The sequence below is a fragment of the Poromitra crassiceps genome (assembly GCF_964638095.1).
Source record: "Poromitra crassiceps genome assembly, chromosome: 7".
NCBI classification, from domain to species: domain Eukaryota; kingdom Metazoa; phylum Chordata; class Actinopteri; order Beryciformes; family Melamphaidae; genus Poromitra; species Poromitra crassiceps.
Window position 1 is genome coordinate 58,769,976 of NC_139628.1, and position 65,000 is coordinate 58,834,975.

At 42.9% G+C, this 65,000-nt stretch overlaps 2 protein-coding genes and 1 long non-coding RNA gene across 3 annotated transcripts; 1 reads left to right on the top strand and 2 right to left on the bottom strand.

Annotated features, from left to right (window-relative positions):
- Positions 1-13,011: 13,011 nt before the first annotated feature.
- Positions 13,012-17,644, bottom strand: LOC310779861. Its single transcript, XR_014552868.1, has 3 exons — positions 17,528-17,644; positions 16,198-16,290; positions 13,012-15,033 (listed from the first exon to the last, which is right to left on the bottom strand). It is a non-coding gene; the product is annotated as an uncharacterized lncRNA (long non-coding RNA).
- Positions 17,645-26,074: 8,430 nt separating this feature from the next.
- Positions 26,075-28,329, top strand: LOC310780319 (complement C1q-like protein 2). The gene is made up of 4 exons (XM_083640892.1): positions 26,075-26,351; positions 26,505-26,570; positions 27,418-27,549; positions 27,869-28,329. Exons 1-4 carry the CDS (start codon positions 26,123-26,125, stop codon positions 28,150-28,152), a joined length of 711 nt encoding a protein of 236 aa, XP_083497018.1. The 5' UTR covers positions 26,075-26,122; the 3' UTR covers positions 28,153-28,329.
- Positions 28,330-28,974: 645 nt separating this feature from the next.
- On the bottom strand, positions 28,975-40,434 carry LOC310779746 (kelch-like protein 33; the record flags this gene model as incomplete). The annotated part of the gene is made up of 6 exons (XM_083640240.1): positions 28,975-29,497; positions 30,478-30,645; positions 36,025-36,363; positions 37,848-38,793; positions 39,388-40,065; positions 40,320-40,434. The coding sequence occupies 6 exons, from the start codon at positions 40,432-40,434 to the stop codon at positions 28,975-28,977; spliced, it is 2,769 nt and encodes a 922-aa protein (XP_083496366.1).
- Positions 40,435-65,000: the final 24,566 nt, after the last annotated feature.

Genomic DNA, 65,000 nt, shown 5'->3' on the forward strand with positions numbered 1-65,000 from the left:
AGGAGGTTCAGGAGGTTCAGGAGGTTCAGGAGTTGCAGGAGGTTCAGGAGGTGCAGGAGGTTCAGGAGGTTCTCTCTGAAATGTTTGTCTGCTAAATTGTCGCTGTGTAATTGACTGTGAGGCAATTCTTCTTCCAGTGTGCAGTGATCTTAAGATGCAGCTCCTTTTATATCAAGCTGGATGGCTGATTGGTGCCAAGCAGGAACTCCTAAATAAAGAATGCTGTGCTTAAGGTGAAATCCCTCCTGTCTCTAAACCAACCTTAACCTTTATCATTCCACTTTCTGCATCACATGCAGAATGAGGAACTGATTATCAGTCGTCCAATGGAGTTTTTTTAAGAGAGACCACACATATCTTCATATAAACCATATATACCTATAACCATATAAACCATATATATATATATATATATATTCCCCAAAGTGGGAGGAATATGCCACTCCGCCTGGAGCTCGTGGTGCTTCCATCCCTAACCTTGACCCGTATGCAAACCCTAACCCCAACCAAGTGCCTATCAGTGCCTAAGTCCAACCACCTAACCCTAACACTAACCATAACCCTAACCATAACCCAAGCCCAACCACTGTGACCTACTGAATCGTGAGTCACCATAAAACATTTCAGTTGGAGCAAAAACAAAAAATAAAGATGGGGGGGATTTAAAATTGGATTCCCCCCACACCCCCACCCCTTCCCCGCGTTGTTGTCTTTTTAAGTCATATTTTAAGTTATATAAGGATTTTCCAAAATGTCCCTGGAGAAAATGAATGGGGAACTCACTTGTGGGGCAGGAAATGTCAGCGCTATTCATAGCTTTCAAGGGGCGTTTACGTGGTGCCGGGAACGCCCACCTGACGGTCAAAAAAAAAACTTGTTCATTCCGCTGCCAGCCGAGTCGACTAGTTTCTCACGCTGTGTTTGTTCAGCCGTTTGTACACACGTCTTTGCGGCCAACATTTCATCAAAGGTAAGCTCAAGTAACATTACAATAATGATTAAAATACCCCGTTAACGTTACTTGAGCTTACCTTTGATGAAATGTTGGCCGCAAAAACGTGTGTACTTTGATGGTAGAAAAAAAGCCATTTGCCCTCCCCAGCGACTGAACCACGTCTAATCGCACAAATCCACAACCTCCTCCTGTCTGAGTTTTCTTTCTCCGACGGGATTCTGTAAAAGCACAAGCCAGGCGTGTCTCCTCGTCGGTTAGTGCAACCAATAGCACAACAGGTATCCGGCATTTTGGCTGAACAAACACAGCGTGAGAAACTAGTCGACTCGGCGGGCAGCGGAATGAACAAGTTTTTTTTTTGACCGTCAGGTGGGCGCTCCCGGCAGCACGTAACGCCCCTTGAAAGCTATGAATACATGTGAGACAGAAACACATGGACAGAAAAGATGTCTGAATGTTTCCCTGTGAGGATAATTAATCATACTCACAACACAAACCTGTCTGTTGTCAGCTGCTCTCATCAAAGAACAGATCAGTTCATCAGTTTGATGAAGTGCTGCATGTGAAAGTCAAATGATTCAAATAAATCATGCCAACTTCCTGACACCTGTCTCACCAAGCCACTTCCGCATAAGTAGCTCTGGCTGGACCAAATCTGGCTAATCGGTCTGATGAAGGTATCAACTCACTTCATCCCTATATGTATACCGTATAGAAGTAAGTATGTATGGGTTTACATAGATTTGATGTATACGTGTGGGTGTGTCTATAAGGACACACCCACATGTATACATGTGGGTGTGTCTGTATTGCAGGTAAGTGCATGTATACATGTGGGTGTGTCTGTATTGTACAGGTAAGTGCATGTATACATGTGGGTGTGTCTGTATTGTACAGGTAAGTATGCATGTATACATGTGGGTGTGTCTGTATTGTACAGTACCCTGTACTACGAAACTAGTTTAACAGATCCGCGATAAGTCCCTTTGATCTGGTTTGACTGAACAGGATCAAAGCTATCTAGTTAACTGATACTACGACGCTGGTTTTTTACTAGGTAAGTGGACCTGGGATCTGCCTGTGCACGCGCACGTTTTTCGCTCGTGCACAGGCGCGCGTCCACGCGAAAGAGGTGCGCTAGCCAATCACCTTATGAACAGCTGAGTTGATCCACGCCCACACCCATTTCCACACCCATTTCCTCGTTCCATGAAAGCACAGTGCATGATCAGAGTTTTAGCGGATATTTAATGTATCCGCGATTTAATGTCAGAATGAAAATCCGCGTTGGATAGTCTGCTGAAGGGCTGTCTAAAGCAGCAGCTTGTATTCACATCAGTCATTTGATTTACTGTGATCAGCGATTTCTGTCTGATACAGCTGCATTGATACAGCAGCAACAAATGTAATGTGTAATCTCAGTCTATACATTTCCACAATCTGTAAGCCTATTTAGACCATAGATTTAGAAACGCATGCTCAATGAATAATGATCTCTATCACTTTCACAGTTCCAGCTGAAAGATGCAAGAATAGCCTGCATATTTAGTATTGGGGCTATCCATATTATCCCATATCTATATTATATGTAGGCCTATAGGCTTTTCTGGCATGTAGGAGAATATCACCCTCACTCCATTTGAGGGTCCATTCATGATATGCGCCGCGGTGATTAATAGGGATCATATTTCTCCAAGCATCGTTGAGCTGTTAAGACATAAAGTGGTAAGTAGGCTTAATTTAATTATGTAGCCTACAGAGCCACAAATGTTTTTCTTGTTATATTCTCAGTTGACTGCAATCTATTTTTCATATGGCGATCTTATATGAACGGTGAGTGACTCCAGAGAGCCGATTATATGGGTCTGTCATGGATTTTGATCTTATCCTCTGAAGCTAACCTGGTCGCGACCAGGTTAGCTTTGCAGCGTCAGTTGCCATGGTGATTGAAAGTTAACTTGCTTTGTAGTACGGCTAAACCAGGTTTAAACTCAAACTTACTCGGATAAGGCATTAAACTAGCTTCGTAGTACAGGCTACAGGTAAGTATGCATGTATACATGTGGGTGTGTCTGTATTGTACAGGTGAGTATGCATGTATACATGTGGGTGTGTCTGTATTGTACAGGTAAGTGTATGTATACATGTGGGTGTGTCTGTATTGTATGTGTATATGTGTATCCATATTTATGTGTATGTATGTTTGCAGTTTCTTTGATAAAGTATTTGTTGCTGTTGACCATGCTGCTGAATGTTTGAAAGAATTGTAAAAAAAACTACTAACAATAAATACATAAAATCACCCCATCGATCCATGCTTTTCCAGCCTCCAAAACACACTTTGTTACCAGTCAGTGAACCAGTGCATAAAACATTGATATAATTTTATATTTTTGAAACAATGAGAAACATAAGGAAGAAAATAATAATGGGCCATAAGAATGAGGAACATCAGGTGGGGGAAACAGTTGCAGACTTCACCTTGGAACCGCAGGATATAATCAAGATACTTGTCACTGAACACGGGTTGATGATGCTATGACAAGCATGCCGAACTCTAAGCATTTTTCACATCTCAATCTCGGAAGATCACTGATCACTGGGCCCTGTCGTGGGTGAGCCTGCGTGAACCAGGAAGACACTGAACACTCACCTTAGCTTACTTGTTTTGTTTAATCAGCATCAGATACATGAATTTGTTACATAGACATTCAAACATTTGATTGTCAATTGTAATTTTATATTAAAACCAGAGCTGAACTGAAATGTAAAAATAAAAAGTGAGAGATCTATTGCTATGCATAATGCAGTGATACACTATATACCAGTGGTTCTCAAAGTGGGGTCGGGGAACTCCCATGCGTCCTTGGGGGGGTTCCAGGGAGTCCCCAGCAAAAAGGGGAGTAATGTATTTTCACTATAATTCCACCCATAAATGACACAATGACAAAACTAGGGCTGTCAAACAATTAATTTTCTTAATCGCGATTAATCTTGCCATTAACTATAGTTAATCGCGATTAATCGCATCTTTGTAACGCATGTTTAAAATCCCATTATTTTGCATTTCAAAGCATTTTTAATTAGATATTAATCATTCTTACCAGTGTGTCGTGATTGGGAATCAAATGAATGCAAATAAATGTACTTTGTGATCTGGAATTTTAGATTTATTTTCAATTCAATAGAAGTGCAATGTAGACAGGAGGTAACAATGTCTACAAAATGTATCTTGAATAGCACCAGAACCGATAACACAGCCGAAGAAGGCTGTATCTGAGCTAAAAACTTTGGCACTTCCATGTGAATAATGGCTCGGTATTGGAAACTGTGTATTGATAACGTGTATATCGTGTGAAGCCATTGGAGCCGACCTCCCAGTGGTTAGAGGACCCGCGCATCCGAGACTGTGAAGGAAAAATGAGTGATGAGTCTCGCGCTAGCTAGCTGGCTGCTAGCTGCTCTGGTATGCTTAGCTTTTAGGTGATAGCTCAAACTTGATGTACTTCGGTGATATTTTAATTCCGTTTTACACAAGGTGCAAACTACTGCTCTTGACTTGTCCACTGTGCCATTTGGGAGTTTTTTAAAGTAAAACGAGTCATTTAGAAGCGCATTGCTGTCTTTCCCTTCCATGCCTGCACAGGCAGGAGACAGGAAACGGCTGCGAACAGCTTGACTACAAGTACGGGTGCGACAAAGGGACAAAATAGCGGCATGCGATTAACGCGATTAAAAAAAAATAACGCGTTATGGGCGGCCCTTAATCGCATCGCGATTAACGCGTTAACGCTGACAGCCCTAGACAAAACCCTTAACCCCAACCGCTCCAGTGGAGCTGCTCAGTGGCCAGCAGATCAGACTGTGGTTGTACTGGTCAGCCTCCAGGTGTGAATGTGTGTGAATGTGAACAGGGCACTCCTGAAAGAGAGCATTGCTCTCAGTGAGACTCCCCCTGTATAAATAAAAGGGAAAAAAAAGTATAATTATTTTGGTCATGGGTTTCATACACTTTCTATAATAAAACATCTATAAGCAAAAATCTTATCAGATGGGCGACCCTGGGACAAAATCTTATTAAAGGGGGGTCCGTGGTCTAGTTTGTGTCAGTTTAGGGGTCCTTAACATGAAAAAGTTTGAGAACCACTATACTATAGTTTGGTTTGGTGCATTTATTCACACATAAATATGATCACACTGATAATCACATAATCATCACATAATCACACTGATAATAATATATTAACACCAAAAGACAGATAAAAACCTGAAGAAAAATAAACAACTATTAACTATTAATAATTCTTCGTGGCTTCTTGGCTGTAGCGATCTGGCATGCACGGTTCTTCGCTGTAGTGATCTGGCATGCAGGGTTGACAGGGAAGATAGTTCAGACGATCCTGAATCAGGAAAGAGAAGAAGAAAAAGTGTAATTCTCTTTTAGTGGCCTCCTACATCTCCCAGAATGCCTTGCGACAACCCCCACTCCCCAGAGGACTGATGTGAACGTTGCATTCAGCTGTTGGTTATGTGAGCAACTGGACTGATTTCTCTCTGTGTGATTGTTGACTGATGCCTCTTCTATGATTTCTCTCTGTGTGACTGTTGACTGATGCCTCTTCTATGATGGATCTCTGTGTGATTGTTGACTGAACCAAACAGTGAATCTAGAAAGAAGAAGGCCTCGATCGCTCTTTGACTCTGAGGGACTGACACCAAAACCTGATGTTTGATGTTTTAGATTGCATAATACTTTTCTGCTCTCAAACTGTATTATAGCTGTGCCACACTTGGTCCAGCTATCCATGGGAATAAGAAAAATACACCACAAAACAACAAAATGGCTCCAGAAATGATAAGGTAGATCACCAGAGTTTTAGGTTGGATTGAAACACTTACTCTTTGCTGCAGATGAAGTTGAGCTTCTGATCATCAGACAGACTGACCCACTGCCCTCCTCCTTTCTCCATGGCTGCAGCCATCCCACAATCTCCGGTCCCGTTCCCCGGGGCCCAGTTCTGGAAGCAGCCCGGCTCGTCACTGACCCAGAACCAGAAGTCCAGAGTGCAGGTGTAGCGCATTCCTAGCCACACGTAGGGAGTGCCGGCCTTCTCGGCTCTCTTTTGGACCCATTTCTGAATGTCAGGATCGTGGATGGAGACCAGGTCATGGTGGTTCTCTCTGCAGTAGTCCAAGGCCTCATCCCAGGTCTTATTCTCACGGATCAGGATCACTTTATCTGTAGGTGAAAACATTGAGTGCAGCCGATATTTTGTCCTGTTATTGAATGTACTTTAAATTGGATGATTTTCATGCCAAAAAACGGTATTCAATTTATCTGGCTAAATTATATTCTTGTTAGGGAAATGCCTCAGGCGCAGCATTTAAACCGCATGGAGCACTACAATTATTTTAACGTTAGCAGCTGTGGCAGGGTGACCCCCCCCCCCCTATCCCCTCCATAAACCCACCCATTTTGGTGGTTGTGGTGGAGGTATCGTATTGGAGGAGAGCATTTAGCTTGATAACCGGCCGAAAAGGCACATAGGCTAATACGCTATCAGTAAACTGATATACCGTACTGTATCAAAATATTATGGTTATGTTTTATTCTGGTAAAATGTTATATCTAAGGGTTAAACTCAGAAAATGCGCAGAACCTGTCATTAACACACCATTTTCTGAATGGTCAAAAGAAAACAATGTAAAAGAAACAAGGTATAATAACAAGACATGATATGAGACTATAAGACATAAACCGGTTGTGAGAGAAAAAAAACACATCTTGCAAAATGTACAGTAGATACAGAGAAACATTGACCCAATAAATAAATAAAAAAATAAAAAATAAAATAAAAATAAAAATAAATCAGCACAGAGGAGACTTTGTGTGTGGGATCTTTTGGATAAAGACTTCAGACTGTTCCCAGGAGCTGCTGGTGCTACTCTGATAGGGGCAAAGCAGAGATGTGCATGTTCACTTGTGGATCAAACTCACCATCATAGCAGAAGAACGGGTTCTTTTGTTTACACTCTGCATGACCCCATCTGCCTTCTAGATCTGAGCCCTGTACTACGAAACTAGTTTAACAGATCCGCGATAAGTTCCTTTGATCTGGTTTGACTGAACAGGATCAAAGCTATCTAGTTAACTGATACTACGACGCTGGTTTTTTACTAGGTAAGTGGACCTGGGATCTGCCTGTGCACGCGCACGTTTTTCGCTCGTGCACAGGCGCGCGTCCACGCGAAAGAGGTGCGCTAGCCAATCACCTTATGAACAGCTGAGTTGATCCACGCCCACACCCATTTCCACACCCATTTCCTCGTTCCATGAAAGTGCAGTGCATGATCAGAGAGTTTTAGCGGATATTTAATGTATCCGCGATTTAATGTCAGAATGAAAATCCGCGTTGGATAGTCTGCTGAAGGGCTGTCTAAAGCAGCAGCTTGTATTCACATCAGTCATTTGATTTACTGTGATCAGCGATTTCTGTCTGATACAGCTGCATACATTGATACAGCAGCAACAAATGTAATGTGTAATCTCAGTCTATACATTTCCAGAATCTGTAAGCCTATTTAGACCATAGATTTAGAAACGCATGCTCAATGAATAATGATCTCTATCACTTTCACAGTTCCAGCTGAAAGATGCAAGAATAGCCTGCATATTTAGTATTGGGGCTATCCATATTATCCCATATCTATATTATATGTAGGCCTATAGGCTTTTCTGGCATGTAGGAGAATATCACCCTCACTCCATTTGAGGGTCCATTCATGATATGCGCCGCGGTGATTAATAGGGATCATATTTCTCCACGCATCGTTGAGCTGTTAAGACATAAAGTGGTAAGTAGGCTTAATTTAATTATGTAGCCTACAGAGCCACAAATGTTTTTCTTGTTATATTCTCAGTTGACTGCAATCTATTTTTCATATGGCGATCTTATATGAACGGTGAGTGACTCCAGAGAGCCGATTATATGGGTCTGTCATGGATTTTGATCTTATCCTCTGAAGCTAACCTGGTCGCGACCAGGTTAGCTTTGCAGCGTCAGTTGCCATGGTGATTGAAAGTTAACTTGCTTTGTAGTACGGCTAAACCAGGTTTAAACTCAAACTTACTCGGATAAGGCATTAAACTAGCTTCGTAGTACAGGCTACTGGCCTGGTCCAGGTAATGGCACATCTGTTGTCCTCAGGATGTTCATTCTCGTTTTGATGCCAGTATCTGAATGAGGAGTTACTCTCATCTGACCACTTCCAGGCGTCTCTGAAGAGGCCGATCACATAGAGAGCCGTTGTGTCAAAACTTTTCATCATCTGTTTCACGTCTTCGCCTAAAGTCTGAGTCCCACTGATCAGGTCTGTGTGGTGTTCTCTGCAGTAGTCCTGAGCCTGTCTCCATGTCATTCTCTCTGGGATCAAATATAATTTGTCTCTGTTGTTTGTTCCTGTGCAGAGAACAGACTTCAGTCATTGCATTATATACTTTGCGAAAACATCCACATTTACAACCACCTGCCATATTATGATCTTATCATTTTCCTGATATCAAACTAGCGAAACAAACTGTGAGAAGGAATGAGATGATGTCACTGTCTCCATTGGAGTGTCAATATCTTAGACAGATCCACCACAGACAGAATGTGGTGGATCACTCTACTCCAAGTAGAGTGAATTACACTCGATTCAAATTCAATTACAATCTGCATCGAAAACCCGTGACATGAATTATCTCACCACAATGATTTATGGGATGAAATATTTTTTGACTACTTGACTCGGAGATTAAATTATCAATATATAAATAATGTTCTGTTGTGTAAACCCAGTGTGACTCAAACTGGCATGAACTGTCTCAATAGTTATATGTCTTAACTGAATGTATGGACAGATAAGGTGTGACATCCACATGTAAAGCTGTTAAGACAGGATGACAGGCTGAATGTATAGTTGGACTATTAATGCACCTACCATCGTAGCAGATGAACCGTGTTTTATCAGCACAACTTTTATGAAACCATTTGGCCTCAGCATCCATCCACACACAATCTCCCGCTGTGTTAGGTGAATTATAAGCCCAATTTGTCTCATCTTTATTGTACTCTGTCCCTGGCAGAGACCAGTGCCACGTCAAACTGTCACTTTCCTTCTTCAGCCCAATCCAGGCTCGACCAGCACTATCATCACCACCTGCAGATTCATTCAGCCTCTTCATGTCCTCCATGTTGTCTATGGTGGCCAGGTCAGTGTGCTTCTCTCTGCAGTAACTCTGAGCTTCAGCCCAGGTCTTATTCTTATTAATAAAGTGATACTCATGTGGCTGATATGTGGAGGAGGAGCACTGACCTAAAACAGAGAAAACATCAGTGTTGGAATTGACGGCACACAAATCACAAGTCCTCAGGTCACACATGTTGCTTGCACTATGTTAACGTCAATGCATGGGGTTTTGAGTCGAGTCATTTATTTCATCTATTTATTTATTATGAGTGAGAGTGATCAGCAGGGCCGTAACCAGGGTTCCGAAATAGGGGAGGTCCAGCAAGGGGAGGCAGATTCGGTGGCGCCTGAAAAAAATTTGAGTTTTTTCCCCCCCCTTTTTTAGCCATATTTAGAGTAATATATCATTTTAAATCAACATTAGGATTATACTGTTGTGATGTCATTATTCAGTATATTCTCTTTCATGTCACCACCTGCTCAGCTCTCCTGTCAACATAATTGTAACTAACAAACACAAACTGTTTTAGCCAAATTCATATCAAAATGACACCTACAAACACAGGTACACAACCCAAGCCGTACACAACACACAAAGTCATCATCGATAATAAAAAAAACATACAGAGGGACATTTATTTATTCCTGATAGGAACGATTGAAAAATAAGCCCATATATTATGTTGTTTTTAACTTTACACCACCTCTTTTTGTTACTTATTGGGTCATGAAACTGAAACCATGCATATAGCCACCTGCATACCTGACTTCGGGAGCTTGGCAATTGGCATCATGCATGATTAGCCAGTAGCATCCCAACGTGTCACACAGGTAACATTACTTAAGAGACAGACTAGACACTTACTTTCTTGGTTGTTGCTAAAAAATCGGTCAGTGTCACTCACTGTCTGTCGTTCACTCGCTCACTGTCTCGCAGCTCGCTCACCTTCAATTATCTCGCCAGGCAGACAGACAGTCATCACTCACCACCATGTTGCTGCTCTCTCGGAATCAAGTTACCGCGGACGCGGCGTCAGATGACTTCCTGCCTGACCTGTCTTTCGTTTCAAAATAAAAGTCTACTATCTATGTGTGTGTGTGTGTGTGTGTGTGTGTGTGTGTGTGTGTGTGTGTGTGTGTGTGTGTTGCTGTCCGGTGAAAACCTCATGAATTTAAAGGTCCAATCCATAAGTTCTAACTATTACACCGGTAAACGTTAGAGTAACTACAGGCAGCATGTGCTCGAGCTGACGCGCGGGCACCATACTCGCACGGGCACAAGCAGTTGCCTGGGAACAGCAGACTGTTGGTTGCTTTGTAATGTTAACTCATAAAAGTCACTTGGAAACGGAAACCTGGACAATTTATTGGCCAGAACAGCCTCGAGATGGCCGGGAAGGATTCTGGATGAATTAGCCGACGTTGTTGTTGCATGTTTGGTCGTGTTTTGGCTTGCGTTGCGCTGGCTGCAGGAAAGTGGATACTCATGGTGAGCCAGGAAATAGCCTGCTCCCCCTCTGGCCTTCAAGATAAAACCAAATCTGTTCTGTTCTGTCAATAATGAAGTGCAAGGAAATAATAATAATAATAATAATAATAATAATAATAATAATAATAATAATAATAATAAAGGTAATAATAATAATAATAATAATAATAATAATAATAATAATAAAGGTAATAATAATAATAATAATAATAATTTGCAACGTTATTTATTTATTTATTTATTTATTTATTGATGTATTTATTTATTTATTTATTATTTCATTATTTTTAATATTTTCCTCTCCTGCCAGTACTTGCTTTTTCATTTTTTGCAGAAAACACAACAACAACAACAACGAAGCAACAGTAGAGTACTTACCCATCAGAAAGAGCAGAAATAGGCTCCACTGCATCATCATTGTGTTAGATGAATCTCATACAGACGTCTCAGATCCTGTTTAAGAGCTTTAGTACACAGTGGTAAGTTTAAGAGCTTTAGTAAACAATGGTAAGTTTAAGAGCTTTAGTACACAGTGAAACAAACAATCTTTTCCTGAGTTTTGGGAAACATACAAGAAGTTACCACTCTCCATAGAAATGTACTAGCTTCATAATCATATATATATATATATATATATATATATATATATATATATATATATATATATATATATATATATGAAACCACACAGGCGGCGGTCACACCTATGTCTCTGAACTGATATTTTTTTACTGGACACAGTATAGATTTGGGGAGGATCTTGTACAACCTGATTTTCTTCAGACCTGGCAAATGCAAATGACAAAATTGGCATTATAAAATGTATTTTAAATATACATTAGAAGTATATAATTGATGCCTATGTCTGCACACAAACCTGAAATCAAGCTGTCATACAGATCCAATAAACAGATTGAGTGAACTCACCTCTGCAAACTGATCCCTGCTTTGCTCTGATGTCTCTTCCTTGTCCTGCTGATGTCCACTACCTGTGTCTCCGCTGCCTCTCAGTATATCACATACTGTACATATGCCTCTGGGAGACATGCAAATGTCAGTATTTTAATATTCAAACAGTTTCCCAAATCATTTACAGGCAGAACATGTCTTGAATGAGGAGTGAGGGAATTTTACAGAAAGCAAACATGTCACAAAAATGTGTGTTGCACAAAATCTGGAGATCGACATGGAGTCATAAAGTGTGAACGATAAATAATTTTCACCCCACAAACCTCCACCCGCACCCTCAGATCTGCCAACAGCTTGCTCCTCCAGGTCCCCAGCACCAAGCTCCACACCATGGGTAAGCGTGCCTTCTGCTGCACCGCACCTCTGGAACCTGGAACCTTCCAAACCACCTAAGAGCAGCACAGACTCTCAGCTCTTTCAAGACGGGCCTGCTAACTTTTTAACTATTATTAGTTGTACTGTCTGTTGTTATGTTTTTAACTCTGTAGCACTTAGATTCTCTGTGAATGAAAAGTGCAGTATAAATAAAATGAATTATTGTTATTATTATTATTATTATTATTATTATTATTATTATTATTATTATTATCAGTGGTTCCCAAAGTGGGGGTCAGGACCCCTCGAGGGGGCGCTGGACGCCACTGGGTGGGTCATGAGGTGATTTCCAGAATGTGTGAAATTGTCCTAAAGAATGTGTGAAATACAATTTAAAAACTATTATGAAGAGCACATTTTAACCATAATTGTTAGGTTTTGTTTGCAAAATGCAAAATTCTCATGTGGCGAACAAAGTTATATTTTATGTGACTTGCTCTGACACCTCAGTTACACCTGTAGTAGGTAATTGGTAATCAATCACACACACTCAAAGAAATAATTTGTAAGATTTACTTAAAGAAAACACTGCGACAAATTGCACAGCGATTTTCAAGTAAATTTTAGTGCTGAAATACTAAGTACAACTCACTTGCCAGTATCAAGTAAGATCTACTTAAAACCTTTAAGTAAATGTTATTTAAAACTATCAAGTAAATCTTATTCATCTGTATTGTTCTCTGTTTGACATTTTAATTACTTAATAATTACTCACTATAATTAGACCCTTCTCAAGGGGGCCATTTTGTGTCGAAAAGGCAGGGTAAACACAGGTGTAAGCAAAACACTAATGAGGGTTTCCAACTTCCATGATTGGAATTTGGAAATCCTCATTAGTGTTTTGCTTGCACCTGTGTTTATTCTGCCTTTTCGACACAAAATGGCCCCCGTGAGAAGGGTCTATTATGTAAATGTTTTTACATGTTTTCCATAAATGTTACGAAATATTCACAAATCACAACTAAAATACCATTTAACAGTTTATTTTTTTCCCAACAATGAATCACCAATGTTCATATCACATGTGACATCTGGAAGCATCTACTTAAGGTGCATTCCGTAAAACCTTCCAAATGGTTGAAACAACAAAACCGTGGAATTAGCTTGACCAGGGATGCAAACATGGATAATGAAAAAGGTGACATACCAGGGCAGACACAAGACCACTCAAAAATCATTCACTTAAAGGGATAGTTCGGTTTGTTTGAAGTGGGGTCCTATCAGCTAGTTCCATACACTAACTGAAATAGGTACAGTGTTCTGGACGCTGAGCACACCGTTTATCGAGACCCAGCAATCTGAAGCAGCAGCCTCCAGACCTCTGTCTCTCTAGTAGACGGGGCCAAGAACTAAAACGTAATTTAGCCACCTAAAACAACGGCCACCTAAACAAATCGATATATGTGTACATGTACGCTCTATTTTGACAATTTTCAGCGCTTTACTTTTCTGCCAAACAGCCTTCTCATTCGGTACTACTTTTTCTCCCACCCGTACAATTGCCGTATTCCTCCGCTAAACGCCTGCACAGAGCCGCGGCGCTGGATTACTCCGCAGATCAGCTGTTATTTTGGGTTATTTCTCCCAGCTTGTTAGTGAAGACAACAAATATAATACACAAACGAAAATATGAGTGATTTTGATAGCGAGGACGATATGCCATTCACCTTGGTGACAAATACAATTATGAACCAGAGAGACTAATATACAGAAGAGGAACTTTTGCAGAGAGAGAGTGAACACGCAGAAAGAGAGATACGAGGAACTGCCATAATAGGCTGCCTAAATGCCGGGGTGTCCTGCAGACCTTTTTCACCATTCCCAGGATGAATTGGGGAAAACGTCCCAGACGTGAGAGGCCAGGTGACTTGTTGTCTCTAAGGTAAGTCAGTGTTTTGTCTCTCTTCTAAGCCTTTCTGTTTTGTAAACCGCGGCTCTGTGTTCTGTGCAGGTGTTTAGCGGAGGAATACGGTAGTTCTACGTTGGGAGGAAATAGTGCCGAATGAGAGGGCTGTTTGACGGTAAAGTAAAGTGCTGAAAATTGTCAAAATAGAGCTTGCATGTACACTGATATTGATTTGTTTAGGTGGGCGTTGTTTTAGGTGGCTAAATTACGTTTTAGTTATTGGCCCCGTGTACTAGAGACAGAGCTGTGGATGCTGTTGCTTGGAGTGCTGGGTCTCGATAGACGGTGCGCTCAGCGTCCAGAACACTGTACCTATTTCAGTTAGTGTATACAACTAGCTGATAGGACCCCACTTCAAACAAACCAAACTATCCCTTTAAGTGCCTTAATCATAGCGACCATAAATGTTCTGACTCTCTAAAACAGTGATTCTCAAAGTGGGGTCCTGGGGATCCCCACGGGTCCTTAAGAAGATCCCCATCAAAAAGCGACAGACATTTTTTTTTTTACTATAATTCCATCCAAAAGTAATCCAATGACAGAATGTATGACTATTTTGGTCATGGATTTTCATACACTTTCTGTAATATTGTATCAGATGGTGGACCCTGGGACAAAATCTTATCAAATGTGGTCCATGGTCTAATTTGTGTCATGTAGGGGTCCTTGATGTGAAAACCTTTGAAAACCACTGCTCTAAAAGACTTGTGTTGGATCTGGTCAAATATGTCCAGGACTTGACTTTGGAAACATTTTACAGAAAAGCAGACACTTGAATGAACATTCAGTTACAGCAAAAAAACAACCATTCTATATCAGATGCATCTGTTATTGATTAATGTCTGTCATGACATTGGAAAGTCCACAAGCTGCTGTATGCGAGACGAGGGTCCAATGCAGGTGAATTGTTACAGTCTTTTGCAAGATGGAGAAGTGATTTGAGGCGTACCAGCAGCAGATTGTACAGTACTTGCCATGGCGACAGCAGTACTGTCGCATCCTGACATCTCCTTGCCCTCAAGGACGACGGATACATCCACTGGCTCCTCTCGATCAGCACCATGGACGACCAGGATCTTGAGGATGTGTTGAGTGGCATCACTGCGACTGTCCCCCTCATACAATTGACAAGAAAAAAGAAGACAATTCAGTTGAGAAACAAATACAAAATAGAGTGATTGAATCATTTGAAGTGATTACATTGTCAGGGCAGAATGAACACATACAGTAGTGTTAAAAATGATCTTTATTAAACATAGCTCAGATTATGTTAAATTGTGTCAAATCTACAGTAAGTTCACGCTGTGATGCTTTTACAGTAAGCCAGCATTCATAAAATATTTGCAGAACATGGCACAAGATGGCTGCATTCCAGATTGTAGCCCCTGCATACATGTTGCTTTCAGCCAATCGTGTGCCTCTGCACCTTAATTGACCTTTCACATTGTCACCTTTAGCTGTGTAAAGCCATGCCATGTCGAGCTGATTTCAGTTTCCATTACAATTTTTTTTATGTGCCAAGCCATGCCGAGCTGTGATCGAGATGGACCTTCTCTGGAATGGGACCAAAGCACACTAGACCCACCTCGAGCGGGTTGCAAAATTGCAAGCGAGCTGCAGCAACGCCTCAGTCAACCCTTGACGACCCCCCTCCTCCCCCTCAAACAAACAGCTGTGTTGCAGCATAGGTTAGGTTGTAATAGCAAACTCTCCTGTCTCTCTCCAGAGTGGAGAGAGCAGAGAGAAAGGTGTGTTTAAAAGCCTCTCAAGTGTTATTTTCTAGCTTCTAATAATTCAATCTCTGTGGTTTGATGTTTAATTTGTCTCTTGTGTTTCGGTTTGTACTTTCAGATATCTGCTTCATTTTACTGTACCATTTCCTGATCACATGAGCCGTGCCTTTGGCCCCATGTCCATGTCGGGCAAGGCTCGGCGCATTTAAAGTGGTAAAGGAAACATAAATCAGGGTGACATGGTTTAGCTCAAGTGGCCAAAGGGGCCAATGGAAAAGGCCCACCTATGGCTTTGTAACCGTAGAGCACGTTTAATTTTTGTGATTGTACTTAATTTGAATCATTGAAATTGAGTTTGTTCTTCCAGATGATACATTATGATTTTTTATTTTTTTTATCTGCCATTTGGGCCATCGCTGAGTGTAATATCTCCATCCCTTCCCTCCATCCCTTCGTCTGCCTTCCTCTCTTACCGTTAATTAGCATTTTAAATAATAACAAATTAATATTTTAAAGTGTTAAAAAAATCATGCATTACCTGGCATTCGTCAAAAAGTTCCTCTTCTTTCTCGCCAAGGTACAGTATGAAGGTGCAGATAACAGCTTCATGTCTCATCTCAATGCTTTGGTTCTGTGAACAGAGCACAACAAATATTGTGTCAATACTGAACCATTATTCATACACGATGAACTGTCAAGAGAGAACACAACATGTGATTTGAGTGCACGGAGCAAGTAGCCTGGTAAACCAGCCCGTCACGTGAACTCACATTTCATTTGGTTCTGCGTGACGGTCTGGCCCCGATGCCATGGGGGGGGTTTAGCAGGGGCGGGAGCATGGGCGGGCTTAGTTGCCTTGACAGACAACTCCTTCAGCCAATCAGCGTCGGATCCAATCAAACCCAAATCCACTCGGGAGAATGGCAAAAACATATTTTCCGCCAAGAAACTCTGCGGTCGCGGCGATACTCCTGTACTTGCTTAATTGTTGTTATTGAGTCTATTTCTGCAATAACTGCACTTTATGGCTGTTTAAACTAGACAAACGCTGACATGACTCCTCGAGACCATCAGGCAAGGAGGCGGCCATTACTGTTTTGTTAGTGCAGTGCTAGTGGCGTTCCTGATTGGCCAACTTGCGCTGTCAATCCCAGCGGAGTCGCTGATTGGCTCTTCCGCTTCTGCTAAACCCCCCCACTGGCGTCGGGGCCAGACCGTCACGGAGAACCAAATGAAATGTGAGTTCACGTGACGGGCTGGTTTACCAGGCTACGGAGCAAGAGCCTCGGGGTGGAACGATACATCGATCTGCATTGATGCATCGATTCAATGATCTGATACATTTTTTGTTTTTGCTCCAAGTTAAATGTTTTATGGTCACTCACAGTTCAGTAGGTCACGAGTTGGCTTGGTTCCAGCCTTAAAACTTGTTATATAAGGGTTTTTTAAATGTCTATGGAAAAAAATTATGGGAAACTCACTTCCGGGGCAAGAGATGTCATGTGACTGTTCAGCATCGATGGACAGTGAAAACATCAATATGAATTATTAGCGTACTCTTTCGCATACAAACAATGCGAGCACCATAGCAAGCACGCAAGAAAAATAGGGAGAGGATATTCGCTCCCCTCTCGGATATAAATCAATGCATATAGTCTAATATCGATTGCAGCCGCTCAATCGAATCGTATAGAAATCGTGATATTGGCAAATATTGCATCATTGTCCAATGAATCCATATAGTATTGTATTGAGATCAAACGTGTGATTCCCACCCCTACAAGAGCCATGGGTGGAAAGATGGAGGATTTGTGCTGTGTATGGATTGGATTGGTGTGTCTTCCTGATTTTTTTTTAAACAAGCACACCTGACTCAGTTTGTCCAGGAACGGCCTCAGTTGTCCCCACAACACCTTGCTTGGTGTGGTGTGTCCTCCTCCCTCAACTGTCCACTCTCGACTCATCGTAGGAGTAAGGTCATCCTGTAACAGACACAATTGTGATATTAAAACAATGGTCTAAAACAGAGGTTTTCTAAGTGAGAGGCGGGCCTCCCCAGGGGGACTCCAAACAGTTTCAGGGAAGGCTCAGTGAATGGAAGTTAAAACATATATCATTATTTCATTAGTTATCAAAAGGAGATCACATAGAATAGCCTAAATGTATGTGATTTGGTTAAAGAGATAGTTCAGAGATCATTTATTATTTTCCCCTCCAGTCAGAGAATAATCTCAGCCCCGATCTAAAACATTTAGCCACAATTTTATATCACATTAGGATAGGGGGAAATAAGTAACAGCAACATGATAGAATGCATTACATTTCTACTTGCCTGACTAATGTTGCAGTGTCACTCCACTGTCTCATCCTGCAGCTGTGGTGCTGCCCTGTGTCCTGTTGACAGAGACATGTTTTTTTACAGGTGAATTTCATGGATCACATTCACCTAATTGCAAAAGTATTCACACATTCTTTCATTGTGTGCAGACTAGCCCTTTTTTAAAGACATTCATTCTGTGTGTGTGTGTGTGTGTGTGTGTGTGTGTGTGTGTGTGTGTGTGTGTGTGTGTGTGTGTGTGAGTGTGTGTGTGTGTGTGTGTGATGCAAATGCAGTGAGCACAGCACAGAGAGAGAGAGAGAGAGAGAAAGAGAGAGAGAGAGAGAGAGAGAGAGAGAGAGCGAGAGAGAGAGAGAGAGAGTGAGAGCCGAATGCAGCCACAGGCATGTATGTCCAGACATAAGTTACATTAAAGAGAGAGAGAGAGAGAGCGAGAGAGAGAGAGAGAGAGAGAGAGAGAGAGAGAGAGAGAGAGAGAGAGAGAGAGAGAGAGAGAGAGAGAGAGAGAGAGAGAGAGAGAGCGAGCGAGCAAGCGAGAGCGAGAGAACCAACGCAGCCACAGGCATGTCCAGACATAACGTTACATTAAATTAGCTCTTCCACAGCGCGGGACTGACGGGATACTCAGTCCCACACTGGTGGGGAACGAGAGTGGACTGACAAGAGCAACTAGGCAGCTTAAACTGTGAATTGTTCAGCTCAAAATACAGGGCAGTCAAATGGCGGCAACTATTACCAGGCGCGGTGCAGCTGCACTGCACTGTTACCAACAGGAGTTTATGAGATTAAAATATGAACAGTAACATATCAACAAGTATCACAAACGCACACGGCTCCACTATTAGTATCACACATCGAATTAAACAGAAAGGCAGACTTACCTTGCAACCAAGTCAATCCTCTTGCAAAAATGCAGCCACGCACCAACTCCTCCATGTGCTTGAAACCGAAAGAGAACTGCCTGGTGCAAATGCGCATGCGCGGATTAAATAAAGCTATGTTTGATTAAAATGTACCTACTGTTTTAAGGATTAGGTATGTAAATATTATTATGTATTATGTAAGTAAATATTACGCAAACATTCTTACAAAAATGTACCCATTCCACACAGTTAATTTACTTACTGTTTTTAGGATTATGTATGTAAATATTATTATGTATTATGTAAGTAAATATTACGCAAACATTCTTACTAAAATGTACCCATCCCACACATTTAATGTATTTTCAAGAATAAAATGTGTACATATTACAAAATAATATTTAGAAATTATACTTCCTAATATTACTAAGTAGAAATTATGTCAGTTCTTTACTAAACATTACTACACCATGCAGTAAATTCTTTCAGTGCACCTGCACCTCAGTTACACCTGCAGGTAATTGGTAATCAGCACTAACGGGGTCACCCGTTGACCCTGAAACACATTTTGAGTTTTATACAGTGTTGGAGAGAGGAGAAGGTACGTTTTCTTCCAATCAAAATAATTTTTCTACTCCAGAGATTGAGTGAGATACACCCCTTTATGTCTTAACTGTTTTTGAGAAAAAGGGCCTCAAATTTTGAGAAAGTCAGCTACTTCTGCTTGTCACCATAACTTTATGAGCTTCAAAATTATATTTATGAAAGCCAAGGCTTTATTTGACTAAAATCTGGTGAAACCCCAAAACAGCCAAAATAAATATTTTCTCATAAAATCACGTTTCTACACAAATGGAGCAGTGCGACATGCGACCGATCTTGTCCGAGCATGTTACCCTAGAGTGACAAGGGATTGACATGAAGATGACAAATACTATTCCACATTCTGATTATGGCGTCTTTGTCTTTTGGTGCGCCGTCCAAATGTGGCCATCTCAGCCATCTCTCAATGAAGAAACATCATGAGCCAGTAGATACAGAAAGTTCTCATCAAACACCTGAAAGGAGTCTGTTGTTTGAGGTTGTTTTGTGTTTTTCCTGATTTTGGCGACACCTTTGGTGACGAGCGATCTTTACTTTGGTGTTTTTCACTCAGTCTAGGTGCAAAGCATGAGGCCGTATGTAGGCTACATCATCCTCAATGGAATGTTGCCAGGCAACAAAGTCATTGGAGATTAACTATTAACTATTATTTGAATTTTGTTGTTGAAGTGGCAGGTTATAACTGTCAAAGAGAGGAAGGCCTTTTGTGTGTCGTTCTTACGTAAGCCCAAATAACATTTGACTAAGGACATAATAGTGAAGTTAGAGGCCATATAGTGAAGTTAGAACACAAAGACCTTTACTGTTGAATGTGCTGAATTGTGTGCGCAGTGGCTCATAATTTACTGCTTTGAGTGGTAATCTATGGTGTTCAAGGAAACATAACTGCTGGCTGAAACAAATCTAAATACATATAAACAGAACAAGCAAACAAGCAAACACACACACACACACACACCAGGTTCAGGTTGATGTTTTAATATGATGTTTCCTGTCGTTCCCGCCAGACCCCGCGAGCATCGGCACGGATATCACCATGTCTCGCTGATATCTCAGCATGGATGAACTATGGAACGTCATCTTCAGCAGAACCTGTCAACTGAGCTCCTTGTCAAACCTATTGAGATATACTGGTCATACCAGCCAGTAGCAGATCAGTGTCCAATTCCATTCAGCTCAGCTCATTCTCACAAACCTTGCCGGAAACTTGGGTGTCATGATTCTGTTGTTCGGTCATGCCGATCTGCCTGCTACACCATCTGGAAGATCAGACCCTAGAACTGTGTGAACACGCAGCACAACTCCTACAGGCTTTTGGAATATCAGGCTTCGACTACGAACTCCTTACTGCAGGGCTCCCGGCTGTACGCTCAAACCTCTGCGGATGGTCCAGAACGTGGCGTGTTTCTGGTCTTCAACCAGGCCAAGAGAGCACATGTCAAGCCACTGTTCATATCCCTCCACTGGCTCCCAATTTCTGCCCGCATCAATTTTAAGTATTGATGCTCGCCTACAAGGACAGCATTTATTGTCCACATATCTCTGACCTCAAGCCCTAACTGCCATTAAACAGCATTAGCACATCATTGACACTGACTCGGTTCTTAAGAACTGTTTGCCGACCCCGCCTCGCTATGCCGACCACCCGCAGTGCCGACAGCCGACAGTCCGTTAGGGTCAGGGTTTAGGCTTAGGGGTTAGGGTGAGGGCTTATGGCAGCTGGGGTGGGCAACTATTAGCCTAACAGTATCAAAGAGGATACACGCACATCCAAAAACCAAGTTGGGCAGGGGCTGAGCTCAAAGGTGAACAATAAGTGAAAAATGAATAAAAAGCTTGCACACTGCAAGGGCTCCTAGTTTGTGTTTTTTATTTCAAACACCCAACAAAAAAGTGATGTTTCGAGCAAAGCTCTTCATCAGATGTCTGATGAAGAGCTTTGCTCGAAACATCACTTTTTTGTTGGGTGTTTGAAATAAAAAACACAAACTAGGAGCCCTTGCAGTGTGCAAGCTTTTTATTCATTTTTCAACTATTAGCCTAACCCATAAGCCTTATGGGTTAGGCTTAGGTGCAGGGGTTAGGCTTAGGGGTGAGGGGTTAGGCTTAGGGGTGAGGGTTAGGGGTTAGGCTTAGGGCTGAAGCCCACCATGCCGGTCCACCGACATGCTGCACGTCGCCTCGCAGCTGGTTCTGCTTGTGGGCTATTGGCATTGCAGGCTGTGGGGGGGTTAGGGTTAGGGATAGACGGGTTAGACGCGGCACCTAAAAACCAATATTGCTGAACACCACAGCACTAGAGCTCGACAGTCACGTGACTTTTCGTGAGGTTCCCTATTCATTTTCTCCATAGACTTTTTGAAAAATCCTTATATAACAAGTTTTAAGGCTGGAACCAAGCTGACCTGTGATCCTTAACCCCCAACCCACACCGAAGAATAAAAAAAAAAAAGTATACCTAAATACATGAATAAATATTCATAAAGGAGATATGGGCCACACTTCTACAATTCTTGGTTGAATCACTATTTTTTATTACTGTAGAGATTGGTCAATATAAATAATAAGCCTCCCCACAACACAATTCATTAACTCACTGATTTAGATTATGGTAAATGGTCTGCATTTATATAGCGCTTTTATCCAAACTGCTTTACAATCAGTAGGTACATTCACCCATTCATACACCAATGGTGACAAGCTGCCACGCAGGGTGCTGGCACACCATCAGGAGCAATTTTGGGGTTCAGTATCTTGCCCAAGGACACTTCGACATGCAGACTGGAGGAGCCGGGAATCGAACCACCGACCTCTGTCATCCAAAGCGTTCAGTGACGACCCGCTCTACCTCCTGAGCTACAGCCGCCCCAGATTACATTTGTACAAACACCAGGAAGACAGTTGCAAATCAAAATCTATAATCACATGAAAGCCAACTTGGAAATCATTACAATGTAATGATATTAACAATTTTAAGAATGAGTACATGATCATGTCCCTGAAGCTTTAAGAAATAACATTAAAGGGATAGTTCAGATTTTTTGATGTGGGGTTGTATGAGGTACTTGCCGTCAGTCAGTGTACTATTGAGTAGAATGCAGCCGGCACGCGGACCCAGTTTGGAGAAATGGAGAGCGGCTGCGTCAGGGAAGTAGGTGTCTGTGAGTGTGAACAGGAAGTAGGTGTCTGTGAGTGTGAACAGGAAGTAGGTGTCTGTGAGTGTGAACAGGGTCACGAGCAAAAACGTTCAGGATGGAAAAAATAAATAAATGCATCCTTACTGCTCACCTGGTGTAATCCAACAAGCCCTGAGATGCCAAGTTGACTTGAAAAGACGCCATGTCTTTAGCTGAAATCTGCAGTGTAGCAGTTGGTGCAGCACCCACTTGTACTTAGCCTACTTGTACTTCCAGCCGTACAGTGCAGATTTCAGCTAAAAACAGGGTGTAAATGACATCTTTTGCAAGCATGTAGTACACTGACTGTCGGCAGGTACCCCAAAAAACCCCACTTCAAAAGAATCCGAACCATCCCTCTACAGTATATGACAGGAGAGCAGTATAGGTCAACTGATCACCTGTCGCATAACTATTTTGAGCTACCTTCAAAATGCTAGGTTACATTTGTGAATTTGAAGTTGTCTGTTTTTACTGCAGCGTATGTATACGTCTCTGAAAGGTCACCACTGTGTGTCATAATTCTTTTGATGGTGAAATATTTGTGCTTTTCAATTTCCTTTTTTGTGCACAATAATATTTTGCTCATCACGATGCATTATGACTTGACACTGTTCATCATAAGCCGGGAACAACACAGGCACAGACATGTCAGATGCTAATCTTCTTTTTATTTTATTATTATTATTATTATTATTATTATTATTGCCATTTCATGACATGCAGGCAGTAGTCAATTTGAGGAGGGATGCGAATAAAATAAAAATGGCCAAAACCAATGTGGGCCAGTGGGCAGGTCTGCGGGACTTCTTCAAAAATGAGAACCATCAGAAGTCATCATGATTATTTTCTATAATTGAGCCTGTTTGAATACTGTTTGAAGTGGGGCAAAAGAGAAACAGAGATTAAACCAACATTGGACTCATTACCCACCAGGGTTTCTGACCTTTTCAGTGATTTTCCGGGACCCACAGAATATTTTCTTCTATGACTATTTAAACACTGCATATCCCAAAAGACAGAAGAAAGCCTCTACTGTCATGGGGGGAAAACTTTTGTTTCTGCCTTGTTCCGTTCTTTAGTTATCTGTTTGTGCAGTGAAGCGAGTAACGCTCTCATCTTCCCCGTGGGTCTGGTGCTTCCTGGTAGTCACTCCCTCCATGAAGGGAGATCGATGGTGAAAACACTCGCTGGTTTTGTGAGGCAATATCTCTGGCTTGCGGAGGAATATACAGTTATGGTACCACTTCATAAGGTGGCTAAGACTGCCATCTATTGCATGGCGGTGAAAAGACGGGTTGACGTCTACGTCTATAGACGCCAATGGCGGGGAATGAGTTAAAGCCCCAATCAGTCACTTTTTCCCCTTAATATAACAGCTTTTTAGTCATTGAGGATGGTAGAGTGACTTGTAACAGGGAGAATGTCACCTATATTGGTCACACAGCGCCCTCCAAAGGCCTCTCCTGGGACTAAGCAGTTTGGTGCCTGCGTCCCGGTGGCAAGATGCGCGCATGCACTGTACAGCGCGAGCGTTGTGTTCCTGGAAACAAGGAAGTAACTCGATGCAGATTTGCTACGAAAATGACGTTTCACGTAACTATGGATTATTATTTGTCACAACATGTACATAGAGCTTTCTGGTGCTGTGTTTTGTTGACTTTGAACAGCGATATCGATATCAGTTTACAGTTTATTTGTTTATTTAGACGGGACAGTGCAAAATTAATGGACACAAAGAACATAATCAGAGTGTAAAAATTGTCGGATTTAGCACGAGACTCGAGCACGAGGCTCGAACACGTTGCACATGGCACGAGGCTAATTTCCATCCGTAGTCCCCAAAACAAACAGGACATACGTGGACATACCTACATACAATACAATTTCACACAAACAATACATACATACATACATGTGCAGCCGGCAGTAATGGTTTCTAAATATACTCAGATTAGCAACATGGAACATGAGACATTATTACTGTTTTGAATGAGTAACAAGGCACACTTCAATATTATACAGGTACAATCCATTTGTTGGAAAAAGTACAGGGATTACAGTCCGGAACTACTCCAATACTGACGGCTGGGTTTGAAAAAGGGGGGGGGGGGGGGATTGGGGGGGGGGGGGGCAGTGGGTAATATCGATACTATTGCACCCAGATGGTGCAGTTTCTCCAATAGCGAAACTTGGAAAAGTTGCTGAATGGGGCTTTAACACCAAAAATATATAGCAACAACAACAACAACAACAACAACAACAACAACAACAACAACAACAACATTATAGGTCATATCAGGCTACATCAGGCTACATCATCCTCAATGGGATATTGCCAACAAAATAAATGGGAAATCAAGATGAACCGTTAACTACAATCAAGATTAACCATTAAGTACTATTTGCATGTTGTTGTTGAAGTGGCAGGTTATAACTGTGAAAGAGAGGAAGCCCTTTGTGTGTCGTTCTCACGTAGCCCAAATACAATTTGTATAAGGACATATAGTGGAGTTAGAGACCATACAGTGGAGTTAGAGCACAAAGACCTTTACTGTCATATGTGCTGAATTTTGTGCAATGGCTCATAATAATAATAAGGGCTTACCCAGGGTGCAGTGGTTAGCGGGTGCGTCCAGCAAGCCGAAGGTCGACAGTTCGAATCCACCCCTGGGTAAGCCCTTAACATGGGTTGCTGCAAGTACCACCAACACAACGCCGTTACATTGGTGCCGTGACCTGGATGCCCAGTGGGTGTGGAGTGAGTTTAAGGGGGTGAGTGTAACTGAATGAGTGTGAGTCATCGTGAGTCCCGAGTGGTAGCGAGTAGGTTGGTTAAACTCACTCCCCCCAGTATAAAGGCACGTTAATCAGCTCCGCCAAGGAAGCTAGCTCTCTTGGTGAAGTGGTCAGCGTGTCCGTCCAGCAAGCCGAAGGTCGGCAGTTCGAATCCACCCCTGAGTAAGCCCTTAACACGGGTTGCTGCAAGTACCACCTACACAACGCCGTTACATGAGCATAAGTCATAACAACATTTAGCCAGGCATCGTTTTTCCCCCTGAAACTCCTCATATTCAGCAGCTTACAACAAGCCTGCATGGAAACTAATTACTGGCCATGTTTACATTTTGAAATACCACTGGCATTGCTGCACATTTCCCTTTCCATCACAAACAAATAGCTGATGAATGGGCATGTTTTCCTGGCAGCCATGTTTTACTGGCAGACACACTTCCCAGCAGTCGCTCTCTAAGGGCCTAAACCTCATGATTGCTTAATCACTGATGACCGGGACCCTCCTTCAGAGAGGAGGACCCTCCTTCAGAGAGGACCCTCCTTCAGAGAGGACCCTCCTTCAGAGAGGAGGACCCTCCTTCCCAGAGAGAACGGATAAATAGCCCATTAAGAAAAGACAGCGTTCCACAATCAGAAACACAGCAAGGAAAACAGCAAAGAGTCCACACAGTTTAAGAGCCGATCAAAATGGGACTCAAATGTGTTCTACTGACCCTGCTGGGATGCCTGTTTGTGGAGTCAGCGGTTGCTGAACTCTTGAATCTTGAAACTTATTTCGGTGCGCCGCTGAGAGAGGTGAAGGAGACGGACAAACTGCAGGGTGATCTGGACGCTCTGGAGGCCAGGCTCAACACCACGGTCGACGAGCTGACGGAGCAGAGAGCTGAAACAGACCGACTGAAGAAAGAGAATCAAGGTATGAGAACAGATGCCGTCTGCAGGTATTATCACTGTTTACAGGACAGCTGATGATGACTGCACCTTATGAGTCATTATCTAAAGGTAATGCATTCGCTCTAGTGTCTTCAAACATTTACATTATTACTAACTTTTTCTTTTTCTTTTACAGACATGCAAATGAGACTGAATGCGACAGAGGAGGAGATCGAGAAGCTGAAAGCGAGTGGTGGTAAAGGTAAGATAATCACACGTACCGTATTTTTAAGATGTTGCAACCGTCCCCGACTCATGTTGCAACTGTTCCCAGGGATGGAGTCGGTTGTAACATCTGACTTCTTCCATTCAAATAAATATTGCAAATGATATGTCATATGTAATCATGATATGTCATATGTAATCATCTTTAAATGGTATGGGTAATTAGAAGACAGATCAAAGTTTGATCAAAATTGGGTTGGTCTAGTCCAAAAAGTCTCTGAGAGAAATTCAAAAAGTGTTGCAACCGTCCCCAGTGTCCCCTGCTGTATTCAAGTTCAATGTGCACTGTTTTGCTCCAAAAGATAATTACTGTAGCTGATGTGTTACACTGTTCTCTCTTGGACATGCTAAATGTTTTTCTGTACTTACTATTTTCTGTCATTTTTCTGTAATGATTGATTTTGAAAAGGCCTCTGCAAGCTTACACAGCAATTTTGTATTATTATTATTATTATTATTATTATTATTATTATTATTACCTTTATTATTATTATTATTATTATTATTATTACCTTTATTATTATTATTATTATTATTATTATTACCTTTATTATTATTATTATTATTATTATTATTATTATTATTATTATTACCTTTATTACCTTTCTTATTTTCATCTGACACTATGAGTCTGAGCATTCAGTCAAAAGCAGGAGTGAACTGTTGATGGAGGATGAAAAACTTTGGGGGAATTTGGGGGCTTGTCCAGGGTATAATCCTTCAAATGGTTGTTTTGGGGGATTGCAGATAAAGTATAACCCGTCTTTTATGGACTGCTATAGTTTCCTGTAAACACTTGAAATATCTCCTTGTTCTGTTCACAGCCGGCCCTCGGGTCGCATTCTCCACCTCCTTGGCAAATGCTGGTGAGGTTTACGAAGGACCCAGCACAGACAAAACCCTGGTTTTCAAACGGGTCTTCTCCAACACTTGCGACGGTTACGACCAAAACACAGGTAGAGAGAGAGAGAGAGAGAGAGAGAGAGTGTGTGTGTGTGTGTGTGTGTGTGTGTGTGTGTGTGTGTGTGTGTGTGTGTGTGTGTGTGCGTGCATGTGTGCGCGCTCGTGCGTGTGTCTCACAGTCAAATAGTGTAGAAATGATCATAACCAGAGTGGGGTTTGCCATAAAGGGAAATAGTAATAGTAAGTAACTCAACCAATAACAATATGTCTGCCTCCAGAGCAGCTCTGGTTCAAATTCAAACCCCACTCTGCATGTCATCTGCATGTCATTTGCATGTCATTTGGGTACCATCTGTTTGTCTTTGCTGGCAGGTATCTTCACGGCGCCGGTGACGGGCCTCTACTACTTCAGCTTCAGCACCTATGGCTACAACACTCACCTCATGGGGGCCATTTTAATGAAGAATGGCGTCCGGCAAGTTTCAACGTATGAGTCCCTCTCAGTCGACGACGGCTCCGACAGCAGCAGCAACGCCGTCATCCTACAACTGGCCTATGGCGACAATGTACACATGGAATTGTGGGAGAACGCCAGAGTTTTTGATAACCTGAATGGACATACGACCTTCAGTGGCTTCCTCCTTTTCCCAATGTAGATGGTATGAAGACGATGAGACACTCACGCTATAATATCATCTAATATCATAATCATCTCAATCATTGTACATCAATTGTAACTTGAACAACTTTATTATGGCACACCTTGAATGTTTTTGTATTGCATTTCATAGGATGGCAACATTTTAAGAATGAAAAAAATATATCACGCCGTTTGTCATGACTATCTATATCTATATCTATATCTATATCTATATCTATATCTATATCTATATCTATCTATCTTACAGTATATATATATATATATATATATATATATATATATGTGTGTGTGTGTGTGTGTGTGTGTGTGTGTGTGTGTGTGTGTGTGTGTGTTAGATAGCATTAATCTTAGGGTGGGGGGGGGTCCTAGGATGTGGAGATTCCTAGTATTTCTGGTGATTTTGAGGTGTGAAGTAATTGGTCACCAACTATAAAATATGCCACCTTGTACAATCCAGTCATTGCCCCGTCATAGAGCTGATTCATCAGAGCAGTAGAATAATAAGCTGCTAAACTTAACGATTTTTGCTGCCGGGGGAGGGGGGGGGGACTTATGTCTTTTATAGACAACAGGTAAGCATGCTGAAAAAGCAAAAGGTACCTTTAAGATATGATTTTGCTAAGATTGTAAACAAGTCTCTCGAGAATGCTTTTCTAAATGAGGAAAAGCTAATAATAATAATAGTTAACATCAAGCACCTAACATGAAATTCAACATAATCAATTTCTATCAAACTGTATTTTAAACATTTCCAAATAATGCAAATAAGTTTGTTTGATGTACCAACAGCACTGACGTATATATCCGATCATATGCCTTACAATCTCAAATGTGGTGGCAAACACAACAGAGAGGCCCGTAGGTCGTTGTTAGCCCCAGGCATCGTGCCCACGTTCTCCCATCGCAGCGTGCTGGGATCATAACGATGGACATGCTTAGTATCACGGTAGTCTTTCTGGCTGTAGCCTCCAAGCACGTAGAACTTCCCCTCCAAAACGGCCGATCCTGCTCCTACATGGGGCACTGACAGAGATGCGAAGCCCGTCCAGGAGTCGGCCACTGGATTGTACACCTCACAAGCCAGCTGGTCAACGGCAGCCATGTTGTTATCTGTGGTTATTCCACCGGCTACATAAAGATTCCCATCCAAGGTCTCCATACAGTGCTGAGCCCGAGCTTTAGTCATGTCCGCCAGATAGCTGTTTCCTTTCTCTGGGTGGTACAGAAACATGGATGCCACACACTGGTAGCCGTTGCTCAGCCCTCCTGAGACATAGATTTGGCCTTGTAAAACTTTGGCTACGTGCCCACTCAGGGGCATGTCCAAAGGCTGGGTAAAGCTGAAAGACAGGAGGAATTAGTGACATGAGCTCGTTAGTTGTAGTTGTGCACGACTTAACTTCATTGGGTGTCGACTCAAAAGCACATATAAAAAAGTATTTAATTGATATATATGAGACAATTCACTTAAACTTTTAATGTTACTGAACACCCACACCAAAACAATCTTTTCACGTATCACTCTTTTTTTAGCCTAGCTAGCTGGAATTTGCCTACATACTTCGTAGCCAATTCCCTAGTCTCTCCACAGACAGGTTGAAATTGAATGAGTGACACGTCGTAGCACCGATGAGAGAGCGGTTCGAAAAATGGGCTGCGCCTCCCGTGTCGTCTGATCGCAAAGTCGTTACCGATTGGAGAAGACTGAAGCCATCACTGGCATATGACTGGCCAAGTGAACGGTTCCCTCCCATAACCAGCCCTCTGAGGGAAAGTGTCCCAGACCCAGAGAGAGCTCTGCAGCATGCAGTAACGTAGTGTATCAGACCCAGAGAGAGATCTGCAGCATGCAGTAACGTAGTGTAACAGACCCAGAGAGAGCTCTGCAGCATGCAGTAACGTAGTGTATCAGACCCAGAGAGAGATCTGCAGCATGCAGTAACATAGTGTATCAGACCCAGAGAGAGATCTGCAGCATGCAGTAACATAGTGTATCAGACAGAGATCTGCAGCATGCAGTAACATAGTGTATCAGACCCAGAGAGAGCTCTGCAGCATGCAGTAACGTAGTGTATCAGACCCAGAGAGAGATCTGCAGCATGCAGTAACGTAGTGTTTCAGACCCAGAGAGAGATCTGCAGCATGCAGTAACATAGTGTATCAGACAGAGCTCTGCAGCATGCAGTAACGTAGTGTATCAGCATAAGAACTCTCATGGGTCTGGCGTTGAGACTACCAATTCCCCAACGGACGACACCATGCCATGATTTGTGACGCAGCTAGACTTTGTCTTTACTGTGAAAAGTCCTGTGCATCTTACCTCCAGGTGTTTGCAGTGGGGCAGTAACATTCCACACTGTGTGTCCTGTCAGGGTCAGACTCTCCACCAATGGCCCATAGCTTTCCATCCAGCACCACCATGGAGAAAGAGCTTCTTTGTTCCTGCATGTCAGCCAGTCTCTCCCAGCTGTTTTGAACGGGCTCAAACCTACAGATGCAGTAAAACAAATAAGAAAAGAAATAACGATCAAATCAGTGCCTATCCCTTTAACTCATTCTCTGCCAGGGTCATTTCGGTCTGTGTGCTCCCAGTGCCAGGATTTTGAGCATATTTCCTGATCTTCCAGGACCCACAGAATATTCTGTGCTAGGAATAAAATTACACAACATATCTCACAATAAAGCAGAGACTCTCTTCTTACCCCTTGTAAAAAACTGAAACTCGACCATGTTTCCTTGTTTAGTTACAAGCAGTGGAAGTTAGCTTGTTTTCACTAAAAATGCCCTCCTTGGAACAGGAAATAGGAGAAAAAGAGGTTTTTTAGTGAAGGACACCGTTTCAAGCAGAACTCTCTTTTGAGCCTTTTATTTTTTGCCTCAGTGACACATCAGACACATTATACAGTATTTGTTTTCCCAAATAAATAAATAAAAAATAAAAAATAAGAGAATGTATTTGAGGGAGCTGTGTCGGTCCATCCCGCCCAGTGAGCGGCTACAGAGAGTGAGAGAGAGAGAGAGAGTCTGGCCCCTGGGGTTTCTTGACAGATGAGGCTTGGCCGCAGTATTTATCAAAGTATGATAAATATGTGCACAAAATCAAATAAATAATTTACTTTTACAGTTGCCATGTGGATTTTTAGCTTAGCTTGATAAAAGCATAAACAAATGGAACGAACCCTTATGTGGTCACACTCACACACTCTCTCTCTCTCTCACACACACACACACACACACACACACAGGAATAACGAGTGCTGTAACGTTACCTGCTGTCACGTTACCTCTCATAACTAACGTTAGCACAGAAGATCACACAATAGCTACGTTAGTGCTGTAAACTTTGAAATGTTTATGTGACACATGTTTCGCCTTGGTTGCTGGGGACGGGTGTGTGACGCGGTTTGACGCGTTTGACGTATCCATGTGATTCCCCCTCCCTTGAGTGTGACAGAGCTCTCCCTTGAGAGGGAGAGCTGGCAAGAGGAAACGTGAAGCGAGTCATGCCGGCGGCATAAGTTATAAACAATGCGTGACAATTATACTCAAATGTTGTGTGTGTGATCATTTCATCTCAAACGCGATACAAAAAATAGTTGAAATTATTTTTATTAGGATGACCCCTTGAGATGAACCATCTCGTTTTCAAGGGGGGCCCTATACACGAATACAATACAGTGAACACAATTAGACAAAACATACAACAAAACAAAATAAGACCCAGTGTGACAAACAATAAAACAAAACAAAACAAAAATAATAAAGTACAGGTATCATGTACTAGTGATAGGGCATACAGAACAGAGAATCATACTCGATAGGATTGGGATGAAACTATATGTATACTACAAAGGTGCTAAGGTGATGGCAAGTAAATATATGTATATATAAATAAATACATATACACATACACACATACATATATATATATACATCATACATCTAATAATATATAGATAATACATCATATACACATTATACAATATATATATACCGGTATATATATATCTACACATACAGAAGTTATGAAGTCAAATAATCATATAGTCATGGACAGGTACAGCTAGTCCCAAAGTAAGAAGAAAGAGCCATTTTAAACATGTGAAAGGATGATATGGAGCGAATGTTTACAGGTAAATTATTCCAATCAGAAGGTGCTTTAAACAAAAAGGCTTTCTTACCTATTGACTTAGAGACTGCAGGAACAGAAAAAAAGAGCTGTGTGGAGTGTCTTAAATGATAATTAGAAGTAAATGGGACAAGAAACTGTTTTAAATAGTGAGGATAGTCAAAATGAATACATTTAAAAATAAACAGGGACCAATGACGCTGTCTTCTCATCATAGGAGAAGGAAAATTAAGTGTTTCGTACATTGTACAATGATGAGTTCTAAAGGCACAACCAAGAATAAATCTACATAATCTGTTATAAATTACATTAAGGGAAAGAAGGTTTGTTTGAGATGCAGCCTGATAAACGATGTCAGCATAGTCCAATATTGGTAGAATAAGTTGCTGAACAAGTTTCTTTTTAACAGAAAAAGAAAAGCATTTTTTTGAGCGGTAGAGAACACCAGCACTGAAATTCAATTTTTTAACAAGATTATCAATATGATATTTAAATGAAAGCTCAGAGTCAAGCCATAGGCCCAAGTATTTGATGTGTTCAACTTTATGCAGTGGAGTACCGTCACGACAAAAAATAGAAAATGAATTGTTTTTGAATTTAGAATTAATATTTTGACGGGTGCCAAAGATCATAGAGTGAGATTTGTTTTTATTAAGAATTAATTTATTAGCTGCAAGCCAGTTTTGAAGAATATCAAAATCAGATTGTAGAGCTGATTCAATGTGTTTTAAATTAGTTTGAGATGTATATATTACCGTATCGTCCGCGTAAAGCTGAACACAACATTTAGAAAAAATCAAAGGAAGATCATTAATAAAAATTGAAAACAGAAGTGGACCAAGAGTTGATCCTTGAGGCACGCCACGTTGTTGTACTAATGTATCAGATTTGTTTCCTTGTATTACAACACATTGTTTCCTATTATGCAAATATGAATTAAACCAAAGTAAAGCATTGCGGGACAGACCAACAGAGTGAAGTTTATCTAATAGAAGGTAGTGGTCAACAAGATCAAAAGCCTTAGTTAGATCGATGAAAATTGCACCTGTTAATTTATTTTTGTCAGATGCAGAAAAAATATCATTTGTGAGTTTTAAAAGAGCAGTAGTAGTGGAGTGATTTGAACGAAAGCCAGATTGAAAACTTGACAAAATGTTGTAGTTGTTGAGATATCGTGATAATTGATCATAGATTAATTTTTCAAATACTTTAGCAGTAGAACAGATAATTGAGATTGGTCTATAATTATTAGGATCAAGTACATCACCAGCTTTGTGCAAGGGAATAATACGTGAGCATTTCCATATAGAGGGCATTTCAGACGTAGCTAAAGACATATTGAAAAGATCACAGAGAGGATACATGAGAACATGAGAAGATAATTTAAGGAATTTCGTTTCAATGCCATCTAACCCAGGACCACTACTTACTTTAAGATTATTAATTGCATCTTGTACCTCAAGAGGTGTAATATTTCTGAAAGAAAAGGAGTCGTGACTAGGCGGTACATGGTTGAAATCAGCACCAAAGGAGGAATCAGGCATAGTAGTAGAACAAACAGCTGAGAAATGCTTATTAAACTCTTGAGCAACTATAAGTGGATCATTCAATATGGAATTATTAACTCGTATTTTATTAGGTGATGTTTTATCAGATACATTAATTATGGTTTTAATTTTATTCCAAAATTGTTTCGGATTTTTAAAATCCTGAGCAAGAGAATCCTTATAATAATCAGATTTGGCATTTCTAGTCAGAGTTTTACTCACATTTCTCAGCTGCCTGTACCTCTCCCAGTCAGCAGGATCCTTCGAGTTCCGAAATGTAGCCCATGCATGATCTCTTTGCCTGAATATACTGATAAGATCAGAAGTTATCCAGGGTAGATGCCTTCCCCTGACTTTAGTGGTTTTCAGAGGAGCGTGCTTATCAACAACTTCAGTAAATTCAGAATGAAAAAATGCCCATGCATCATGAACGTTTGGTATAAGTTCATATCTGTCCCAATTTATTGAAATTAAGTCATTTATAAATTGATCTATATTCATTTTCTTATACTGTCTAATTCTAATTAATTTGGGTGGTAATTTTGGTAATTTGATTTTCCAGATACAGTACACAATGGCATGGTCACTGAGGCAGTCAGACATAACCCCTGCTTTTATGAATCTATCTGGGTGTGAGACCAGTATCCAGTCAAGAAGAGATTGACTAGTAGATGTAACACGGGTTGGTTCATTAATTAACTGAGTTAGGTTCATATTTCCAAAACTGCTTTTTTCTTTACTAGAAGATTTATCCATCCAATTCTTATTGAAATCACCTAATAAAATAAATTCATTTTTACAGGCAATAGAATTAATAGTAGAAATCATACAGTTAAGTGATTCAGCAGGTGCAGAAGGAGGTCTGTAGATATTTCCAATCGTTAGGTACTTATTCACATGCAGAGTTACCTTTATGAAAATACACTCAAAATGTAAAGGGTCAACATCAGGGATAATTAACTCAGAGACAAGGTTAGAGGACACATATATAGCGACACCACCACCCCTAGCACCTCTATCAGCTCTGTATAGAACATAGTCTGTAAGTTTAATTTCATTATTAGATATTCTATCGGTGAGCCAAGTTTCTGATAAGGTGATAACATTAGGTTTGTACTGTTCAACCCATGCTCGGAATAAATCGATTTTTGGTACAAGGCTTCTGATATTCACATGGATTATTTTCAGTCCTTTAACATCAATTATGACACTTGAGTGTTATAAGACCTACCATCACTGATCAAATAAGTAAAGTACACCCAGAGAAGAAAGTTACTGTATGTCACAAAAATACCAAAAACATAATAAAAAAGAACTAGACAAGCAAACAAGACAAACAGACAAAACACAAAACAGACACACATACACAAAGTGAAAAAAGAAAAAAAGAACCAAGGCCAGCCCATTGACCCTTGACCCCATAGGCCCAAGGGTTCTGGTGAATAAGCCAGAACTGCTTATACTGAGCTTTGACTGTTACAATAAAAATATTTATGTAGCACAAAACAATACGTGTTTATATAATAAACAATAGGCTAGTGCCTTAGATATAGAATTAAATAATTATAAAGGCTGTAAGATATAACTATGGCCTACTCAAATAACAAGACCATTGGAAAAGTTGATGCAATACCTTGTTGATTTAATTAGAAATGAGAAGAGGGGAGATCATCCACCATTAAAGGAAAGAAAAAAATTTATATCAACTTCAAAACAGGGGGACATAGGCCAATACTGCATTTCATCATCATAGAACAGCCAGTGCGACTTTTTACGACAATAGTCTCACGCTTTACGGAAGTAAACAAAGGATTCACGGCAGGTCACGTGAGCAACCAAAATGTCGCTCCCAGTATACTTGCCACACGTAAACATCCGAACGGTAGCAGCAAAAGTAACAACATCAGGAAAATAGACTAACAAATAGTTGCAAAGGTCAACAACTATATCAAAACAAATCGTCATGCTTCATAATGGACACTGGGAGGTTTCAATGAACTTTATGACAGCTAACTAGCGTACGCTAGTAAGCGAGTAGGTAGCACCATTAGCTTCAGAGGTAACTGATGTTGGGGAATTCATGGAGGAGTTAGAGGACATAAAGACATCTTCTGCAGCTTTATGGTCACGGAAAAGCCGCTCTTTGCCATCAACAGACACACTCAGTGTGCAGGGATAGCGGAGTGAGTACTTGAGATTAAGTTCACGGAGCCTCCGTTTGACCGGATCAAAGGACCTGCGTCTCCTTGTCAGGTCAGCGCTATAGTCAGGGTAAATGAAGACGCGACTCCCGTTAAAGAACAGCTCATTTTTTTCCCGAGCAAGTCGGAGGATTTTGACTTTGTCCTGGAAGTGCAACAGCTTAATCAGGATGGGCCTTGGAGAGGAGATATCATTCCGGCGGACAGTGGGAGTGCGATGTGCCCTCTCGATCACTGGTGGAGTAGGGAAGTTGCTCTGCCCCAGGAGCTGTGGAATCAGCTGGGCCATAAACCCCAGCATGTCGCGGCCTTCTGCAGATTCAGGTACTCTGACAAAACGGAGATTAGCAGATCTACTCCGGTTTTCCAGATCCTCAACTTTCTCCATTAGGTAAGAGTTATCTTTTTCGAGCTGTTTAACTCGTTTGGAAACATCAGTAAAGTTGTCCTCATTTGCTCCAACACGATGTTCAAGTTGGGCAACATGCTCACCAAGTGAAGATAAGGAGACTTTGATGGTATTCAAAGAGGAAAAAATAGTATCCACTTTGGTGTCAAAGTAGGTCATCAGATCAGCTTTTGACTGTGCTATGGCATCAAACAGCATTTTCAGTTGGGATTCATCCATTGTTTTGGTGACTTGACTTTTTGATAGGCAAAAAAGTATATCTATATAAAAAAATGTCCTTTTGCCAAACAAATGAGCACTTATTGAAGTGTGTACAAGCCGCAAAATTGTTAGAAGAAAATAGTGTAGCTAGGGAGCCTTGAAGTGCTACAAATAGTCAAAGAAGAGAGACAGTCTTGAGCTCAAACAATCAGCTTACTCACTCTGCGGCCATCTCGTTAAATAGGCTACTTTTTACCATCGTCATCGCTCTCTCCAAGTGGCACCCATTTCTCCTCCTCCGATTCATCTGTGTCAGACGGATCAGAACGCTGTGAAGGGGAGCCTTCGTCGCCATGGCGCTCCGTCGTGGAGCAATAACAAAAATGCTGGCGTCTTCCTCGCCATCGTCGCCAACCGAGAACTCTGGATCGGACTCTGTTTCGACCACAGGCTCCACCCATAAATACTAAACTAGCGGGTTCCTTTTATCAGTTTGACTTGAAACAATGTCACAGGCTGGGAAAGTGTCTGATGTAATGTAAACAGCCAAAACATGAAAGTACGTCCGAGTACGTCTTTGGCACAGAACGCCATTGTTAAAAGTACGTCCGGGTACGTCTTTGGCAGAGAATGAGTTAAGACCGCGAACCGTGTTAACGCGGTTTTCGGTCTTAAAGGGATACACACACAAATGCTGCATCAGGTATCAATGGGTTAAAGGAATAGTTCACCCAAAAATGAAAAGTCTGTCATCATCTACTCACCCTCATTCCAGTTGAAACACAAGTGAATTTTGTCCAATACACAGGCAGGTTGCCAGCACAACTCCGTAGCAGCTTTCTCCAAAACAATTGAAATGGGGACTCACTCTTTGTTCCAAATAGACCTATAGTTAATATATATAAACCATCGTTTAATGGTTGATTTGCAACAAATAATGGGTTATAGATCTTTCTATTCACAGTGTGATTGCTTGGAACTCTAAAGAACTGGTCCCAGGTTGACTTCAGATGTTTTTCTAGAAGGCTGCTAAGAGGTTGTGCTGGCAACCTCCCTGTGTGTTATATATGGACTAACAATTGTCACCTGTCTTTCACTTGGCATGAGGGTGAGTAGATGATGATGATGATGATAATGACCGAATTTTCATTTTTGGGTGAACTATTCCTTTAATAAACAGGATACTAAACCACCCTCTCTCACCTGTACGCAGAATTCAAGATGTCATCGATGCCGTAATACTTCTTTCCTCCAATCACATACAGTTGTCCGTTGAGCGCGGCCACCTCGTGTCTAAACCTCGGCGGCTCCGGCATCTCTCCCAATCTCCTCCACTCCATGGTCTTCACCATCCCCGTATGGTTTCTCAAGGAGTTCCCAAACCACACTTCCCTGCTGATTCTGTGTCTACCGAAGTCTTGAGACATCTGCTCGCCTCCGACCAACAGAAGGCTCTCTTTTGGCAGGTAGTAGACCCGGCACTGGCTCTGGGGTGCGGCGTTGTTGGAGCAGAACTCCTTCAGAACTGACTTATAGAGCTCTGCCAGGCTGCGATGCTGCGACCACATCTTCATAGATTGAACCTCTTTGAATTCCTCGAAAGTCATCAGGGGGAATTGTACGGTTTTCATCAGTTCCCTAGCAAGCCTCAGCCTTTTCTCGGGCTCGGCTTGGATCCAGGCCACCACCGCCTTGAACACAACGAGCTCAGATGGAACACAGAGCGACGGACTGCTCAGGTACTTTAGGAGCTGTTTGGCCGGCAGGTCTTTGAACTTCGATGTGCCCGCCACCTTTGGGAACTGCCGCGTGACAAAATCGTCCGCCATTTCGAGGAGCTGTAGCATCTCGTAGGCCTCGGCAAAAGACACCACATCCAGGCAGGAGTGGGGATTCATCTCCTTTTGGAGGAAGTCGAGGCACAAGGAGAGGGCAGGTTGGTACTGGAGCTTAAGGGAGGTACCGGTGATCTCGAAGACACTCTGCCAGCTGAGGGGGAGGGCCCCGCTGTAGGAGGAGCCAATCAGAGCCTCCAGCTCAGAAGCCAACAGGAAGGGGAGGGTCACACAGGGCTGATGGGATTCCCTCATCCCGCAGGTGAACATGCCCCGGAAGTAGTCACTGCTAGCAGCCAGGATGACTCTGTGGACTGGAGGGAGGCGACATGAAGGCGAGAAGATACACGCTATCATCCCAAGAGACATAAAAGAGGCCCGATTGTACGAGTTCAAATATTTTGTAGGAATACTTTGAAGTATTCCTAATTTGTATATTTGGTCCCGTACATGGAAATAATTACAGTCAGTACATTGATATAAGAATACATCAGACCGTCTGAGTAGATTTGTGTTTTTAGTAGTGTATCTAAATGTGTATTTGAACATTTTGTTGTACATGTTTTCCAGTATAAAGTTATGATGGTCAATTTGATAATGTATGGGTAAAAGTCATGAACATCTGCAGGGAAGTCTAGTCACAGCTGCAGCAGCAAATATCTAAGTGTATCTTTGTAAATTGATGATCACAATAAAAACAATAATCTCTGTTACAATTAAGCATGAGGTCTCTGAAGGTGGGGTTAAGGCAAATAGGTTCGGTTACGTTACAACTCTTTAGGTTACGATTCTGCTAGCTTATCCATGGCTTGTTCCACTTAGGCTTTCGTCATATGGAAGTGTGCGTGGTTTCATCTATACTGGCTTGGGAAAACGATGTTTGTGCCTCAGGGACATAATCTACTCACCATAGAGCGATGCCTCAAGCGCCTCCAGAATGACGTCACAACCCACTTGTTCTATCCACAGCTTTCTGACGGCCTGGAGACTGATCTCCATCTGTTGTGCAGAAGAGATCCTCTCTTCTTTCTTTGGCTCTCCGTTTCTCACAGGCGTTTCCTCTTCTTTCACACAGAGACCCAGAACTCTGTGGACCCCGAGTGTTTGAGCAGCAGCCTTTATCTGGGCCACGGTGTCTCTGTTCAGAGCTAATGTGGCTCCGGTGTAGGCAAACTCCAGAACCGCTTGGAGCCCCACATGATCCACCTCAGGACCCAGAAGCATGGACCACCTATGGACTTCCACGTCCATTGCATCATCTTTCCTTTGCCTCAGTCTCTCCTGGATGAGGGAGCTGACAGCAGCCAGGACAGGCGAGTGTACGTCGAAGCTCCTCCCATCCTCAGTGCTCAGAGTCAGGTCGGTGAGGAGAGACGAATCCCTGAACTCCTTCAAGGTGTGGAATATGTCTGCGGGATAATGCTCTTTGCTGTAAACCCTTACCACATCCTCTTCATCATCACTTTCCTTATCCTTCTCTATTGAATATTCAGTTTCCTTCTCATCTGCCGAGTCCGACCCTCCCGCCTCCTCTTCTTGGAGCTTCTCCCGGCCATCTTGAAACTCCTCTGGAGTTGTCAGAGTGCCTGATGGGACACTGTTTTCATCACTCTGAGATTCTGCAACTGTTTCGTCATGACTTGCCAACCCCACTTGTCCTTCGACTTTCCTCTGTCCCGGTTCCTCTGCTTCTCTTCCGCCATGATTTGCCGTAGCCCCTGGGATGCTTGTTTCATTTCTCCATGGTGGTTCACCAGGATTTTTCAGTTCCCCAGGATCTTCATTAATCTCTTCCTTATGTATTCCCTCAAAACCCTGACATTCATTGACATCTCTTTGCCCGTGTTCATCCTCAAATCCTTCCAAGTCAGAATCTGCATCCACAGGTTCCACTGAATGTGAAAATGTTTCTTCCTGGAGTTGTTCTTCTTGTCGCCCTGAGCTTTCCTCCTCATCCTTACTTCTCTGTTGTGTATACTTTGGTCTCCTACATTCATTCCACTCCTTTTGGTGGTATGGATTAGCTAGTGCCATAACGCCCACTATAACCAGAAGATCATAGAAAGTAAAAAAAAAAAAAAAAAAAAAAAGCCTTAATCCAAACACTGACAAGTCCCGCCTCCGGGATGGTAAAAGACTAAATCACTTACTTTTTGTTCAGTTTATGTGGATAAATGCAAAAGGTCGTTCAGCTCATTCATGTCCAATAGTATCCATGGTTTGGATGTTGTTGTCATTATTGTTGCAGCAGCTCTCTCCCCTTCTGCAAACAGCAGCTCTATCATCTGTCTGATCCTGTCCCTCTTCCCTCCTCTTGTCCTGTATGTGAACACCACACACATTGTGTGACTGACACAAGCACCTAGGAATCCTCACACAACCAAACAAGTCGCTATATATATACTCCAAAACACATGATCAAAGTCATCTAACAATTGTGAACTGTTTTGGCAGTCAGCCTTAAGCCAAGCAAAGACTGAAGGGGTGTCCAAACCTTTTTGAATGGGGGCCAGATTAGATCATGTGAAAATAAATTACCGGGGGGCCGGCCAGCTGTTTCTCGCATCATATGGGTTATAAAAATAAAAATAAATCACATACAATACAATTGTACTTTTGTTTACCATCTGAAAACACTAGTTCTGCCTGTGTTGTTCCTACTTGGTGATTGCCTACAAACTGTATGATAGTGTTGTCATCGTTAGGTGAACGGACAAAATGCTAATTGAACTTGCTTGATTAACTAATACTGTGTGGAGGGCCACATATAGTCTATTTTGAGAGACAAGCCGAGGGCCATTTAAGATGGGTCACGACTTTGGACATGCCTGCACTAACCGTGTCCATTTGATGATTTAGTTTGAGCTATTATCTTGGTGATTTATCCTCTTTACCGAATCATTTCCCTTCCTTTGTTAGCTTCTGAGATATTGACTGTCAGTGGAAAATGGAAATGTCCAGATGTACTGTAGGCCCCTAGGCCCCTAACCATGTAGGCCCCTAACCATTTGCTGACTTTTCTCAACTTGGTAGACAATGTTGGACCCTAATTAACTATCCACCTTATTTCTAGCTGCCATGATGCCTCACGTTAAATATTGGTGCTTCTTCTGCTGTAAAGCTCCCAGCACGCCCTGTCCCCCCCGTTACGTTGCTGACACAGACACAACATACTGTAGCCCATAGCGCGTCCAGCTTGGCAAAAATCTTGTCGATAAATATCCCGAGTTGTTCAAAGAGCAACAGAAATAGCGGATGTGATAGATACAATTATTACATTCCCTCAAAGAAGTCATCAAACAAGTCTTATTTATTGTGACAAGCAATATGACATATTATGGAGCTAACGGAGTGAAAGGACAGAACATTTATAATAATAAAAATAAAACTCGCTGCAGTCTTGCTGTGGGGAACAGATTTTAAATGTATACAAACTTGTGTCTACCCTCTCTTAACCATACATGATGATCTCTAGACTTGTGTCTACCCTCTCTTAACCATACACGAGGATCTCTAGACTTGTGTCTACCCTCTCTTAACCATACATGAGGATCTCTAGACTTGTGTCTACCCTCTCTTAACCATACACGAGGATCTCTAGACTTGTGTCTACCCTCTCTTAACCATACATGAGGATCTCTAGACGTGCAAGCAGTTTGATCTCTGCCCGTTTGAGGCCGTTCGACATCTCGAGGCCTTGGCAGCCATTCCCATTGCATTCTGGGAACACAGGCAGGATGGGTATAAATGCCTGGAGAGTGGCCAGTGGGATCACGTTGCTCCTCCACGGATGGCCATGTTGGAATCTGGGTCAAGCATGAGGGGAAGGAGGAGGCAGGAGAGGACATGAAGCACATTTACAGCTGTTGTCTTTTGTGCCCGCAGAGAAAACAAACAGCGGATTCATATTACCTCTAACCTGAAAATGAGCTTCACAGATTAGTGGCATCTGAAAATGGACTCTCACAAACGTGATTTCTTGTATTAGCACATTATCACAAGTGGCAACTGGTGCTGTTTCTTGTGAATAGCTTAGATGTAGATTGGCAGAAATGTCATTCCAAACGGTCATAGAGAGAATTGTTCATGTTCACAAATATTGACTGATCATTTCATAATATTGCTTTTTTTTTTTTTTATCACTTAGGGAAATGCCAGTTCCAGAGAGGTCAAAGGTTAGGTTCCAGGACACTTCCGCAGTGTGGGTGCTGCTCACCCTCGCACGGTTTTTAACTCTGGATCTAAACATTTTTTTTTTTTTTTTTTTTTTTTTTTTTTTTTGCGTAAATCACTTGACATACAAAGATCAATTGTTATATGGTATAGTCCATCCATCATCACATAGATTTACATATTTTTTACATATATTATATAAAAACAAAATAAAGACATAACAGTAAACATTTATAATAATAAAAAATAAAACTCTAACATGCAGAAAGGTAAGGTAAACAGATCCACAACAAATGGAATAAAATGACAAATAAAATAAAATAAATGAGTAGAAGTCAAAGGTTATAAGATGGCCTTACAATGAAAGTATGTTTGCACCGTAACGCCGGCGTTACGTTTCTGATTTTTTGCTGTTTATTTGTCATTTATGTGATTAATTAGGTAGTTAATTCTGAACAATGCTGTTCATGCTACATACCAAATTAACCGGCTGAATCTTGCGCATCGAACCATGTCTTCCTTTTTCAGATCAGATCAACACAGCAGAAGTTATAGCTGTCTTTGTACAAAGACAAAGACAACATTTCAGATTATTTGGCTTTTTCAAATGACTTTTTATAATGGCTTTTTGGAAATCCGCCTAGGTATCTCCCTACAAAAACCACTGCCAAATACTCATGTTTTGGTATTTTTTCATCTTCTTTGAGTTGGGATGTGGTAAGGCCTGTGGCTATGTCTCCATTGGGTTTCTAGCCATAAATACAACAACCACAGGTAACTGTTTACACTCTAAAAGTGTTTTTTATTCTAGGCGAGAATCAACCACTGTGTTTGAGCTGGTGTTACTCAGGGTCAGTAACACATAGAGTAATTCTGACACGTGGACCAGAAACTTCAAAGTCTTACCTTTCAGAAAAGGTCAGGCAGTTGTCTGTAACCCTAGCGGTTCAGCCACAGTAAGCATTTTAGTTTGGGTATGTCGTTTTCACCATTTTCTTGGTGCTTTAAAACACAGAGCCAGCTGAAGACACAATGACCCTGCGCTCTCCACAGTGACCTGCATGTGAGGCATGATGGCACCATCACATCTCTAGGCTTTGGAACAGACTCCAAGGCTGATCATCACCTCCCCAACGTTTTGGCAGGTTACATCGTAGGAGCATGTGACCTAGGGGAGTACAGTGTTTCATTTTAAAAGTCAAGTCAAGTTTATTTGTATAGCACATTTCATACTGTTATGACCCTGGCCTAGGGGAACCAAGAGGCATAACAAAAGACAAGGAAAACGTCGGTGTAACTTCAAAACATAATATTTATTTACTAAACCCAAACAAAACCAAACTAAATAAACCATGACATGTGAGAATCAGTAAAGTCAGTAGTGTAAGGCATGTGTGGATGAGTGTAGTGTGTGAAGGGTGTTGCATGGATAAACCAAAATGTTGAGATGAGTGCAGGGTGGGGAGAAGAAAGGAAATCAAATCTAACAGCCTCAGCCAGGAGGGCAGAGTTTTAAAGCTGGAGTGAGCCCTGGGCCCAGGTGCACTCCAATTAGCTGATCAGCCAATCTGCCCTCCCAGAGTCCTGAGAGCAAAACAGAAGACAAGATAAGAATTAAAGCATATAAACAAACTACCTAAAGCAAAGGAAAGGTGCAGTGGGAATGTGAAACATAAACAATAAACAGGGGACCGTCACAATACGCAGAGGCAATTCAAAGTGCTTCACATAAAATGGATGGAAAATAAAAGAATAAAAGAAGAGAATAAAATGGACATTTAAAAGCATCACAACAAAACTTTAAAAAGAGTATAAAAAGTGCATTAGGCAACAGGCGCAAAAGTTGCAAAAAGAGCAAAAAACTTAGAGGACTCATTGGGTTTGCATAATAGAATAAATCAATTTATCTATATTTAGTCCCCCGACATCATGACTATAAACATGACTACACACACATAAAACTCAGGTCTGGGTACGGTGTCCTCTTTTCCTCTATACTGCAGTTTGGACGCCAAGCATACCCCCGCTTGTACCTTGGGTCATCTGTTGCCCGTCGACACCTAAACCTTGCTTAAAACGAGTACAGCTCAAGTAAGCTCCCCTTACGCGTGCATCCCTCCTGACGCATCACCTCACCCTCTTCTGAGTATATCCGTATTACGGAACCATCCCCCAGACCTGCAGCTTTTAGCAGTAATTACAGTCATCTATGTTTTAAAACCAATTGTATAATAGTGATTGAGAAACAGCTGTCAGCAGTTAAAAGCGACGGTAAACATAAAAGTCTTTAGTGTATTTTTAAAAGTAACGTTGGGGCAGATCTGAGGTCTTCAGGCAATTTGTTCCAGCTAGCAGAAGCATAGTGGGTAAATGCGGCCTTCCCATGATTTGATTTGATCCTAGGGACAGTTAATAAGCTGGACCCTGTTGACCTAAGAGGTCTAGACGGTTCGTAGCGTGGGAGCAATTCAGCTATGTATTTTGGGCCTAGGCCATTAAGTGATTTATAGACTAATAACAGTATTTTAAAATCTATTCTATGACACACTGGCAACCAGTGTAAGGACTTAAGAACTGGAGTAATATGATCAGCTTTCTTAGTCTTCGTTAGAACTCTAGCAGCAGCATTTTGAATTAGCTGAAAGTCACACGCACGCACGCACACACACACATACACACACACACACACACGCACGCACGCATGTACATACACACACACACACACACACACACACACACACACACACACACAAACCCCAAGCCTTTTCCTCAAGAGCAGAAAACACTGTTGTAACTGAATAAGAAAAAAGAAAAAAATCTTCAGAAAATCTTCACTCTTCAAAATCGTCACTCCTATTATGTTGCATGCAGAGTTTTGCCACTACGTGTGGAAGTTATTCACTATCTGAAGACCATTACTTACAAAACAACGACACTTTTGAGGATGTGATTATCTGTATTTTTGAAATGCTGATGAATGGAAATTATAAAAGAGCTATTCAGCTCAATTTGAAACTGATATTATTATGGGGTGTTTAGGAAGGAAAGCCTTCATATGGTGTCAGCTCATTTGACTCTCTCTCTGTTGGAGACAGGTTATGGTACAGTCTGTTTTGTCCTTATGTTTCAGAGTCATGCTGATATCTTCTCCTGTCCTCCCACATCTCCCTTTTCTTCTCTGCCTCTCTCTCTCTATAATATATATATATATATATATATATAGCGTGCAGGTTAACCCATTGATACCTGATGCAGCATTTGTGTGTGTATCCCTTTAAGACCGCGTGACACGGTTCGCGGTCTTAAAGGGATACACACACAAATGAGGGATATACACGCAAATGCTGCATCAGGTATCAATGGAAACCCACAAAAGGTGTTAATTGTGAATTCATAAAACAAAGAAGCAATCACAAACAAATCTACAACAGACATGATATAACCAACATCTGCATAAATAACATAACTGGGAAACTTTTCTTTGTCAAAATACAATCTAGTTTTATTGAATTGCTATGGCCCCATGAAACACAGAGGTGAACATCATACACAGAAACAAAACAAGACAATATAATACTATTCAAATAAAATATAAAATATTCAAATAATACAACAGTGTGGACGAGATCAAGGTCTTAATCGTGAAGTAAATGATGGTAAATAATGGCCTTTTGCAGTGTAACCTGCGCTAAATTTAGAATCAACACTCGTCTACAGTGTTGCCGAGCAACGGCAACACATTGTAAACATTGAAAAGTGAATTGGAACATTGAAAGCATCGTAATACAATAAGAACATAACATGAAACATATACTAGTACAGAGAAGGCTGGGCAAAATGGCTTTTTCCAGTTTGTGCTTTCAATCTCACTAAACAATGACACTGATGTTTCACTGTAGGGCTGAGAAATACCTTCATTGTTTGGTTTAATCGATTCGTTGCTTTCCCATGATAGACCCTTCTCACAGGGGCCATTTTGTGTCAAAAAGGAACACAGGTGCAAGCAAAACACTAATGAGGGTTTCAAACTGCCATGATTGGAATTTGGAAACCCTCATTAGTGTTTTGCTTGCACCTGTGTTACAGTAATTCTGCCTTTTCGACACAAAATGGCCCCTGTGAGAAGGGTCTATTGCGACCATGGATGTATTAAAAGACCTGGATAGGGGACGTGCCACGCACACCCATGCATTCGGACGGATCTGCTCACTGGCGCATGAAGCCATCATGGGGGGTTTTTCTTCCTGGTTTTACTTCCTGACCATGCGGCCTAAGGCGAAGTGCGCATGTGTGCCATGACGTATTCCATGACGTCTCCCACCCCTCCCACCCATGGATGTATTACAAGAAGAAAATACCCCCGTATACGGCTCTTAGTGGCTTCTGAAGAGAAAATTACCCCATAAATTTTTTTTTGATAATTAAAAGAGTCGTTTTATACTTTGAGTGACACCCGGAAAAAATTCCCCTGGGTCTAACAGCTGCCGGGGTCCCCATGCAAGTGGATGGGAATTTTCCTTTCTGGGCTGCATGGCGTCACGTGACTTGCAATACAGAGCTTCGCCACCATGTTCAAATGGCTTCACAGCCCAGCGCTATTCCTGGGGGCTTGATTGCGACCCGCTGTTTATAAAGCTCCTTTTACTTGAGGTTGTCTTACATGTTACTGATACAAATACACTAAGTTGAGCCAGGAAACATAATAATACGTTCCACCATCCATGTGTTTTCAGCACTGTTGCAAAGTCAGTCTGAAATCAACAGTGTCAATTCCACAGAGTTATATTAAAAAAAGAGATGGACTGTACATGATGGGAGCTAGACTTCTTCCTATTGCTTTCTAAACTAGGACACGCTCTATTTTAGATCTTCAGAGAGGGCGAGAGAGAGACTGTGAGAGGGGGAGAGACTGTGAGAGGGGGAGAGAGAGGGAGAGACTGTGAGAGAGAGAGAGAGAGAATGAGAGGGAGAGACTGTGAGAGGGGAGAGTGGGAGAGACTGTGAGAGGGGGAGAGAGAGGGAGACTGTGAGAGGGGAGAGAGGGAGAGACTGTGAGAGGGGAGAGAGACTGTGAGAGGGGGAGAGACTGTGAGAGGGGGAGAGAGAGGGAGAGACTGTGAGAGAGAGAGAGAGAGAGAGAATGAGAGGGAGAGACTGTGAGAGGGGAGAGTGGGAGAGACTGTGAGAGGGGGAGAGAGAGGGAGACTGTGAGAGGGGAGAGAGGGAGAGACTGTGAGAGGGGAGAGAGACTGTGAGAGGGGGAGAGACTGTGAGAGGGGGAGAGAGAGGGAGAGACTGTGAGAGGGGAGAGAGGGAGAGACTGTGAGAGGGGAGAGACTGTGAGAGGGGGAGAGACTGTGCGAGGGGGAGAGAGAGGGAGAGACTGTGAGAGGGGAGAGAGGGAGAGACTGTGAGAGGGGGAGAGAGAGGGAGAGACTGTGAGAGGGGAGAGAGGGAGAGACTGTGAGAGACTGTGAGAGGGGGGGAGATACTGTGAGAGGGGGAGAGAGAGGGAGAGACTGTGAGAGGGGAGAGAGGGAGAGACTGTGAGAGGGGGGAGAGAGGGAGAGACTGTGAGAGGGGAGAGAGGGAGAGACTGTGAGAGGGGGAGAGAGAGGGAGAGACTGTGAGAGGGGGAGAGAGAGGGAGAGACTGTGAGAGGGGGAGAGAGAGGGAGAGACTGTGAGAGGGGAGAGAGAGGGAGAGACTGTGAGAGGGGGAGAGAGAGGGAGAGACTGTGAGAGGGGAGAGAGAGGGAGAGACTGTGAGAGGGGGAGAGAGGGAGAGACTGTGAGAGGGGAGAGAGAGGGAGAGACTGTGAGAGGGGGAGAGAGGGAGAGACTGTGAGAGGGGGAGAGAGAGGGAGAGACTGTGAGAGGGGGAGAGAGAGAGGTCAGGGAGGGGCAGGAAAGTGACGACAGTGCCAAGGACGAAAGGGGTTAAGATACTGCGGTAAGAATGTTGGGGGGGATTGCATAGTTCAGCTTCATCGTCATTTACATATTTTCCTATTGTAGCCTGTCGTTCGTACCCGCGCGCGCGTGACCCTGAAATCTTCCCCCCTCGCAACGATCCCGCGCCTCGTCGGTGTGAGGAGCGAGACGAGAGGTCTATTTTTACAAACGAGGGGGTGAGAGAGAGAGAGAGAGAGAGAGAGAGAGAGAGAGAGAGGGAGAGAGAGAGAGAGAGGGAGAGAGAGAGACGGGCAGGCGGGCGAGATGTGAGGCAAACACAAGCGGCACGTCTCTGTTGGTTCTGTGTGGACGGATCTGTTGGTTCTGTGTGGACGGATCTGTTGGTTCTGTGTGGACGGATCGGTGCCGGGCGGGAATGTACAGAGTGCCAGAGATGTTCAAGGGATGTATGAAAGATCTGAGTCAAACATGAAATACTGGAGCTATTCCTTAGGGATCCAGTGCATTCAGACACCATATTACACAGAATGTAATTAGTAATGTGTTTATCTTTCTACTACTGTGGTTCTAGTTTCTAGTTATTAACCACATTTTGGGAGAGTCTGGGATCCTTCCAGCCATCAGTAAATATGTTTCTGTTTCAGTATTTCAAACATTCCGACCCAGATCTTGCACTTGAAAGCAGAGTAAAACCCCCAGAACTGTTAGATGATGTCACCACTGATGAAGAGGTCACCAAGGGTGTCAAGAGTGTTGATGCCACAGTGATGTTGTCGACAGTGATGATGTCATAGTTTATGATCATGTCATCCTTGATGATTCCAGTGATGATGCCATAAATCCACAGATGATGTCATACAGTTCAAGAAGGCTCTGCCTGGTGGCCAGGTCACTACTATAGTGATGTCATATCTCACTCTCACAGGACAGAATAACTTCCTTCCAAAAGTTGGCCTATTCTTCTTCAAAAAGCACCATAATCTGTCTTAATGTTGTGCTATCGATTGTAGTTTTTGTTAGAATATGCAAAAAAAAACGTCTTTGCATTTTGGAATGAAAGCGTTTGCTTGTAGAACTGTGAAAGAGAAAACGTCAAGTTAAGCCAGAACAGTCGCCAGAATAAGATGTTGTCGGCATTGTACATTTTTGGAACCCACCTAAATGTAAAATATGAACATTTCTGAAGCAAAATACACTGCACCAGGTGTAAGATATAGATAACGCACTTACCTTGCACCAGGTGTAAGATATAGATAACGCACTTACCTTGCACCAGGTATAAGATATAGATAACGCACTTACCTTGCACCAGGTGTAAGATATAGATAACGCACTTACCTTGCACCAGGTGTAAGATATAGATAACGCACTTACCTTGCACCAGGCGTAAGATATAGATAACGCACTTACCTTGCACCAGGCGTAAGATAAAGATAACGCACTTACCTTGCACCAGGTGTAAGATATAGATAACGCACTTACCTTGCACCAAGTGTAAGATATAGATAACGCACTTACCTTGCACCAAGTGTAAGATATAGATAACGCACTTACCTTGCACCAGGTGTAAGATATAGATAACGCACTTACCTTGCACCAGGTGTAAGATATAGATAACGCACTTACCTTGCACCAGGCGTAAGATAAAGATAACGCACTTACCTTGCACCAGGCGTAAGATATAGATAACGCACTTACCTTGCACCAGGTGTAAGATATAGGGGTCCGTTGTGTTTCTACTTTTGGTTTGAACCTGAACCCAAACCATAACGCTAACCTTAACCAAGTTGCTTTAGTTGCCTAAACAACCAAGTTGCTTTGTTGCGTAAACCTAACCAACTTATTTTACTTGCCTGAATATAACCAAGTTGCTTTAGTTGCATTTAGCGTTGGAAAGGCAGCGAAGTTTTCTAATTAACCAGTGTTATGTTTCAAATTTACGTTGAGATTGTACCGGTAAAATGGCAGGTTTTAGAAACATATTTTGCCGATGTTGATGTTGATTGTTGATGATTTTGTTTCAAATTTACGCTGATATTTTACATTCCCTGGTTTTGCCACATGTACAATGCCAACGTTTTACTCTGGCGATTGGGTTGGTCAAGCTCTGGCCCAGGGCAGGAGGAAAGACATGATGACGATGAGCAGGGAGAGGGAGAGAGGGAGTGAGAGGAGGAGGATGAGGGGGAGAGAGAGAGGCAAGGGCCACAGGGAAAGCAGCTGTTTGGGGCCTCTGGAAAACTCCACTGAAGCTTTCTGGACCTCCACGGCCGGCTGGCAGATGACCAGGGGCCTGACCTGCGATACACTCTCCTGCCAGAAGAAGAAGAAGAAGAAGAAGAAATGTTTTTGGTTTGTATGACACACCACATTGTTCTTTCTTTCTTTCTTTCTTTCTTTCTTTCTTTCTTTCTTTCTTTCTTTCTTTCTTTCTTTCTTTCTTTCTTTATTACTTTTTTCCCACATTTTAGAATAACAGTAAAGACATCAAAACTATGAAATAGCACAAATAGGATTATGCAGTGACCAAAAAAGTGATAAACAAGTCAAACCTCTCTATGTTTTAGATTTCTTTAAAGCAGTCGCCCTCTGCAAATACTTTGCAGCTAAATTCTTACATAGGCTCAACTTCACTATTTATATTTGTCTAAGAAACACAGTTCAAGTATTTAAGCACAACCCTTTAGATCAAAGTGGATTTAAGATCATGAAAAACAGCACGGTACATCCAATCATGTGTGTCCAAACTTATGACTGGCAGTGTAGGTTCTCAGGTGATCATACCAGGTAGGAAGAAACATATAAATATATAAATCAGTCCAGAATGCGCTTTGCCCTTGATTTTGCTATGCTCGATGTTCCAAGCATGAGGAACTGCTGGCTATCAGATTTAACGTCTGTCACCTTATACAGTACCATAACACCTGTGAGGTCTGTCACCTTATACAGTACCATAACACCTGTGAGGTCGTTTCCTGTATCTGCTTCAGATTGTGTTCTCTCTCCTAATGAACCGCACTGCGGAGGACCGAGACTCACATGTCCAGACCTGTCAATGTGTTTAGTTAGTGCAACCCCAGTTTGATATTGAGTGATATAGTGATATTGTTCTCACCTATAGATGCATAGGTACAATCAATCTGTTGTTTGATGCACACCTTTTATTGCTATTGATTGAGTTTAATACTGGCACAAAGAGATGCTGCGGGAATAAAGACCCTGATGAAACCTCTCTCTCTCTCTCTCTCTCTCCATATATATATATATATATCTATATCTATAGATATATATTTAAGCAATATATCACGAGAGCAAGTGTGTTGTGATGAATATATCACACTGATAAGCTGTTATCCCACGAGGCCGCAGGCCGAGTGGGATAACAGCTTATCAGTGTGATATATTTCACAACACACGCTGCTCGAGTGCTATATTGCTTTTATAAAAGGGTTCCAAGTATAATAATATAATAATAATAACACTATAAATCCGACTGGCATTTTATTCTGATAGACTCAGTTGAAACACTACTGAAGGCGGGACCTCTAGCAAGAAGATAGACCTGCGGGTGATTTGATTGGATCGTTCTCGAGACTGAAGTTAACATTGGCCAATCCTGGCGCTTGGCTGAGAGCAAAGCCCGACCAGGGGCCGGTTGCACCAATGGCGGCGATTGAGCCAGAAAGACAGTCTGAATGAAATTGAATGTAACGTTCCCAATTCTATGTATTAACTTCTAAAAAACTATCGGCAACATTTTGGAAGGCTAAGCCACACAACTAGTTAGTTATAATCTAACGTCGTGCTTTCAAAGACAGCGAACTGGCGGTGTTACGACGAACACGGCTCAGTTGACCGCAGTTACGACGATGACGGTCAAAAAGGTCTCCGCGGAGATCTCTGCACTCTGCAGTGACCAGTTGGTGCAACCGGCCCCAGAGCCGTATGCCGACAGCAAGTAACGTACTTTTAGTAAGAGAGTTGCGCCATCATGCGTCCATAATGACTCATTGTACAAAGACTTGAAGGACTAGTGACCCTCCGTACAGCAGATCAGGAGAAAGCTGTTTGGCTCGAGCGCAGTGCTGCCATTTAGTAAGAGAGTTGCCATGGTAACCAATAACCCATGGCCATGGGTTATTGAACTCGGTTACTGGAATTATACAATGGCTGTGAACCAATCAGATTGCTTGATTTGAGGTACCCATTTTATAAATATCTATATATATATATACATATATTAGGGCTGTGGCGATTCACTTATCTCCCGATTCGATACTATCACGATTCTTGGGTGCCGATTCGATTTATATTGCGATTCTTAAGTATTGCGATTCTACGATTATTGCGATTCGATATTACGATTTATTGCGATTTTTGTTTATTTTTTTCTTTTCTTTTTTCAGTTTGTTTGCTTTTTTACACTAGATTAGAACATGGGAAAAGTTGAATCATACACTAGAGACTGTATATTATATATCATGAGTAGGGCTGGGCGATATAGTTAAAAACAGGGGCGGACTGGGATCATAATTCAGGCCGGGCATTAGATACCAAGCAGGCCAGGCCGATATGGGCCAACACGCGTGAAATTTGGGCCGTTTGAAGCCAGATTTGGGCCGTTTGAAGTCCAATTTTACAATGAGATGCACCCACTTTAACCCTGAAGTGTAATTATTACTTCAGACTAACTAATAAAGTAATAAAACCACTAGTAAACCAGTAGGCGGCGCCTGGCCTGCTGTTCAGTGAGTGGCCTGACTGCAAGCACCCAAAAAAAAAAAAAAAAAAAAAAATGTTTTTTTTTTTTTTTTTTTTTTTTAATTTGCGATTATCGATTCTGGAATAAAAGATCGATCCAAAAAATCGTGACATTAAAAATCGCGATACTTAGGTGAATCGATTTTTTCCCCCACCCCTAACATATATATATATATACACCTGGACTTCTCTGTGTTTCTCTGAAGTTCTTGATCTACACCTGGACTTCTCTGTGTTTCTCTGAAGTTCTTGATCTACACCTGGACTTCTCAGTGCTGTTACAGTAGCCTACCTACCTCCACTATCCTGCTGTGGGCTCTGTGCGGACTGAGCCTGAGGTTCCAGCGATGGGATCTGTGACTCCGCCCACTGTCGTCCTCGCTCTCTGTGGTGTCTTGCCGCGCGATCCGCGGACGCCTACGTCTCCGCGAGCTGATTCGCTGCAGAGGGCCCGCCTCCTGCAGTCTGGAGCAATCAGAGGAGGACCAGGAGGTCAGAGGTGGGAAGAATGAAAAGAGAGCAGATACCGTGTGTGTGTGTGTGTGTGTGTGTGTGTGTGTGTGTGTGTGTGTGTGTGTGTCTGTGTGTGTGTGTGTGTGTCTGTGTGTGTGTGTGTGTGTGTGTGTGTGTGTGTGCATGCAAACCTGCAGTCTGTATCCTCGATGTCAGCATCTGCATCACTCTCCCCCTGAGGATCAGACAAGACACACTCCTCCTGCAAAGGTATACAATGTGTGTTAAAAAGTCTGATAGAAAAAGGCCATGACAAAAACAACTAGAGCAACAAGATCACCATGTACAACGAGTTTCATGTCTTTGAATCCTAGGCTAAGTCTGTAGAGAAGAGGTTTCAGGTCTTCTTAACTTTTTATCTAAGTCTGGCCTTGCAGCAGTCCGATGATTCATCAGAACCAAACACAAGAGTTGATGTATGTGTGTGTGTGTGTGTGTGCGCGTGCGTGCGTCACTTCACATTATCACCACAGATGCTCTGCATGATTCACAGGGCACCTCTCTCACATGAGTAATTAGCTGAGTGACTTGACGTCAGTGTTCTGCTGCGTGCTTCATATTGTCTGAGATACTTCAAGTCACACTGAAATGAAAAATGACAAACCATGATACCGTACACCTATTTGACAATTTAGGGGGGGGGGGGCATAATTTAAAAATAATCATCGTCATCATCATATTCTCACCATATTCAAAATCTCATTACTTTTACTTCGCCGGAAAATGGAATTTTTTTATGACCGACATAAAAATTCCAACCAAATAAACCCATCGTAGATTTTTGAACGATCCCACACTTCCGCTCTTGCCATCCAATAGAAGTGTGTCTCTCTACTTAACTGATAAGCGATTGGTTTAGAAGTGTGTCTCTCTACTTAACTGATAAGCGATTGGTTTAGAAGTGTGTCTCTCTACTTAACTGATAAGCCATTATTGGTTTAGAAGTGTGTCTCTCTACTTAACTGATAAGCGATTGGTTTAGAAGTGTGTCTCTCTACTTAACTGATAAGCCATTATTGGTTTACACTTTTGACTCATCGCTCCACATGAAGGTAACAAGATGCTCTCAAAACGCGGTTTCCTTGTGACTTTAAACTCACGTGAAAATACACAAACTGATCAAACAGTGAGTCTACGATGGAGCAATATGTCTGCTGTCAATCCCACGTCTTCCACTGTCTCACTGACATTGAATAATACTGACACCAAATATGTCCAAAAACATCCATATCAGCATTCTGTTTGAACCCTTTGCACATCTCCTGCGGTTGGTTCAGATTACGCTCTCAGGATAGAAAGAAGAGAAAAGAGAAGAGACAAAACAAACCGGACTTTAGGAGTAAACACTCCAAACTCGCTCCTACCGTGCGTGCGTAGTGTGACTGACACTAGGGGGCGCTAGACGAGTGGAGGTCGCCGCATACGACGGCATAATGAGTGCTAGAAAGACAATTACAGGTGGAAACAACAACACCAGCAAATACTATTTTTACCCCCCTGCCTGCCTGTTAGATCTCAGCCCAGACAGCCAGCAGTATCCACCATGCACCAAATGATGGCATTTATTTTGAAAGAATCTATCCAGCAGACACCCACACAGTGAAGCTGATCTGACAGCCTGATGGCCAACACTTCACTCTGTTGATTTTCAACCAGCTTTATATCCTCACGATGATGGTAGTATTGTGATGAGGGAGGGAGGGCAGGGAGGCATACAGGAAGAAACTGGAAAACAAGCTCCAGGAGAACAACACAAGAGAAGTGTGGACCTGGATGAAAAAGATCACCGGCTTCAAGGCAAAGGGGGAACAGGCTGAGGGAAGCCTGGACAGAGCCAATGAGATGAACATCTTCTTCAATAGGTTCAGCACAGGATCCCCAGCTGCCTCCCCACCCTGTGCCCAGCCGCACTGACCCCCCACAAGCCTCCCAGCCCCCACAGCTACCGCTTTTCACCTCCCCGGTGCCCAAAACCACAGCCCCCCCTCCCCCCACAATGGACTTCAGGAACTTAACACCTCCAACTGAGCACCCCGCTTCCTCCACCACCAGACTGTCTGTCTCCAGCAGACAGGTCAAGAGGCAGTTGGAGAAGCTGAAACGGAACAGGGCTGCAGGTCCGGATGGTATCTGCCCCAGGGTACTGAAGACCTGCGCAGGACAGCTATGTGGGGTCCTACAGCACCTGTTCAACATCAGCCTGAGCCTAGAGAAGGTTCCGGTGCTGTGGAAGACCTCATGCCTTGTTCCGGTTCCTAAGAAGCCTTACCCAGCTGCCCTGAATGATTACAGACCGGTGGCACTGACATTGCACATCATGAAGGTCCTGGAGAAACTGATGTTAGCACATCTCAGGTGACCCCCTTCCTGGATCCACTGCAGTTCGCCTACCGCCCCAAGGTTGGAGTTGACGACACCATCATCTACCTGCTTCAGCAGGGCCCACTCTCACCTCAACACAGCAGGCAGCACTGTGAGGATCATGTTTTTTGATTTCTCCAGTGCCTTTAACACCATCCAGCCTGCACTGCTGCGTGAGAAGCTCGAGGTGACGCCTCCACAACCTCCTGGATTATTGACTACCTGTCGGACAGACCACAGTTTGTCCGGTTGAAGGGCTGTGTGTCCGACCAGGTGGTTAGCAGCACAGGAGCACCACTGGGGACTGTGTTCTCACTCTTTGCCCTGTACACCTCAGACTTTCAATTCAACTCAGAGTCCTGTCATCCCCAGAAATATTCTGATGACTCTGCAGTTGTGGGTTGTGTCAGGGGGGTGGGGGCAGACGGAGTACAAGGAACTGGTGGACCGCTTTGTGGAATGGTCTGGTAACAACCACCTCCTCCTAAATGTGTCCAAAACCAGGGAGATGGTGGTGGACTTTGGTAAGACCAGGACTGAGCCGGACCCTGTTTTTATCGGGGGTGAGGAGGTGGTGAGGGTGGACAGCTACAAATACCTGGGCGTCCACCTGGACAAGAGACTGGACTGGAGCTGCAACACCAAAGCTGTACACATGAAGGGGCAGAGCAGACTCTATTTCTTGAGGAAGCTCGGTTCCTTCAATGTGTGCAGCAGGATGTTGCAGACCTTCTACCAGTCTGTTGTGGCAAGTGCCATCCTCTTCACAGCCATCAGTTGGGGCAGCAGTATCAGAGTCCTCCTTTCACTCCCTCTCCCTCTCTCCTCCACAGCCCTCCTCCCATAGATACATGCAGGGAGAGCAGACTCCTCCTTTCACTCCCTCTCCCTCTCTCCTCCACACTCCTCCCATAGATACATGCAGGGAGAGCAGACTCCTCCTTTCACTCCCTCTCCCTCTCTCCTCCACAGCCCTCCCATAGATACATGCAGGGAGAGCAGACTCCTCCTTTCACTCCCTCTCCCTCTCTCCTCCACAGCCCTCCTCTCATAGATACATGCAGGGAGAGCAGACTCCTCCTTTCACTCCCTCTCCCTCTCTCCTCCACACCCCTCCTCCCATAGATACATGCAGGGAGAGCAGACTCCTCCTTTCACTCCCTCTCCCTCTCTCCTCCACACTCCTCCCATAGATACATGCAGGGAGAGCAGACTCCTCCTTTCACTCCCTCTCCCTCTCTCCTCCACAGCTCTCCTCCCATAGATACATGCAGGGAGAGCAGACTCCTCCTTTCACTCCCTCTCCCTCTCTCCTCCACAGCTCTCCTCCCATAGATACATGCAGGGAGAGCAGACTCCTCCTTTCACTCCCTCTCCCTCTCTCCTCCACACTCCTCCCATAGATACATGCAGGGAGAGCAGACTTCTCCTTTCACTCCCTCTCCCTCTCTCCTCCACACTTCTCCCATAGATACGCTGGTGAACCCTCATTTCATCATTGCTGTTGCTGTATGTCACTTTATCATTATAATGATGTTGCACAATGTCCATTATGGCCACATAGAACATGTGTGCTTGCTACAATAATGGGCGAAGTTGAACAATTCATCAAGTTGCTGGGGACCCCCTGGAAGTAGCTCAAGGACCCCTGGTAGTCCCTGGACCCTATGTTGAGAACCACTGGGTTACATAAGGGCCCCAGTGTTTTCCATTGTGTGTTTTACTGTGTTTTAGCCTTTTTACTCCCATGATTTCTTCATTTTGGCAGAATGCATGCAGAGATACACCACACACACACACACACACACACACACACACACACACACACACACACACACACACACACACACACACACACACACACACACACACACACACACACACACACACACACACACACACACACACACACACACACACACTGGTCAGAAGACATTACCTCAGTGCCATATCCCTCAGAGTGCCTGGTTATCGCTACCCTGTTCTTCCCACAGCGTTCACACATCAATGTGTCCTAAGTGTGGAAGGCAGGGAGAAGGAGAGAGAGAGAGAGAGAGAGAGAGAGAGAGAGAGAGAGAGAGAGAATGTGTGTGACAGAGAGAGAGAGAGAGAGAGAGAGAGAGATTTTTTTTTTAATTTTCAAAACCCTTTATTTACACCTTCACTATTTACAGTACATCATGGTAACACAACGAGACAAGTCAGCCTAGTATACGTCCAAAACAGAGCTCCTCCTCAACAATGAAGCACAAAACATCTTTATAGCACCACACAAATACAAATCCATCCAGATCATTCATCATCCTATAATAATTATAGTCAATTTTTAATCTGTATGTTATCATTCTAATCAGTATGGCAACAGCATCAACATCCAAAGAGTCATTTAATTTATTTTTCCTGCTAATATAAACAGCCAACTTAGCTTGACCCAGCAGAAAATTGAACAATTGACACTTCTCACGAAGATTTCTTGAATATTTGTAACCCAGGATGAAACTCTGCATGGAGAAACCCTCTTCAAACTCCCTGAATAACCTCTCCAAAAACAAGAACAGAGGAATTAACCTCACACAGTCTAGAAAACAGTGGAAAATAGTCTCTCTCTGAGGACAGAAAGGACAAGACTCAGTCACACTAGGATTTAAGACGCACACAAAAGCATTTACAGGCAACACACCATGTAAAACTCTCCACTGTAAATCACCCACTTTTTTTGCCAACGGTAGTTTATAGAGCGATCTCCATTGAGGCCTCACCTCTGCACCCATTCCAAGATGAGACCTCCATGGTGTATCAACACGATCTGCCAACTTGGCCTTGTTTACAATCTTAACCAACAGCTGATACATCATTTTTCCACTTACAACATCCAACTTCACACCCGCAGCATAGTTCAAAAAAATACCAGAACATTCTTTAAAATCAGGAGTCAATGTGATCCTTGGAAAAGGATCAGAGTCCATAGGAGAAACAGAGCCCTGGCAATATGAGACCAGGAGATTCTGTTCAGTCTGTGTGAGCTGTTCTCTCCATGCTCTAAGCTGGTTGGTGAGGAGCCTTTCTGAAAACACTCCCACCTTTGAAGCCAGCGCAGAAACAGTCTCCAGCCTGGGTCCACATAATCCAACCAACTGGCCCACTGTGACGACACCGGAAGAGATGAATCTCTCCATCACTGAAGTTCCAAAGCCACTTATCATTTTAAAGCGTAGTCCATAGACGATGGGTTCATTCAGTAGCCAGTATAGTGAACTTTTACTTGGCAGCATATGCTTGTTGAACAAGTTCCACACCCTGAAAAGTCCTTGATAAAAAGCAGAAAGCCCACTCAGTTTCCGATTTTGGAGGTCCATCAAAAACAAGCTTTCGGTTAATCCTTGACCGCCAGCCCGACCCAAGAATGCCCGTGCTACAGGCCTCCACACCAAATCATCAGGCCCAGTCAGCAATCTCTGTATGTACTGTAGACGGAAGGCCGCACCCCTACTGGCCAGGTGAATCAGTCCTTGCCCTCCTTCCTCCTTAGATAGAAACAAGACACTCTGCGGGATCCAGTGAAGGCGATCCCAAAAGAAATCCACGATCACTGTCTGGACTTTTGCCAGGAGATTAACTGGAGGGTCAACACAATACAAACGGTGCCACAACATAGAAGCAATCAAATTATTAATAATCAAAACCCGACCTCGAAACGACAACTTAGGTAAAATCCACTTCCATTTCCTAAGTCTACCTTCAGCCTTCTCTAAAACATTTTCCCAGTTCTTAGCGACATTAGTGGAATCTCCAATGTAAACCCCAAGATATTTGATACCTCCTTTTCCCCAAGTAAGCCCCCCAGGTAAGCTAAGAGACTTTAGGCCATCACCCACTAAGAGAGCCTCGCTTTTCCCCCAATTTACTTTAGAAGAAGAAATCAACCCAAACTTTTCTACAGTACCAACTAAAAAATCAATATCACTCTGCTTTTGGACCAGTATCATGACATCATCAGCATAGGCCGAAAGCTTAACCACAGAGTTACCACCTGGGAGATTAAAACCCGAGAGCCGTGTTCTTAACTTGCATAAAAATGGCTCTAGGGCTAACGAGTACAACATACCGGAGAGTGCGCAACCTTGTCTCACCCCCCTCCCCACCTTAAAAGGCGCACTTAAACCACCGTTGATCTTAAGAACACTTTCAATGTCTCTATATAAAGCCTGGATCTGAGCTACAAGACCTTTGTTGAAACCAAAAGCAATGAGTGTTTGCCACAGGTATTCATGTTCAACTCGATCAAAAGCTTTTTGTTGATCTATGGAAATCAAACCAAGATCCAAACCCAATGAACTGGAGAGGTCCACCACATCCCGGACTAAAGCTATGTTGTCTGTAACCAATCTGCCAGGTACACAGTAAGTTTGATCCACCTGAACAACTTGCTCCATGACCGTTCTCACCCTGTTGGCTAATACCTTGGACAGGATCTTGTAGTCCGTGCAAAGAAGGGAAACCGGTCTCCAGTTTTTAATATCCTGCAAGTCTCCCTTCTTAGGGAGGAGGGTTAGGACTGCCCTTCTGCAGCTTTGAGGGAGCAAACCCTTCTTCAAACTGTCATTTAGAACCATAAGGAGATCTTCACCAACCTCCAACCAGAATACTTTGTAGAAGTCAGCAGGCAGCCCATCAATGCCCGGAGCTTTTCCACCCCGCATTCCCTGCAATGCAGTACATAGTTCCACCAGGGTTACTTGATTCCCCAGCCCTTTATTGGCCTCCTTCGAAACCTTTGGCAGCTCAGCAAAGAAGTCCTCCGACACTTGCGGATTATCGTTGTGCTCCGACTTGAACAAGTCATTATAAAAGCTTGAAGCAAATTTACGAATGTCAGCAGTCTCCTGCAACAGCTGCCCATTATTTGAGCGCAACGACATCATTTGTCTCCTTTGTCCACTTTTCCTCTCCAGTCCAAAGAAAAAGTGAGAAGGAGCATCCATCAAAGCCACATTCTGAAACCTACTGCGTACCACAGCGCCCCTAGCGGAGACGCCCAGCAAATCAGCCAAAACAACCTTTTTGGCTTTGAGGTTCTCAATGTGCCCTCTTTCTCCTGTGGAGTCTGCAAAAGACTGCAAGTCCACTACTTCTCTCTCCAGAGCTCTTATAGACCTGGCCAAATCCCTGGAGACATTGAAAGTGTACTGTAAACACAAATTCTGAATTTGGCTCTTCCCAAAATCCCACCACTGTTGCAATGAGCTGTATAGGGCTTTAGTTTTTCTAAACTTTAACCAAAAAAACTTAAAAGCATCTTTGAAATTCTCATCTGACAAAAGAGATGTATTGAAATGCCAATACGCGCTACCAGAATTAACATGTTTAATGAAAACAGAGCATTGCACCAAGGAATGGTCAGAAAAACCAACTGGACTTATAAAAGAACTTTTACAAACATTAAATTGATGTTTAAAGCAATAAATTCTATCCAGCCTGGCTAGGGACACACGATTATCCCTAATATTGACCCAGGTGTACTGACGATGACTTTTATGAAAACCCCTCCACACGTCACTCAGCTCATGAGTTTCACTCAACTTTAACATACAATTCTTAGAAGCCAAGTGTGGCTCTGGATGATTCCTATCAAGCCTTGGGTTTTCAGTGCAATTAAAATCACCCCCAAGAAATAAAAATTCATCTGACTTGCATTGTTTAATTTCATCACTTAAGACATTCAAAAAGCAAAGTCTTTCAGTGCCTACAGTAGGAACATAAACATTAATGAAAACCACTTTTACTTTTTCAAATTCAGCCCTCACTTTTAAAATTCGTCCTGCAACCACTTCCTCAACAACAGTTTTATTGGGATTAAAATTTTTAGAAAATAAAATTCCAACCCCACCACTCATACTACTTTTATGACTGAGAAATACCTCCCCAGCCCACTCCCTCTTCCATTCACAAACAATATCCTCAGTGCTGTGAGTTTCCTGAACAAAGGTTACATTTAAATTTTTCATATTAATCAAACTAAACAAAGCAGCTCTCTTTGTAACATCCCTAGCTCCATTGAGATTTAACGTGCCAATGTTTAAACTACACATCAGAAAACAGGGATGTAATATCAGCACATAGAAAAAGAAAACTACGAAGACATTATTCATCAGAGCTTTTTTGATTTTTCATCTTTAACATTCTTGATTTCAACCTGTAAAACTCTTGCTCAGAGAAGCATGGCTTCCCAACTTCTCCTGTGTTTTTCATGTAAACCTTAGCAGAATTCAGAAAAAGTTGTACATCAGGAAAATGCTCTTCGATTTTAACCCTTTGACCCTTAGTGTTTTGCAAAAACTTCTGTATTTTTTCAAAGGAATATCCACACTCTAAGCTCTCATCCATTTCACTTTCATCGTCAAGCCCAGCCCCCCCCCCCTTCTTCTGACTGAGATTGGGAGGATGAACACACTGTAACTGTCTTTGACACTTTATTCTCTCTGCTTGCATCTTGTGTGGTCTCTGTGATTTTTCGTTTTGTTATCCTAGCTTTCAAAACATCCTCATCCATGCACTCCTCCTCCTCCTCAAACACAGACTCTACCACCCTGGCAGCAGCCTGTCCCACCCTGCTCACTTCATTCCTCCCAGGGCTCCCACTATCCTCCCCATGACTTTGAGATCCATTTAATTGTTCAACATTTGAACCTGTTTCTAAATCAGTTTGTGAATTACGTGTTCCTGTCTCCACAACATTTTCCTCCGTTACATTTTCATTACATTGTCTATCAGGGAGCGGCCCAGACGGTACCGCCGAGCCCGGCGTCTTCACACCTGTTGCCACATGTAGCGGCCCAAAAACAAAACCTGACGCCCCAGTCACCGCACCTGACGGCCCAGGCACCTCCCGTGACGGCCCAGGCACCTCCCGTGACGGCCCAGGCACCGCACCTGACGGCCCAGGCACCTCCCGTGACGGCCCAGGCACCGCACCTGACGGCCCAGGCACCGCACCTGACGGCCCAGGCACAGCCACACCTTGAGCCTTTCTTGCTGCTGCTGCTGCAGCAGCAGCCTGTGGCTGCCGTTCCCCAGCCCTATCAGGGCAAGAGCGAATGAAGTGTCCCTCCAAACCACATCCAAAGCACTTCATATTCTCTGTGGAAACATGCATAGTATAATCAAAGCTATCCACTCTAAACTTGAAAGCGAGACTCAATTCATCTTCATTTTTATTAAGAATCATGAGCACCTGCCTACGGAAAGACATGACGTGCTTTAACTGGGGAGATTTACATCCAAGGGGAATCAGTTTGATAGGCGACACGAGTTTACCGTGCCTTGCCAATTCCTTCGCCAAAGCTTCATTTCTAATGAACGGGGGAACATTTGAAATGATCACTTTTTTAGCTGGGCTGACCAGCGCAAACACCGGGGTGAAAGTGTCTTTGATAACCACCCCACTCTCAACCATGCGATTCACCTTATCCACGCTGTCCAAAAACAAAACCACAGCGTTGTTCATCCGGGAGGCAGACTTAATACTACCAAACCCGACAACCTCACCCACAGCCAGACTACATTCCTCCACACTACATCTAACCTCCGGAGCCAACTTAATGGCATGCCGACGCGTTAACGTCTCTAAACCGGAGCCTCCAGCTTCTGCCATGCTGCCTGCCAGCAGACACTGGCAGCTGGCGCTCCCAAACCACCCCGCAACCCGTGAAAGAAACAATAAAGCAAGAGAAACACCAGTGCACACATACACCAGAAAAATAACAAATAAAGAGTTTGAAAACTCACGCACTGCAACACGCTCTCAGACCGCAGTCACTGCACTCACCACGTTCGCTCCCAACACGCACTCGAGAGAGAGAGAGAGAGAGAGAGAGAGAGAGAATGTGTGTGACAGAGAGAGAGAGAGAGAGAGAGAGAGAGAGAGAAAGAGAGAATGTGTGTGACAGAGAGAGAGAGAGAGAGAGAGAGAGAGAGAGAGAGAGAGAGAGAATGTGTGTGACAGAGAGAGAGAGAGAGAGAGAGAGAAAGAGAGAATGTGTGTGACAGAGAGAGAGAGAGAGAGAGAGAGAGAGAGAAAGAGAGAATGTGTGTGACAGAGAGAGAGAGAGAGAGAGAGAGAGAGATGTGTGAGAGGGAATGTGTGTGACAGAGAGAAGAGAGAGTGAGAGAGAGAGAGAGAGAGAGAATGTGTTGTGACAGAGAGTGAGAGAGAGAGTGAGAGAGAGAGAGAGAGAGAATGTGTGTGACAGAGAGTGAGAGAGAGAGAGAGAGAGAGAATGTGTGACGAGAGAGAGAGAGAGAGAGAGAGAGAGAGAATGTGTGTGACAGAGAGAGAGAGAGAGAGAGAGAGAGAGAGAGAGAGAGAAGAGAGAGATGTGTGTGACAGAGAGAGAGAGAGAGAGAGAGAGAGAGAGAGAGAGAGAGAATGTGTGTGACAGAGAGAGAGGAGAGAGAGAGAGGAGAGAGAGAGAGAGAGAGAGAGATGTGTGTGACAGAGAAGAGAGAGAGAGAGAGAGAGAGAGAGAGAGAGAGAATGTGTGTGACAGAGAGAGAGAGAGAGAGAGAGAGAGAGAGAGAAAGAGAGAATGTGTGTGACAGAGAGAGAGGAGAGAGAGAGAGAGAGAGAGAGAGAGAGAGAGAGAGAGAGAGAGAAAGAGAGAATGTGTGTGACAGAGAGAGAGAGAGAGAGAGAGAGAGAGAATGTGTGTGACAGAGAGAGAGAGAGAGAGAGAGAGAGAGAGAGAATGTGTGTGACAGAGAGAGAGAGAGAGAGAGAGAGAGAGAGAGAGAATGTGTGT

Bases quoted from the DNA above. Each gene is read 5' to 3' on its own strand.
- LOC310780319 (XM_083640892.1), top strand. From the start codon at position 26,123: ATGGGACTCAAATGTGTTCTACTGACCCTGCTGGGATGCCTGTTTGTG. The intron at 26,352-26,504 runs GTATGAGAACAG...TTTCTTTTACAG, and splicing joins ACTGAAGAAAGAGAATCAAG to ACATGCAAATGAGACTGAAT. The intron at 27,550-27,868 runs GTAGAGAGAGAG...CTTTGCTGGCAG, and splicing joins CGGTTACGACCAAAACACAG to GTATCTTCACGGCGCCGGTG.